The following is a 72,089-nucleotide window of genomic DNA, read 5'->3' as shown; positions in this document are numbered from 1 at the left end:
ATGTGAGTTTTTTGACAACTGTAAAGCATAGGCACAGTGAAATAGAGCTTTTATTCCTGCAATTATCTTTTGATTTATTGCTGGAATTACAGCATCATGAAATACCCCTGAATCATTTGCATTCAATTGAACACTAGTTTCATGCCAACAAGTCTGTAATGTTCAATATTTCATATACACTATTGTAATATGTTGGCTTGGGCATCAACACAAAAAGTGCAAAAAAAGTTCAGCATTTAATTCTTTCAAGTCGTTGTTTTCACTATTCATTTACTTATATTGCATCATAACAATATGTATTTACAATATGTGGAGAATGATACAGATTATTCTGAAGAACATGGCAAAGACAAAGAAGACATGTGACACCACTGTCAGGTGAATGACTGTGAATAGCTTGCATCAGTAGCAGTTCCTCTGAGAAATGTCTGTTTGTAATGGAAAAGCATCTCTTAGAAAAAAAGACAGACTCTGCAAAGACCCAGACGGGAGGGATAGACAAGAAAACAAAACACATCAAACCCCCGATGCCAAGAATGCTGCCTCTCATAACATCCTATTCTAACCGGATTCTAACAGACACTGTCAATCTCTATCTGTCACTCAGAAAAGCCAGCATTAACTATGTACCTTTTACTATTCTGGCAAGAGAGTGTGAGAAGACACAGCATTTGAGGTGAAAGTAAGGTGTGCTTATATCCCCATGTGTATTTTTGTTGCCTACATAAACACTGGTGAAATAAAGCGTGAGAAAACAACAAGCTGATTCAAACCACCAATTTGGTTGACAATGTTGTTCTGTTTTAAAAATAGCCTTACACGTATAGCCTTTTAAATGGCTTGGCTTGTTCTGAGCTTGTTCATTTAGCCTGTTCAGCTTTTCACAGCATAATGGAGAGAAAATTGCCTCTGCTTGCTCAGGGACGAGGATTTTGGAAGGCAGGAGCAGAGTGGGACGGTGTTGACATAAACAAACGTCATGCTATTTTTGGCTGGATTTCTCAATATGAATATTGTGCTGATTCGGGGAAATACTATATATAACTCCAGTGTCTGAAAAAATGAAAACATGCATGAAAAGCTTAAGCCCAAGTAATTTTAGACGAGTATGCACAAAAGCTGCACAATATGGTGTATAACAGCTGTATACAATATGCAGCACTGTTTGTAAATTAACAGTTTTGATAGTTGAACCCGAATGGTTTTACTTGGACAAAACTGAGATGCCACGAGACACTGTGAATGGAGGGAACATGGTGTACATGTACCATCAAAAAAACATTCCTACTTGCCATAGTCCCAGCAATTGGAAAAAAAGAAAAACCTGAAATTGAAGCTGTAATGGTGTTTCTTAAGTTTTGAGATTTTGTGTTCATGTTTGTCATATGATAAATATCAATTATTTCAGTGACCTCATGACCTTTTGACTAAAATATAAAATATAAATATTCAATTCATCTTACTGTATTTTTTAAAAATCTTTTCCTGGGGAGGTTGAATTGTAGATATATAATATATATAATAGAACTAGATACGGTGGCGCTGCTCAGCCTTGTGTCCTATTTTACCTAGTGGTCACTCGTGGTATTATGTCTGTACAGTTGTTGACAAGACAACTCAAACTGCAAACAAGGTCAATTATGAGTCTTTGGTGAATTTTTGATCCATGGAGGTTTGTTGTATTTATAAAACTTTCCTTGAGCCAAGAGAAGCGATGTAAAAATGTGTGACATCATCACAATAACCATAAGTAAACCTGGGATGTGTATGCGCCAGGCAAACACTTTTCTTTGTACAGAATAAGCACCATCTTGGCATTTAGTTTCTGTTCTTGTTCTGTTATATATCTATGGGCATTCATGCTCCCAGGATGACAAACTATTTTGACTTGAATTACCATAAGCAGGTTTTTAGTGTCACAGGATTTGAAACACGTCTATCCAACAATTTCTTAAAGATTGCTGCAGCTCGTTTGTATGTATATCCTGCTCTCTCATACACCAAATTAGTCAGGGTGTGAATCACTCCCTGCATGTGTTGTCAGAAATAATGTTGGAGCACTCAATATCGTTTCAGTGATTATCTACGACATACCTGGAGCAGGGTGATGGTGCTGGAATGCTTATAACCTCTGACTGTTATCAAACAAGAACAAAACAACACGGATGAATAAATCTCCCCTATGACAGGACTAATGGTTTGGCAGCTGTATTAATCAATCCTCATCTGTAAGAATTGGCAGATTTATAATACTCACAAAGAGCTGTGCTTTGTCTTTGTCTGTCTGCTGAACCGAAGATGATATGTAAAAAATTGCAATTGATTTGGTTTCGTAAACAACATGCAGACTTCCTAATTTTTGATTAGCTACCTTGTATGAACTCTTTTGCCGTGTTGTTTTTATATTGAATTACGATATCAACCTACCAACAGGCAGTGGGAAAAGAACAAAACTAAGTAAGCGAGTAAGTAAGCGATCTGTCTGCCTACCCAGATATTCTTATATCCCATTTCTCTTACATTAGATTAGACTCTACTCTTGAGGGATAGGACTGCATGCAAATAACTAATACATAAATAACAATTTTAAATAACACAGGAACTGACCTGCAAGTACAATTTGCTCTTCAGTCTAATAAATAATTTGGACCTTTAATACAAAAGCTTCTTTATCAAATCACGCTCTTTTTTGGAAACACTTTACCACAAAATATCCTCTATGGTAACAGTCCAGCATATTGTAAGAAGTCAGCCAAACTTTCATTCAACTTTCTGGCTGCTATTCCATATTTCTGAGGACCTTGTTACAAGCTGGTTTATAGAAAAAGTAATTTACTTACAGGGCAACCACTCAAATCTCCAACCTTCCCACCCACTCGCTCTACTCCTCTGTCTTAGAAAATATTTAATACACCCCGGCGTTATGCATGGGCCAACACAAAGTTTGACATTTTAATTGAATTTACAGAGAAAAGGCCTTGACAGCCAGATTCTCTGAGCATGGTATAGCAACCCCAAGTTAAGTTTTATTTCCAATATCCACCTCCGGCTGAGTCATTCAGTCATAATCTCAGTATTTGGAGGATGTCATCACTTTCTGCAGAGTGAGAGGAAATTTATTGCGGCATACATAACCCCCTTCAGTCGTCAATATATTTCACAAAAAGATTAGGCTATATGAGACTTGCTAAATGAGGCTCTAATTGAATTGGGGCATTAACAAGAAGCATATGTCCACAAACCTATTCGTTATCAACCTCATATTTGATTTCATTCAGCTGTGTGTAACATGCTGTTATAATAACCATGGCCACTCTCTGGACCCCAATATTATAGTGCAGTAAAGAGATGTAAATCTGCCACTATAAAAATAAATAGGTCCCCATAATTGAATAATAATCAGGGTGGTTAACTATGCAAAAACAAATTGGTTTTTACAAGAGCAATTAATTATTAACATGCCATTATATTTTAAGGCATACACTGGGAACAAGGGGAGAATTAATAAGTGTAATATGTTCTGATCTACTTTTTGTCAGGACACCATTATAATCACAGCAGTCACACACATTAATAGTTACCTGTAATATTTTAATAATTCATAATAATATTGTTATAGTAACATTGAAATGTATGTGGGACCTTTATGATTTATAAATGTAGATTTATAGATTTTCTATTTCAGCTACCACTGGCCTATGGTGGTTAATCACTAGATTTATGAATATATAGTTTACAGGGAAAACTCTGTGCTAGAAAGCTCACATAAATTTTGTATTAATGTCAAAATGAGCTTAGTGATAGAAACAGTTTGAGCTAGAGACCAGTGAAGCATGGTCCTGTTTCTGTGCCCTGTTTTGTAGTAATTCTCTCTCTCCAGGTGTGTGTATGTGTGTCTGTGTGTGTGTCTGTGTGTGTGTCTGCGTGTGTGTTTCAGAACTCAGTCTTGGCTGGTGATTAGACTCCCTTGCCTCCTTCAGCACTCGGCTGTGAATATTCTTCCTGCAGTCCCTCATTGTGCATTCTGACTCATCTAGAGATTTCTTCAGATGTCTGCCCACAATGAAGGTGACTCCAACACCACCTTTTTGCACAAATATGGCAAGTTTACAGTGCCTGTTAGAGAGCTCTCGCTTTTTTCTGAGGATGCTAAAAAATATGCAGATATGTTTCAAACCCCTTATATTCTGGTTCTGTGTGATTTTTGTGTGATTTGTATATTTGTATATTTTATGCACCAATTGCACCAGGACACATTCCTCGTAGGTGTAAAAACCTACTTGACATAAACATAATTCTGATTCTGATTCTGATATTAGACATTTCTGTTGATCTCAACCCAAAATAGTTAAGTCAAGTGTATGTGTTACTGTAAGCTCAATATCACAGAAGATTTATTCACTGTTCTATTCCAAAATATACTCAGATTTCTTTTACTAAGCTAGTTTATGAGGATTTTATCTTTTCACTGTAGTTTTATAACTGCAGTTATCGAATGCTGACAGCCCAAATATGCCATTGAGGTAGTATAAAAGGAAGAGAAATGCAAATGAGGAGATGATTATGCACCAGATTCCCTCTAACTAAATAAATACATTTAATAAATTAAAGGAACAATGGTAACCTGGTTAACCTACAGGGTGTTTTCACTGCAAATGGTGTTAAAATCTGGGAAATTAAGAAAGAGAATCAAGAAAGAACAGCACAAGATCCTGGAAACAACGGCAGTGAGGGAAACATACAGCTCAGTGTCATCTGCAAAAAAAAGGAAATGAGATTACCTAGGATTTAGACGAGCATTGAGGGACACTATATCTAACAAAATGGAGAGAGTAACTGCTATTTTTAGTCAAGATTAACTATTACCTCTTTATTAGATGGGACTGGAAATCACAGCAGGTTGCTAAAAGACTATTAGAAGGTTATTAGACGAAAGGTAATCAAGCAGTTTAACACCCTAACACTTTTAGGGTGCATGCTGTGAATTTGGCCTGATGTTGTTGATATTGTCTGGGCCTGGGGTTTGATCTTTAAAGGAAGGGTTAAATAACAATATAATAAAAGCCCCCTGAATATAATAATATATACTGAATCTGGAAGAATATTGGGCATCATTGTGGTTTTGACAAAAACTTTCGGTCCAATTCTTGAAAACCTTGTCTTTTACTAGGCCAGCATTGCAGCAATTCCTTTCGCTATGGCAACCTGGATATCACCCTGTCCAGACTACTCAGACTACTGTCCTTCATGACTACCTTATGGGAATGATGTTCCAAATTTTGCTAGACCTGCAGTCTCTGTTTTCCAATGCAAGCTGAAAATATATCTGTATGTCACTCCCGATCAAAGAAAAGAAAAAGAAAAAAACACATCAAGTCAGCAAGGTTGTGTGCAAGCGCTTGATACATATTGGGAGGGCATCAATAAATACTATGCTATCAAAGCAAAGGTTTCAGAGACTTTCACAGAGCAGATGACATCACCCCAGAGAAATAATACCTAAAGTGTGATTTGATGATTAGAATTTTCCACAGGGAGCTGCATGAAATATCAATTGTGCCCTTTGACTGGCATTTGGACACGCTGCTCTACTGATTACCCAGGGTAGCCAGGACTCTATTCTCTACTAATAGGGCAAAACTGACATGCTGTTCATTAGCGGGGCTAGTAATCAAAGGTACACAGGCCCTCATTAAACAGTTGCCAATCATGTATCCAGGATCAAGTCAGAGACAGCCACAGGAGGCTTGGCTGTGCACTAAAGGATGGTGAAATAAGGCCCAGTATTTTGACAGGCAACCTTCTTTCATGACACCGTGCCGGCTAAGAGATGCACATGTATATGGGTTTGAGTTTTATTTTTGTTGCCATGTTTATTTTTAACACCTAAAAATGCAGGGTTTCCTTCACTTGAAAGAAATTGAATGTTAATATATATCAACAGTTTATATCTGGGACATACAGAAAGCTTTGTAAATGATTTAGCCATATGTTTACAAATCATTTATAACAGATGAGAAACACTGTAGTTCGTACTGCAGTGCTTGTAAGTGCTGGGAGGGTACAGACAGCTGTCTCCTCTGATACACAAGGAGTCATTAGCCCCTGTTCACCTGCATGTGAAGAGTTTCAGTCATATTATCCATAGATCTAACCCACTCCACACAGAACCCAATTATCTGTGGTGGCGAGTGGATGTATTTAACACTGACCCACATTAATCCCCCCTGATTGTCATTTTTTTATAAATGTTTAGTCGCTTAAAAACTATTTATTTAAAGATCATAATTACTTTTCTGTGCTTTTAATAGGTTAACTTACAAGTGATTAATGATGCATCAACAAAATTATGATCATTTACTAATCATTTTTTATCATATTTGCATGATTAACCAATGTATAGAGATACTGATACTATAGACTGACAACAGATTTGTGAAAATTGTGAAAAGCTAATTATCAATAACTAACCATTTGTTATGATCATTTCATGATTTACTAAAAGTTAATATATTTCTTTAATCACATTTGTGATATGTTAGCAATTATGAATCATCTACAATTTACGTTTTGTAAATAATTAGGTCATTATTAAGTAAAGGCTTATAAATTACTTTCGACTATCGGTATTATAAAGTGTTACAGACTTAAAAAAATAATAATAACAGAGGCACACTCAATCCAGCTGCACAACTGTTTCTGCATTTCCATCAAGATAATTAAATTTACAGTTTAATTAATTGCTGAGGAGACTGTGCTGCTTCAGTCATTATAATGCACACCGGAGCATTTGTTGGTGAGATTCTTTTTCAAACATTGATGGCTCAGTTTGTTGTTCAGTATTCACTGGTGGGCGTGCTGTGTGATTGTAAATCAGTCTTTAGGGGTTATCCATGGTCACACAAGCAGAGATGCTGCTGACTGGTTGGTGGCTGAAACAGTCATGGTCAGGCACAGCACAACAAGCGCACGCAGGTGGTAGAATCAAAAAGAGAGATGCTTAATAGGACACCCAAAGGCTGGCAGCGACACAGCAGAGATGGAGAGGGTCCTGATCAAAGAGGAGATTGAGCCGAGAGCAGTCATCAGTGGGATGTAGTCCCAAAGAGATGCTGCAGTGTTTTGCACTGTGTCTGGTATATGAATGCAAAATGCAGGTAAAATACTGTTCAGACTGATACATACAGTAGCTACATTGGCCATTTTAACACTCAGGAAGCTTAATGCTGAGCACACTGGATTCATAGACATTCAGACCCACATTAGGAGAAACCTCGAGCCACCTTCAGGCCGGCTCTGCCCTATTTCTCCTCTCTTTTTCTATCATTAAAGGGATCTCCTTCCTGCCAACACTTCATTGTAGGCTCATCATCCTGAGCAGCATAATGGCTGTAATTTAAAGTGACTGACCACGTTACCCTTATCAGTCAAAACAGTATGAACCTGTCCAGCGAGTTACACACTGGACAGATTTTTTTCTATTTGACAGAACAAATTAAAAAATTACTGAATTCTCTTTTCTTGAAAACAGTGACAAAAATTACTATGCGCAGTTGAACCGACCGAAACATGTTCACTTTGCTCTCACAAGTGACTTTGTGGTAAAGGATTAATCTCAGTCTGAGTAGGTCTTTATGCCTGAATTAACTCCACTTGTTTTTTCTGCTTTTTATATCTGCTTCCACTTTTATGTTCCCGAATTCATTCATCTGTACAGTTTTTGAAAAAGACATCAAAATTCGAATAACTTACTTATATTCTGTGTGGTTAAGAGGAGAAGATATTTCTGCCACATGGGACAATTTTATAAATGAAAATGAACTCACATTAAGAAAACTATGATGTTAGTAGCAATTAACAATTACTTTTAAATGCACAAGTGAGTATTCACACTTCTTTTATGAAATTAAGAAATACTAAATATCAAGAAGTGTGGTGTTACTCACACCCAAGACAGAACAGTGAATATAATTTTTAAGTTGTTTTTATTTAGCAGTCTAATAGACGAAAGAACAAATGGATGTCTGGTGGAAAATGAAACATTGCTGCATGATGTTTAAAGGCAATAAGTGGGCAAAATGTCAATCTCAACAAGGGGGGGGGACTATTAAAATGAGAGGCTTGATGGGATTCCCAATGAAGCTTATTAGGAAAAGGCCAGTTACTATAAACACAAGGGTGCTTACAAGCGTAAAAACAATTAATGTTTGACATGGGGGTGGGCAAGAAAAAACGCATTATTGAAGACCGGCCTCTAAATCAAACTGTGGCAATGAATGTACATTAAAAACATAGCTGGAGTGGAGAGATATGTCTAGACAGTCTGTTTTGACAGTCTCATTACTGTCCCCAATAATCTGCTATGACGGCTCTGTTCATATTCAAACAGGAACAAAATTCATGAAAGACCTTCAAAGTCCTTTTAGAGCAGTGTGTGCTCAGCACCAAGGAGGGGTCCACTCCTAGCTTGATTATTTTCAGGCCTTTATGTGTTCTCCATTTTGTTTGGTGGAGAGAACACAAAGCTTTTGTTTGAAAATCCACTGTGATCTGCTCTCATTCTGATTGTAAAATCCCATAAATGTGTAAACAAAGTTACAGCAACCTCTAAAAATGAATGGGTTTTCATTTATACCACTGAGGCAAGTGCCTTGCATTCAACACCAATTAAATATGTTTCTTTGTGTGCTGAGTTCAGAGGAATGACAATGGTGTCGATAGCACGCAGGCACCAATTCTGTCTCTCTTCACGGCTTGAAATTTCCTTAGAAGCTGCAGCACTGTTGTGTATGGTCTATGCTATAGTTGAGTTTACGTGACTGATGTTCTTACCTGCTGATCTTACCTTCAGCTGCAGGCTTTAAGGGATATGGAGCCCAAAAAACACATTCTTTTGTTTACCTTTAGGTGGTTATGTTTAGTATGCCGCATGCAAACCTTCTGCTCTTCTGCAATAACCCCATTAAACACACAAAACAAAGGTTAGACTCTTTAGCCCACTTTGCGGCTATTTGACAACACCCTCAGCCTGAGGGTCATGAATATACAACAGACTCAAGGTAACTAATGACATTAATATATAGATTAAAATACACATTATTTATTTTGATATTTATTTAGTTCAATTTTTTTTCAAAACACTTATTGCAGGGCTGTTTTTACAGAGCTATGAAATGGTAAGTGGACTTGCAGCACCTTTCTAGTCTTCCAACCACTCAAAGCGCTGTACACCACATGCCACATTCACCCATTCATACACATTTATACGGTAATGGAAAAGGCCACCACGAACAGAAATTAATCCATTCATACACATTCACAGACTGATGCACAGCATCTGGAGAAATTTGGGGTTCAGTATCTTGCTCAAAGAGTTAGATGGGAATATGGAAACCACTCCCACAGCTTTACAGTAAATATATAGCTGGAGCCAGCTGTACAGACGTACCTGTACGGGTTAGCTATGCTCAGCAGAGCAGAAAGACTGTAAGCAGGGGGAAACAGCTAGTCTGACACTGTCTGAGGTTAAAAAAATCCTCCTACCTTTACCTCTTAAAAAAAATATATATTTAAACTAATTAAGATTTATTAATGTATATTAATCTCTTTGTTTACACAAAAAAACTATATAAATTCTCTGTTTTATGGGGGTTTATGTGCTTGGAATGAAACGGCCAATTGCTGTTTTTTACACTTTGGTTTTAAGCCCGGCTAGCTGTTTTCCTCTGTTTCCAGGCTTCACCTTAAGTTAAGCTTACTACCTGCCTGTTCCAGCTTTATATTTACCATACAGCGCAAGAAAGCAAAAAGACGCATTTCCCTAACTATTTCTATAATGTACTGTAATGTTTGTAACTAAATGTATAGTTATTTACACCACAGAGCAACAACCATATAACAGTCCTTATTCTATGTCAGCATGTTATGCTAAGAAGCATAATCAGTGTTTAACTTCACAGATGGCGTGTTTTGTCTCGTCAAGTTTGTTAAGTTTAGTCATGTTAAGTGTTTTCATGTTTTGTCCTTCCTGTTTTATTTTGTACTCACCTTTTCCCTCACTGTTCAACCCTGACTTCCTCCCTTTGTGTGTTTCCACTCTCACACGGTATAAATAGTCCTTGTCTCCCTTTTGTCTTTGTCAGTTTGTCTTGTTCAGTAAGTCAGTGAGTATTGTTAAGTGTTGTAGTTCACAGTCCAGGTTATTTCATGTGTCAATTGAAGTTTGACTTTTGTTTGCATTTTGATATCCTCCTTGAGAGCGACTTTTGTTGATAAATAAATATAATTTTTTCCTGCAACTTCATCTGTGCCAGAGTCGTGCATTTGGGTCCACCAATATTGTGTCAGAGGTTGTGACATGGGAGGCCTAACCAAATTGCACATTTCCCCTGTTATCAAAAAATTCAATGATGGAGAAAATGATAGAATTGAATACAACAAACCATATGCACACAAACACTTCATACATACAATATAAACTCTGTATAATGTATGATGATATACACCTGTTATTACTATCCAGCAACTGCAAACACCACCACTCTCTGGCTCAGCTGTATAGAAGTTAGGGCTTCTCAAAACTTTATTTTCACATTATTGCTCATTTGTATTCCCTTCTGCTCCTCTCTGCTCCTCTCTGCTGAGAGGTAAGAGTGACTGTGTAACGCTGAGCACGACACTGTAGATGAGCCCTCTACCTTCTTAAACTCATTTGGGAGAAGGTCTCTAAAGGTGACAGATGAAACCATGAGGGAAAAGCAAGAAAAAAGGTGGGAGGGGAGAACAAGGGTTTATAAAGAGGTCTTAAAGAATTCTCTCCATGCATCTGCCATTATCCAAGTGTGCCTGTCTCCTGTCTGGAAACAGACCTGTGAGCCACGGAGCCCAGGGATATTAATTTGCAGCCCTAATGTTCTGTGGCAAAGGAATTGGAGTCATCTCAACACAAACAAATTGGATCTTGCACCCCATCTGTAATGCAAGGCATGCTCGCACATACGGCGGCAAGCTGGATGAACCCCACCAACAAGCAGAGGAGGATGCAGCTGAATTCTCTGGCATTACAGCGGTTCAGTGGTCATGCTGGGTTCAAAATGTAAGGAGTGAAGAGAGGAAGAAAAGCTGTGTATGATATTTATGATTGATGGGTTTCTGATGAGGTCCTGAGTGCAGCTGGCCAGTGGATCTGAATCTATTTGTCAGATGTGATTGCGGCGATATTGAGTTCGGGAGGGGGGGAGAGACAGTGACAATATGGGAAAAAAGAAAGAGTGAGAAAGAATAATAACAGAAAACACTGCAGGGTAAGAACAGAGGGTGGTTTGAGAAAAATGTTGAAATGGGGATGTGATCCCTGTTTCAGAACACTCAGGCTATTACATAGACTGTCAGAGCCACCTCCCTTTGTGCTTGCCCTCTTTTCTCTCCCCCGTTGTCCCTCCACTGGACATCCTCAGCAACGATCAGTGCAGCTATAAGACTGTTTTCGATCCTCTCACTTTTCGGCTATTTGTTGACCTTTTTTTGTAGTATAATGATGTGAAAGGAGGGAAGTGTCAATGCCCTCCTGCAAACGTGGGAGCTTTTACATGAAAGATCAAACTGACAAGATTGTGGTCAGGACTCCACTTACGTGCTGTTAAAGAAGATTTAGATCCCAGATAATGATATGGGATTTCAGACCTGGTGCCTGGCTACCTTTGAAGTTCATTCACCTAAATGAGCTACTTGAACTGCGCCTTAACATGGAGGCTGTCTTGAACTTTAAATAATGACCTTCATTTAACAGTAGGAATATAAACCATGCCTGTTCAACAGTTACAGCCTATAAATCAGAAAGTATTTATATTTTCGCATATATATTAGCATTCAGCATTGTCAAAATATTAAGACGTATGTTTTCTATCTACATTAAATCATAACACTGCAGTGATATCTGGCCCAGCTTTTCATAATCACATCACACTTCTAAATATAAAAACACCAGTAAAATTGCACTGGTAATAATGACACTACATTTATGGAACAGAGTCCTTCAGGACAACAGTGGGAAACTGCTGCACTCTTCAGTTTTCATTTCCACACAGTGTTAATAAAATTACCTGTCAGTCTCAATTCTTTTAGAGATATCTGTGGATTTTATTCTCTTCAGTCACACTCTAGTGCAATAATGTTTTGCCTTATTTGAACTTTGAAATGTGGTTAAAGACATCTAATGTGCACAAAAAGGTATATGCACACATAACATGGATTTGTTCAAGCTCATTGTTTTTCTTTTTTAGCCATACCAACAAGAACAACAGGAAGACATTCAAGAAAAGAATGCAGCTAGCCATATATAGCACGGTCTGAAACAATAATCGTATTAATATCTGTTAAAGCTCCGATTGGTGCATTTGTGACATCACCCTTGTCCAACAGAGCCCCGCCCACTTCAAACCAACAAGGACCAAAACAAAAATACAGAAATCTGTCATGTAAAATAAAAAAAGCTGTTGTAACTTGTAAACTACTAAACTGTTGTGATCATGCAGGACCCCATGACTCATAACGCAAAGCTGCTTGAGGAAATAGGTTTTCTGGGCCTTTAAGCCTAACATGCATTAGTTTGGGCTCTCCAGGTCTATTTTAAAACTGAAGAAAGTTAAAGTGACTAATTTGAGTACCACAAAAATGTCAGCGAGTGCCTTCTCTGACATCATTGTCGTCCACTTGAACTAATCAAATCAGTGGGCTAACAACAGCCATCCACTCAGAGTAATTATAGTGGCTGTTTAAGAAAGGTACTTTTGTTGCTTGCCCTGAAAGACTTTAACTCATCGGAAATGACAGTAGACCGCCCATCTTGTCCACTTTACTGTATGGTATTTTTTTACTGTCTACTTTGCTATAACTTGTATAACATTTTTTATAGGGTACATGATTGTAAGGGTTCCAGTAGACCTAGATATTTAAATAAGGAGGTGTTAAATGATGTTGTCCAGTTCTCCAAGATGGGGCTTTGGGTACTGTCAGGCTGGTGATGATTTGCAGGGGGGGAATCATCCTCTCTAAGGGAAGATTAACCTCGTTTATAAGTGGAAGTAGTCACTGAGAGTAAACGCATACCGTGCCAGGGAGGGTGGACGCTGCTCTCTCCCTTTTTGCGCGCATTGCGAAGCGCTTCATCCCCGACTGCTCTCCTCCTCTCCCCGTCCGCGCCCGTCTCTCTGAACCTCCCCGCACCCGGACGCATTTCTCTCTGTCTCTCTCTCTCTCTCTCTGTCTGTCTGTCTGTCTCTCTCTCTCTCTCTGTCTCTCTCTCCAGCACTCTCACTGAGGGTGTTTTAACTTTCCGAAGACGACAACATTTCTGTCAACCCTCAAGGTAAACGCTTTATTGGGAAGGGAGACCTTCGTATTTATAGAGGAGGGAGATCACGAGAGTGTGACGGCAGCGTTTCGCCGAGCGGAGACCTGTTCGCCCGAAATGATTGGCAATTTCTTCAAATGAGAAAGTCTGAGAAATGTCTTTTTCTCTGGGCGACACCTTCTGCGTCCCAGCCATAATGTACAGGCGGAAACAAGCGAGTGTTTGCATCTTCCAAACACTATTTGGATTGTCCAGAACTCAAAGGTAGGGTGTTAATTCATCCCTTAAAGATAAAACAGCAGCTCTCTTTGTTTTTGTTTTGTTTTGTTCACAGTTATGCTCTGTTTTAAAGCTGTAAAAGAAAATGTGATCATAATTGTCTATTGCTGGGTGGTTAATTGTCTTTAGCACATGTTCATATATCACTGTTAATTGGAAATAAGTGGTGAAGTGTCGCAAGGTGTCTGTTGTGACGGAGGACGTTGTTGATAGAGAACTCCGCACACAGTTTCTACCTGCGACTGCCGGAGCAGAAATCCCATCCCCTTGTCCCCGTGTGTGTTATATGACTGATGGATGCTTTTGGCACGAAGTCATCAAGCCACTCTGTCTCCGGGGGCTCTGCGCTTTAATAGTGCCTTTTTTCTGTATGGAGATTGGTCAGAGAGTTGCGATCAACAATATTTTTCACCCTGTAAACAAAGAAAGCTAAGAAAAAAACAACAAAGAGCGTGAAGAGGAGTGTTTCAGTGTCTACAGTCAGGATGTTGTATCATATTTATCTGAATGTTTAGGCAATGCAATAAGTCATTGTTTACTGTGATACTTGTTTCAGCCGAGATTTAGCAGCTTGGACCAAATAAAGAGGCAAGCAGCAAGAAGCTTATGCTCTCTAACACGTTCACACTCTGTCCCCTCTCTCTCTCTCTCTCTCTCTCTCTCCACACACACACACACACACACACACACACACACACACACAAAGCTATCACTCCCCACCTTTTCCCTCTATTCTACCCCCCTGCCAGCAACAATTGGGACGGCAGAAGTGATGTCAGGTCTGATCGCTGCTTGAAATGCAGTCCTAATAGATTGAAAAACCTTTGCCATAAAGTGGCTGGTTTTCAACTCACAGCTTCAGCTGTATTGTTGGGAAATCTGATGTTTCTCATATCTATTGCAGACTTCATCCACTACACATTTATTTCACCATGTTGTCTGATGAAGTGTTTTTGTTTGTTACTGTGGAACTCTATCTATCTATCTATCTTTGCTAGAGAGGAAACACGATCTAAATGCTGGTCTCCTCCAGCTCCTGGAGACCACGATCGATAGGCAATGAAGACAACTTAGCCAGAGCCTGCCTCTCACTAACAACAAACCATTCTAGCAACAGTGTACAGTACATGGCTGCTATTGACAGCAACATCCCACTGAATTATTCAATCACATGTGGGAGATTTTCTATGGAGAATTTAATCAGGGAACACTTTAAATTATCTAACACAGGTGTGGCAGACACTAAGATAAGAGTGTACAGAAGAGGAGATCCAGAGGAGTACTGACTCCTCTGTGGAAGGTTCCTTGCTAAGGATTAAATGTTTTATCAGCCCCACAGTCCGACATGTAGACAGAGGGGACAGACTATCAGCAGTGCCTGCTGACACAGGAGTAGGATTCAGATTAATTTCAAGTGGATTATGACATTCTACACAGTCTCCTTTGATGATAATAGTTCATAAAAGGATCAGTCAACATGGTTTTAAGCCCATTACTCACTTCATCCTTTTCTGTTGCTTAATCTGTCAGTGGACTTTCATGTACTGAGGCCAGGGGATAAGGTTCACTGACAAATGTGGTTTGGTGACTAGTTTGCATTTTCTGCAGTGAGCTTTCCTGCATTGTTCTGATCTGTGATCATCAATAACTACCTGGTGTTACCGTATTATGCATATTATACGCCAGGCACTGCTTCCAAAATTAAATTACAGAAAGATGAAGTTGTTTTCGAGCGCAGTGAGCACATCTCCACATGCGGTATCCAGGAAAGGCTGCGAGAGACACAGGCTGGATGAAATGGGTGGGTAAACATGGCCGACAGATAAGACACATTGGTATTCAGCTGCATCTCGCCACACTGGCCTCGAGGCCTGGCTGATAATACCCTGCTCTCGGCTTCAGGGTCAGAGGTCTGAGGTTGATTGGCAACGGGCTGACACAGGGAAATAGAGTGTGCTGACTGGAGTCTAATGGGGTTGAAGCGCACAGACTTATCACTGTGGCTGGCATGTTAGCAATGCCACGTTCTCACTCTTACCCCTGCGCACCTGGATGCTTACAGGTTGTTCACTAATCTATTAGCCCCTTGTCAGACACCTCTGGGCTCTCCTACACAGCAGCACTGCAGCACGCCGGCCTGTGCTTGTGCCATCTCTGTCACGCTGAATTGTTTTCCTCGCAACGGCGTTTGCTCTGCCTCATTCGCTTTCAGCTGTACCTCCCAGCTCTTCATACCTCCCAGCCACTGCTGTCTACCAACATGCCCAAATGCACTCAACCAGAGAATTGCATATAAGTATGATCTCCCTCTTTCTTCCCCTGTTCTCTCTCTCTGTCTCTTCATTGCTCTTTCTTTCTCTCCACAACACATCCACCCACTCACACTCACTCACACACACACACACACACACACACACACACACACACACACACGTATGTTTACTCACAGCAGTACATAGCCTACACAAAACAAAAAACGCCCACAAACACACGAGCACACGCAAGACTGTGGTTATTTCTACATTCATCTTCACTGATACATTGCTCAGCTTGCACTGAAATGGCTTATTCGCACTTAAATTCCCATTATCCGAAAAAAGACCCTCTCTGCACCAACAACACAGCAGCAACGTATTTGGAAGCATGACAACACCAAAAAAGAAAAAACTTCTCTCTGAGCATCCCTAAGTAATGACACGAAAAGTAATCCGCTGTCAGCTTGTAGCATTTGTGCAGAGTGGGAGTGTTAACAGTGGCAGAAACTGGGAAGCACTTGGAAGAATACTTATTATGGCTACAAGCATGACAGCCACTGTATCTGCTTCCTCAAAACCATGTCAGCCAGTGTAAGTCCATTGGCACTGAACTGTTTGTACTGGTCTGTTTGGAAAACCACACTGAAGAGAAAACCAAATGGACATATTTGTCTGAAGCTCCACCATCTGCCGCTGTGAAAAAACTCCTGGAAGAGCAACATCCTGTTTTGTGTTTTTGAGGCAATGTCTCTCTGAGCTGCAAGATTCCGCCATCAAGTCTAAAACTGTGGTGCAGAAGTAGAGGTAGCTTGTCCTCTTGCAAACTGTCTCATGTGATTATGTTAATCACAGCAGTGCTTCAGTATTAATGCAGTAGTGATTTATTGATGTTAAAATGCTATTTGGAGACCCTTTAACTTAAGTTGGCTATCGTTGGATTTGAAAAAAATGCTTTCTGACATTTTAAAAACTTGGGGACACAAGGGTGTGTTATGTAAAAGATGTCTTTTAACGCCCAGTTGGAACCAGTAAATAGATGCAGTTCAGGTACACAAAGTCCGTTTTTATTATTCATCAACCTCACCCAGGAGGTCGCAACTAATTTTCAGCAACAAATCATCACCCCTGCGGTTGGCAGGGGGGGGTGCAGTGTTTTAAGGACACTTTAGCGAGGCAGATGCCAGAACCATCCTGCCCCGGAACAGCAGCAGTGTATTATTCAGCAATAGCATCCTAAGTAGACAGCAACCTCAGCACCTGCTCATCTTTAGTTTTTCATGAGAATTTGTAAGTACTCACACTTTCAGTCAGCTGAACCGAGAACTGCATGAGTGTGCGATCCCCCGGAGCTATACGTGGACCAAAGGGCGCACTCGTGTGGAACAGCTATGTCAGCACATTCAGACGCAGGAGGTCCAACGGGGAGGAACCATGAAAACTTTGTTGGCTGTCCGGTGCTTACTGAGCTTCAGGAAGCCTGGGAGTGTGGGGCTTGTATTTTATTTATGGGGCAGAAAACATGAAAAGTATAGCAAACAAAAAAACCTACGTTGGGGGAAATGAGGAGGAGAAACAGAGATTTAGCAGCATAAAAAGAGTAAAGGAATATGAGATTCAAGTGGTTATTACACTGTAAATGAAGGACAGATAGAGCAGAGGATGAAGAATGACGTCACACTGCAGGTTGTTGGCCAGTCTGTAGTGGTACTCTGTCCTGTCCAGTGGGAGACTATACAGTTCTAACATTCTGTAATATGGAGCTTAAGAAGTTGTAATGTTGGAAATTAGGAGAGACCTTTATGTTTTCATTAGTTCTCCTGAACCTCTTGTGAAAGGCCATTCATACTAGGTGTCTTTTCTTTTAATATGAATGTAAGAAATGATGTAGAGATTAAGCAAAAATAAAGACACAAATTGTGTTTGCTGAATATGAATCAGCAGAGGTTTCTGACCATGAATAACTAAAGGATCAAGAAAATACATGAAGTGTCTATGAGATGATTAATGTACAAGTTATTAACCTGTGTGCCAACAAGCTATCCATATCCTATTGCCTCAGTGCTATTTTGTATTATGTATAATCTTGTTGCCTTCAATTGGAGATACCTTAAAGCATTTTTGAAATACTGCAGTAAACCAGCCATACACGATTGAGGTTAGGACCCCAAGAAATAATCTGCTTTGGGCATTTCTATTTTAAACGCAGATTAATCAGACAAAGGTTAAGGGTGACAACTGAGAAGCAGAGAAGTCTGGGTTGTTTTTTGCAGCATACAAAGCTGGAAGGCAAAAAAGTTTTTAATTTGGTTTTGATACTTTTGATAGTTAAATGTAGAGCAGATAAGCATAAGTTTACAGCTGATGTAGGCCTTTCACCAGGTTGTTCTCTGTGGCAGCAAATGTTAGCATTCCTCTGCATGGATGCCATCAGTATTATAAAGACTGATCATTGGTGGCTTACTTAGGCAAGTTCTAAAGACTAAAATCATATGGTTCTGGTTTACATTTATGGTGAAATTAACATTTAAGATTAAAGACAATTTACAACCAATGTCAAACTAATTGCATAAATGCCAGCCATACATTTACAGAGGTGGAAGATTACAGCCCTATGAGCTTTATAGGTGCACAAGGGCTCAACTAATTCATATCAGGAAGTGAGGCTGATGACACCTTGATGACTTCTAAGAAGAACCAAACAATGGAGCAGTAAAAATACAATTATATTATAGGAGAAGGCAATGCGTTGATGTATTGCTGTCACTACTTTGCTGTGTGTGTGTGGTTCTGTTATTTTATGTGTCAAGAGTGAGGAAGCAAATTAAACTTAATTGAATCATCTGCAGGGTGCAGTTCTTGACAGCGGGATGCTGTAAAAGTTGTTGCTGCTGAGGGAACGACAGCGAAACTTTGATCTGATGTGAGCAAATGTTTGGTAAACTGTTACCTGCTGGTAGATGTCAAATAAAATGTTCCTTCCAGATTTTATATTGAATCTAAAACATCTCCCTTTCTGTGTTACTGTGTGTTTCCTCTCTAGATGTCAGAGTGTCAAATGCTGAATGAAATTAACACCCTTACTGACATCAACGCCTACTATTGAGGAGCACATCCTGCCTTATTTCACCCGTGACTTTCCCGTCTCCTTGCAAGAGCTAACGTCACTGAGAAGCTCCACCCACTCACCTTTTGATCCCTGTCGCTATGGAGAATCTCAGTGAGCTCCAGAACCCATTGTTGGACAAAAACAGTAAGCACATGGTCAACGGTTATGGGGGTGATTTCCCTAATAACCAGTACCAGGAAAACATTATTAATTACTTTGCTGGAGGTGGAGGTGGAGGTGGAGGTGAGGGAGGAGGAGGAAAGGTGAACAATGGGAACGTAGTGAGTGGAGGTAGTTACAATACCAATGGGAAGATGAAATCTCAACAGCTTTTGGATGCCACCTCGCTGCATCTGGCAGTAGAGGCTTTCTACAGGCCCAACTTCATCCTGTACAAGGAGGACAGCAGCAGCATCAAGGCTAAGGAATACAAAAGCGAGTGCTGTGAGACCACCTTCACAGAGAAGAAGGCGAAGGATGCGACCCCTGCTACAGCAGGGGCGGACACACCTGGCACAGAGGATCCCCAGGCGAAGCTGCTGGAAGATGGTGAACAAATCAAGATCCAAACTGTTTCCTATGAGGTTGAGGAAGAGGAGTATGTGGAGTATGAGGTAAGAGCATGAGTAGAATAGGAACAAGAATAAGGAAGAAACCAGGAATGCATGCATGCATTTTAGGCGGATAATATCAGCTGTCAATACCCAGTTTTTGCAATGTTAAGCTTGTTAAATTTGATCATTTTAATGTTAAATCAAAAGTAGCACCTTATCTAGAGTTCTACGCTTGTGTAATCATCCAAAATAGTGGGTAGACTATCCAACGAGACAGATACAGATGAACGTATTTTAGTTCATGTGGTATTTCTTTTTGGGGTCAGGGAGAAACTTGCAATCTTAGTGTTTTCAGTGAAGGGCCCATATCAGGACGACGGGCTTGGATGCTGATGGTATGTTTTTGTTGCATGACAGAAAGAGCGAGCATGCTTATATCCCACTTGTATTATTTCATGCTGGGCTTGATGCCTGGATCAGACTGACATTTTACTAACCACAAATCCCATTTGATCCACTGACCTTGGCCTCTATTCCCAACTCTAAAATTCATCGTTAGATATTACCCATGCCTGCCTCACCCAGGGATATTAGGTGCTACACTACTACAGCATTAGCCACAGTATTTTCACTCTCAACTGGCACGGCCAATAGCACAAAGCACTCCAAAGGATTTAGGGGATTGGACAGGCGAAATAGGGTGTCGAGTTCGACCAGTGTCCTGGAAGACCTAATGGACTGACTGCCACACACCCCTGAGTCCACTAGAATTAACCTGGATTGCTGTGATAAACATGTAGCTGCTGAAATGCAACGTGACATGGGTACATATAGCTTGATTCTGCAGAGAGACAGTGCATTTCACGTTATGAATAAAGAAATAAGAAAAAACACAAGAAAATGGTGCTTCACTACCTTCAATCAGAGAAAGATAAGAAAACATTGATGTGCAGATGCCAAAGAGAAATAACCTGCACATTTTATTTTCTTCCGTTGTACTTTTTCTCTTGTAAACTTAGCATGAACAGATGAATTAGACACAATGTTATGCACCAACTGGAGGCTCCTCTTAGCTGTTCAAAGGTTAAGTGAACATATTACCATATTGCTCATATTTTTCCACACGTTTCCTGTTCACAAATGAACAAGCACATGAAAAAAGCATCATCAGGCCCCACAGCCAGTTTCGAGATGTAAAGAGGGAAATGCACAGTGGGACTTATTATGTAGCCTCCCAGCAGTAGACCATTAACACCATAAAGTGCAGAGTGTCTCCACTATCGTGCCCACAGTCTGGCACAATGCAAAAACCTCAGATGAGAAAACACTTCAAGTGACATGCACTAGACTAGTTGGGGTTCCAACTGTTCAACACTTAATAAGGTGCCACTGTACAAGATGTATTTATTATATAACCTGTAAATTGCATGTTGACAAACACAGAATTATCTCACAATCACTTTCCTTACTTGCATTTTTGAAGTTTCTCACCTAAGGGATTGTACCTAACAAGTTGAGGGCAAAATATACTTTTGTGGGTGTGTTTGGAAATAATATTAAAAAGATAAAAAGATACCCTGTAGAGCTTTCTTGTAAACAAACAAAAATTATGTTGACAAATGCATTGTGTTAATCCTTGAGCTCTGACAATCCAGTTGGATGCATTTCCCTTCATTAAACAATTAGAAAGTGGATTTTCTGAATATTTGTATTTGTTCAATACAACACAAATGTTTGCTTGCAGTCTTGCTCTTTACTGCCCATACGTGGGTGCATTGCTACACTTCTTTGCAAATTATGTTGTCCACATTCTCACGCGTGCATAATACAAAAAGAAATTGCGCTATAGTGCTAATAGTTGTCAAAACCTCTCCATTGCACCTTTTAAGGCACACTCCAAAATTACTGTTTGTTTGCTTCATTCGGAATGTTATTCTCTGAGCCTTTGATATACAGAAATTAAGTGACTGTTAATGTGAGATTTACATGCATGTTGAGGCTCTCTTTTAGTTTGATTATGTCTCTAGCTCTTTAAATTAAACAGGACTCTAACTTAGGGTATAATAGAGTTGCGATGTGGGAGGACCTATTTTTGGAGCCTCTGGTTCTGGAAGTAAAAGATCAATTCTTTATTATTCCATAGACAATGTTATGTGACTGTTTGAGCACTTCTACAGCTTGGATGATTAAATCATATGAAATATAAAATCATATAAAATATCTGGTTCTTTGATAAAAAAGTTTAAGGTACAAGCCATAGATACTCACTGGTATTGTAGTATGTTTAGCTGTCCACCTTGCCAAAATGACAATGACAAAACATGATCAGAAAATTCTTTCTCAGAAACAAAGATGAAATAATTTAAACTGGCAGTCATAACATAAACTAGGATTGTTACATCATATTAGGTAACACTGAGGATATAATTTTAGGAAAAAACTAAAATTGGAATACAAAATGGGGAAAGACACTCCAACAACCAACAACCCCTCCTATTTGACAACTTTGTTGGTTATGAATTAAATGGGGAGATTGTAATAACTGTATTTAATGATAAAGGGCTGTTAAAACATTTTTCAAAGTGTTAAAGTTCATATGGACTTTTTTTGCACTGTGTGAATAATTATTGTTGCTCAAGTTTTGTCTAATTTAGTCTTATTTTCATTTACATCAGTTGGTACATGTAAGTGCCAAGTGTAATGTGGGTGTTCATTTATATGTGTGAGGATTCATGTGTTTCTGTTTAAATACGTTTTTTGTGTTTTTCCAACTGTTAACACATACCATTCAGTCACCATATTAGTTAATGAGCAGGGTTAAATATAAATGCTAAATGGGCGAATGCTGCATTTATCTTCTTAAGGCCTTGGAAACTTGGATTCTATTTCAGTTCAGCTGTACTCTGAAATATATTTTCTCTTTATGAGAGAAGAGCAAAGAAGAAGAAAGGTTTTGGTAGTGGAGGCTTCCTCTGAGGAGATTGGGAGTGTGACAAAAGAATGGAACATGATAGCTTTATTTCCCGGCAATTTTCTGGTACAATCTAAACTGTTACAGTTTTTCATAGTAGCAGTTGTGTGTGTCTCTATAGTTGTATGGAGGATTTTATGAAGCTCTCTGTTTGAGGAAAATGATTTCTCATGTTTATATTGTGATTATAGGTACACTAAGATAGTGATGTGGCTTGATGTAACATTATAAGGCACTGTCTCGTGAGACCTATGGTCTGGGCAGTAAAACTAAAACACTAAAATCAATCAATCAATCAATCAATCAATAAGGCAATTTCAGCTTGAGAGCAATGATATATGAGAGGGCAACATTTTACTACTATTATAGCCATGATGCTGATGTAACACAAAGTGGTGCACATACTTTATGCACTGAACAACAAGCTTTGCATGTGCAGTGCTCCAGTTCCAAGTGACACTAAATTAATATAAAGATGAACGTATTAAGGCCGGGTAACATCAGAATTCAAAACATCAAAATCAATTAATTAAATCACCATGATTTGCAAATTCACCCATGTGGTTGAAGTAGATGCATTGTTTTGCGTCAAGGTAAAGTTTGGTGAACTTTGTTTTTGTTTTGCAAGTCACAAGTAAGTCTCATGTCTCTGCTCTCATGTCCCGAGTCTAAACTAGTCATAATGCCCTCTTCACCAAATGTAATAATAATATTAATAATAATGTAACACAACATTAGTTCTTCATGGTTCTCTCTTCATGGTTCTGATCCGATGGTGTTTGATTGGTTTAAACAAAATGGTGTTGACTTGCTGGGAGTGAAAAGCATTAACATTAGTTGTTTGAGGAAATGGAGGGAAATTAACTGATTTGTGGCACACATTTTAAATAACATTTTAAACTTTGCACTTGAAGGAAGGTATCAAGTATTTTCATGTCAAAAGGATCCAAGTGATTATGTGTGAGTGCAGTGTCATTGGCGTTAAAGTTGAGTTGCAAGTCTTTTTTGATTTTGGCAAATTGAGTCCAAAGTCACTCTGACTCGAGTTCAAGTCATGTGACTAACACCTCTGCTTTTTAGGGAACTGAGAGCTGGAAGGTCTAAAATGGAGGAAACTAGCATAGCTTGTTAGCTGCATTACTGAAGAAGTATAAACTGCTCCACAAAAATGACATGCATTCCAGACAGTAATAAGACAGAAGTCAATGGTCCAATTTTGTGCCACATTTTGAACAAACTGTGCGAACTTGTCCCAATAGCGTCTGAGCTAATCACTTGCTAACTGACCAGGCCTATGGGGACATCTTTCAGGAATTAAACTGCTGCTCCTTTTTCACATTCCACATCTTTACTGTGTCTTAAAAAATGTAAATCCCTTTCAAACGCATCTGTTTCTATTTATATGCAGCTCATCCTTTGTGATCTGTATTGATTTAATAAAGGAATTACTGAGGTGTGATAGCTTTTACCTGATTCAGCACAGCATAGTGTAGAGTAAGAAAAGAGTTTATTATATATGTTATCTGAAAAGTTTCCATCAGCACTTTTTAACTAGACGAGACAAACAGTGACAATGCCAGAAATCTGATTACCAACTGCAGGTTTCTTTGAGATTAGAAAACTTTAGTTACTGTCCCACATAGGCCAGTACACCAACAAATATGTCAATACAGTACAATATGTAATTATATCAGAATGATTACGGTGATCAGAGTTAATATTGTCAATTTCACTGAGGCTTTGTTTGAGGAAGTGATTTTTAGAGGCACAGGATGTTGACTGTATGGAGGAATGCCACTGCTCACCCGGTGTTGCATACAATAAACAGTGTAAAATAATAAGCTTTAAATCCTCACCAATTCATAAAAGGTCATTAACTCCAGGCGGTACAGGATGTGCTCATTTTCCTTTCCCTCTAACTCGCAGATATTAAAACCCTGGTGTTTTCAGAACTCATCGCAAAAAGATTAAAAAGAGGAACTACTGCATTGGAATAAAGAGCTCTGTATTTTATTTTTTAAATAGATTCATGAAATATAGCACTTATTCTTCAATTATCAAAGTGCATGAATGAATTTCAGATAGGAGCTGAGGAGGATCAGTAAAGTAGAAGACACATTTTAACAAGGAAATTAAAATTTCTTTTTGTTATAATGTCCCTACCTGTCAAACTTAAATTGCATAAGAAACTGGTAGCAAACCTTTTATTCAAGCACCAAAAACATCCAATTATCAATTCTTGTGAGATTCACTCAAAGTTTCTGCGAAATGTATTCTCTTTGTCGTGCTATACATCTCAACATAACAGTTCCCTTAGTTCTTTTCATTACCTTGTATTCATTCTTTCTGAGGGGAATACTGGGAAACAACAGTGCAGTTTATAGACAGAACTTCTAATAAATAGAGGGTCCATGAGAATAAACATTAGCCCTGCTGAAGTGCCACAAGGTTGCAGCCCTCCACGTGAACTATTAAAGAAAAAATGAGGCCAACAAGCCTAACACAGAACTAAGTCTTTTCATGCTGGAGGCCTCTGCGCCCGACAACTGAAAAAATCCCATCTATGTCCCCCTATCAACTCCAGCCTTAACAAGGGTACAGTAAGCACTGGAGGTCTGCCAAGTGGACCCCTCTCTGTCTCTGCCTCCCTCCTAGTCTGCTCACTGGCAGGTGAGATCATGTCCACACTCAACAAGCATGCCCCTAAAACTACGGGGTATGGATGCCATAGTGTATGCCTGCTCACATCCCTAATCACTAATAGGGTCGCACTATTCATCAAAATAGTATCAAAATTACAATATGGCAAGGTGCACTATCCAAATTCTTTGAGCTGCAATTTTTTAATATATATAAAATGTGTGACAAAACAGCATTATAATGGAGTACTATATTGCTGTAGAGATGCCTTGTCCTACAAGTCTTGTTCTTCAAATGCAAGATGTTTGTTTGGTACTACAGACCTCATCAAATGTCATCATGATTTTAATCGTTTTTTCAGTGTTAATAAAGAATCAGCAAAAATGATCATTCCCACTATTCTTGAATCATATAAAATAACAGCAATATGAGTTTTTCACTATATTGTAAAGCTTAATAAATAACTTTGAATGCCAATACAGCAGACCACACAAGGAAAGCAAACCTGTATTTGTATTTATGCTGTCTGGAGATTTTCTCAAACATTAAAAAGTGACTTGATTGATGTCACTGATGCTGCAGTGCCCAAATTACTGTTCGTAATTAGGTAGCAGAGTCACGGACAAATTACTGTTTTACATTATACTCATTCAGTTGTCTGACAACAGAATCAGAACAGCGTCAACGACAAAAACCAAGTTGTGTGCGTTGCTTTACAATGAAAGTGATCACGAGAGTAAGAGGGGATTGAAATGAGGTTTGTCTAAATTGAAGTAGACTCACAAGCCAGTTTCTAAACACTTCACTCAATAGAGACAGAGTGAAGTGTTTTAAGACAAAACTTGGTGGAAACAGAGAGTTAAAAAAAAACTGCAGAACCAATCCAAAGTCTTTAGGCTGGTGACACAGTGTTGGCATGTGGAAATCGTGTGCACACGGTTGTACCATAAAACCTTGCTCAGGACATCCATTTTCAATGTTATAAAAAGCTCTCTCTCGACTTACAAAGTGATTCACTATAGGGGAGAGTGGGGTAAGATGAGGCATTTTTCCTATTTAGGATCACTACATCAAGGCAATCATAGTTTTGTCGCTAACTAATATATCTGCATATATTTCAGGATGTTGTGCATCCCTTCAAACAAACAGAATGAGTGTAAACATAACTGTTTCCATAATATAGCATGTCCAAAAAAAGTGGTCTTGTGGCTCAACTTACCCCGTGCACTGGGTAAGTTGAGCATAGGAGCGGGTAAGTTGGGCCGTATCCCTACTCTAGAGGTGTGAATTGTCACTGATCTCCCGATTCGATTCGATTACGATTATCATGTCAGCGATTCGATTCGATTCGATTCCTCAATGCATCACGATGCTTCAAATAAATTTTTCTATTAAAGCCATATAGGATATTTGACTTGACGGAATGCATTAAGATACTGTATAGTTAATTCTAATTCAATTTTATTTGTATAGCGCCAATTCATAACAGAAGTTATCTCAGGACACTTTTCAAATAGAGTAGGTCTAGACCGAACTCTTTAAAACATAGTAGTAGTAGTAATAGTTCAATATAATACAGTTTTCTATATTACTTCATATGGTTGTTTTCATCCAAAAATACAAGTAGTAAGACATAAACAATCTTTTTTATTTAACAGTCTGAACACAGCAGACAGCACACACACACACACACACACACACACACACACACACACACACACACACACACACACACGTGTCTCCCGATCGTGTCATTAGACAGAGGGACAGTATTCAGTGTCTCAGCACTTTTCTCACCTATGATTGTGACCATGTCCAATGCTGCCGGAGTATTAGCTCCTCTGCTATTGTGTGATGTTTTTTTGCACATGGCGATGTGGCGGTGTTTGTACGAGGATAACGGTGCGTTTTTATTTACTGATGCCGCGCTCACTAAATGACCGGCCTGTTGGCGATACTCATCGAGTATCTGGTGAAAAAAGTCCAGTGGCTTATTGACATAACTGGGGTGTAAGGTCTCCAGGTGCCGTCTTAATTTGTTTGGTTTCATGCTGTCCACTGCCAGAGTTTTTAAACATAAAACACACACAGGTCTTTCCTCATTTCCGACCGTATTCACGGTAAACCCAAAGGCTATGTAGGCTTCGTCGTATTTCCTGCTCTTCTCCATCTCTGCTCCCCCGTCAGTCCCCCCTGCCTGTCGCGCCCCACTATTTGAGAAGTACTGGTCTAGATGAAACGGGTTAGGCTACTGAGAATGTTATTTTTCATTTGAATGTTTATGCCGCGGCCGGAAAATTAACGAGCGATATCATTGCGTTATAATCGATTATGGTTGGCCACTGCATCGATGCAGCATCGTCCATATCTGCATCGTGATGCATCGATTATTTGATTAATTTCAACACCTCTACCCTACTCCCTACTAAATATCTAACCACTTTACCCATGTGGTTCTTACATTCACAGACTCCATGAAATGATGCCTTCCTCCTAAATATTTGGTCACATGATCAATGTTTTTTACCATTTCCTAGCAACAAGGGGTGGCTCAACTTACCCTTTGGCTCAACTTACCCCACTCTCCCCTATCTCCAGTTTGTTTCACTACCGAGGAGAATGGGGGAGAGCATAGTTTCAGGTAAGACATGTCCTTTAAGTAAGGAGCGTGTGTTTGTTAGTGGCTGTTCTCGCAGCCGTTTCAGCAACTACTTTGCATTTAGAAATCCCCAGATGATTGGTAGGCGCTAGATCATCATGTATAGTCTCTGGACAGACTAACACTGGAGAAGGAATAAGATAAAATTAATAAATAATTTAATTATTAATTGAATTTAATAATTAATAAAATTCTTAATTTTCCTTTTTGTGTATGTTGACAGAGAACTGACGAAAATATGCTGATGTTACTGTGTTTTTAGATTTATCTGCTTTAGATGGACATTGTTAGATGCAGTGACACAGTCCTGGCTGAGAGGAAAAAGCATACTAATGCTCCTTGCTAAACCATAATAAGGTGGGAGGCTTGTTACTGTGGACCTGTGGGTCTATGACAGAAGTTGTGTCAGGTAGTTCTTCTATATTTTATAAGTGGACACACCTGGCAAAGTTAGTACATCTAACAACAGAGTATAGTTCCAGGAAGAATATAGTGCTTGAACAAGACAGGCCAAGGTCTAAGCATTAACCATTCATCCCTGTGAATAGTGCCAATAGCCTCAGATTGAGGAGCTAACAGGGGTTAATGAACCAGCAGGAACTGATTTACCTTGATCGTATCAAGATCCAATTGCTGCACTTCTACTTCAGCACTGTGTGGGTTTGCAGACCACACATTTTTCAATATCATGACATTTTTGTTGGTAACTCCCCTTAAAATAATCCTTAAGACCTCTGTTCTGGTTGATTTGGTAACACCTGTAATTAATGGTGATAATGCTAATAACGTTTTCATAATAGTCCAACCCTGCTGCCACCATGACCCGAATAAGCGACAGAAAATGTATGGATGGAATTTCTGTAGGTATACTTTTATTAACCTCTTCAAAACCTGATCTATTTCTGTGGATGAGTAGAATAGCTGACACCGCGACCGACAATGCAAACTCTTATATAAAGAGGTAACTAATGAGTGGAAATTAGGTCTGCCCCCTACTAAAGATTTTCCTAGTTGACTAGTGGTCATTAGTTAAAGCCAGTAGTTGACTAGTTGTTGCACGTTTATGATACTAATTTAATTATTTAAATACATATATATCTATATTTAACAGCCACATTTTAAATGCTAACAGCAAACATGTTAATGATTTTAAAGTGTTGGAACAACCAGCAAGGAGACTGAACATTTAGTTAGTTTATTTCAACATGGTATAACATCACACAAGTCAAGTAAATAACTTCACAAAAACAAATACTCTCATACTATGTATAATGTCACTTACAAATCAACTCGCTACAAACTGGCTCCTCTCCTGATTCCTGTATATTTGTCCTCCCCGGAGTCAGTCCTGGTTTGAGCCACTGTACATCACCTGGCCTCCATCGGCGTCGGGGGCATTGAACTCGGTTCTGTTGCACGCACGCCCAGTTCTGGTGCTCATTCTCCTATGCTAGTAGTGGAAACAAATCTCCCCAGTCTCTATAAAGTAACCTAATAGTACTGTGTTATAAGAGCAGAGGTCCGTATTGCAACAATCCCCTGATAATTTAGTCGTGGTGACAGGGCGTAGCAGCAAACTCCCTATCCGACTAATGAAAAGTGGGTCGACTAAGAGTCTTTTAGTTAGACTATTAGAGGGCAGCCCTGGTGGAAATACATTTAATGGCTATAGCAGAACAAATACTAGTCACAAATAGTATCAAACACTGGCTTTGAAAATTAAAGGACTATAACTTTAAGGATGAAGCTCCTTAGCCATTGGGACACTGGATATCTTTGATCTTGCAGTGTTGCATTCAGTCCATTTAATGTTCATGTATTTTCACCTGCGCAAAAAAAAGCACTTGAGCTAGGGATAAGACCTTCCAATTCTATTCGTCTGCCATCTGTTATACCATCTCCTGTGCATGAAATTTGAATTGATCAGTAAATTTCATATTCACATAACAATTTGAGCATGTGGTAGCCCTGCCTCTGTGCAACATTTCAATAAAAATGGCCTTTTCTCAGCTTTTCTGATTGAACCCTCTTTTTTTCAGCACAGGCATTGGATTGCTTAATGGCCGTGGGTGTGAAATCAATAGAGAGATCGGTTTTAAAATAAGTATATTTCTAACTGCCCTCTGCAGCATTTTATATCAGACCAGGTTTGATTGGAGGGGTTATCCATTCTCACTAAATCTGAGGGGACATGAAGGCTTATGTCCTCATTAAATTTAAAATGTAGTCATGCTGCAGTTCAGTGCACACATATTGTTCCTTTCCTGAAGGGTCCAGCACCCAATATGAGCCTGTGTCATATATTCTATTGAAATCTTTTAGAGATATCCCATTTCTCATTTAGCAGTAAATGACAAACCGATCTCTTGGATCATCGCAATTCAGAAGTAAGCGGGTCTGTCCGATGGCTTGCTGCTCTCTTCTAACTGGGGATATTTATCCCATGGTTTGGTGCGTCTCTCTGAGCTATAGAAATCGTAAACTGCTCTCTGTGGCTCCAGAAAAATAATGGAAATTGTGACATGTCAAAGTATATAAGTTTATTGCTGAATGACTTCTGTTAACTCACTAGGAAGAAATCATTCCAGATCCCATAAGTCACAGGTTGTACATGTGGTGATTCAAACAATGTCAAAAATCTAATTGAACAACCAGAAGCCCTTTATTAAAGAAATTAAGAAAATTAACATCAATAGAATCCCAACATTTCGCTTGTATTTTATGGTGTTTTGTCACATACTGTAATGTCACTGTCAGCTCAATTGTCAAACATCTCAAACTATTTATTTATTTAGTTTATTTATTTATCTTATCTTTTATTTTGTCTAAGAAACTCAGACATCCAATCATGATTGATGTGTCAAGGGCTTTACAGAAGCAGCCTTGGTGAGAATTCCTGATAAAATTACAACATTTTCTCTTAATGTTCATTTCTTCCTGCTGAGCCCTTGGTTTTGACACCGGCAGCAGTTCTTTAACCATTGACCACAGTTGGCAATGTTCCCAGCCGGGAAACTAGAGATTTGTATCACAATAATAGTGAATGGTACAGGTTGATTAGTTGTTTACACTCTCCTTCTGTCTACACCATCCCTTCTCACAGTAAAATGGAGTTAGCAACAGTGGCCTAGCAGAAAAATTAGGGTGCCATACATTTGCAGTCTCTGTAAATCTGCAAGCATCTGTAACATCTGCAATACTTAAGGTATTAAGTAATTCAGCAATGAAGTGTTTATAACACATTTAACAAAGTCTGCAGAATCTGAAGCTTTAGCAGATTTCTGTTTATTCTGCCACAGTCATCTCATCTACAGAAGCCAAGAACAGACAAACCAGGCCTTTTACGTTTGTCGCTAGTTTCATGGCGACCATAGTTTCTCCTTCACTCTTGGTTGAGTCAAGGAGTTTCAGTTGGTTGCAATCTACAATCTCACCGCTAGATTTCACTAAATCCTATCACAGGCCTGGACGATAAAACAATAGCAGTTTATATCGGCAATAGACACTTCATCAGTAGCAATAAGAAAATTCCTCAGTAGGATATCAGTAGTTTCACTGAAATACATTAAATACAAACGGTAATGAAAGCACATCCTGAAAACACCCCTTGATAATGGAGCGTGCTATGAGTTAATCACAGCAGCTTCCATCCTTTGGAGTATGCAACATGTCGTCAATCACTGTTACATCTCAAGAAACGATGCACAGGCAGTCCACAATGGAAAGGCGTATGACAAAACATTAAAATTATTACCTGTGTGCTTTGATAAATAAGGTGGGTAAATTCCACATTTTTGCCACCTGGTCTTTATTAAAAATAGGTCATCAAAAATGATCACTGATTATTGATATTGACCTACAAACTGGTCCTTTAAGTTAGGAAAGTGATATGTGAGACTTGTTGTTGTGTCAGTCAGTTAGAAAATAAGATAATAATAATAATAGAAGATTCTCCTCATTCTTAGTTTTGAATCAAGTTCCTGAAAAATAAGTCGCACATTATTGTCTTGCTTCTTTAATCCTTGCCTGAATGGCAGCTCAGAGTATTAAAAAGTGAATAATGAGAAAGATGCTTCTGTAATGCAATGAGTTTTGAGTAATATCAGCCCTTCGGGGATGATTACAAATCTGAGCAGTTTTTTTGGGTGGGGACAGACATGTAATGATTGTCCACCAGTCTTTTGGATTTAAATGGATTTAGATTTTTCTTCTTTTTTTTTTTTTTAACTAAATGGAGATGAGGCCCTTTTTTTCTGATGTACGTATAATCGGTGGGCAGTTACAGTACCTTGGGGCTTGTCAGCTTTATATCCACTCTGTCGCTCTCCATTAGTCTGGCAGGTCACCTTCTCATTGGGTGTGAATATGTAATACAGCCTTGTCATTTCACATATTAAATGGCTATGCACAGGCTAATCGATTACCCGCTAAATTATACATGCTAGCTGCGTCACTGTAATGCAGCTGCATTCTCAAACAGAGTGGTACTTACAACATGTATAGGAAAGTGTTGGTTTTGGTTATACTGTAGCTGAAATCTGCTTTTTTGAGTGTGGAAGGATGAGTCCTTGAGTATGTACGTACAGTCCTAAAGCTAGCTTTATTTGTTTAATGCGTGTCAATTTTTTGCATCTCCTTGTTTAAACAATATTAAGTATATATTTACATGCATTTGCCTGCTGCAACCAGTATAATTTATTATATTTTAGAATATAGTTTACTAAGTATAATATTCACACTGTATTGTTTTATTTTTAGTTGTTGTGTTTCTACCTGATCTCTGAATTGACCTATGGATAATGAAAGTTTAAAACTTTTTTAATGTAAAATTAATTGTTTGTTTGTTTGTTTTTTTAGCTTTTTAAAAGTATTTCTCAGCATTTTTATGCCTTTTAAGACACACACAGGAGGGATGTGATAGGGAATGATGAGAGACATGGGAGTGACATGAAAGAAGGCTCGCAGGCTGGACTTGGATGGTTGCCACCTAAGCCACAAGGGCCCTAAACATTTTTCTAATCACATATTTTCATAGGACAATAATTTATTGCTATTTTTTCCTGATGTAATCACTGATTTCTTTGCTGCACAGCACAGTTTTGCTTGTGCATTTCAACCTGTTTGCAGAGCATGGTGTGAATACTTAGTGTGTTGTGTAGTGTTTCCCTGCTGTAGCCTCATTACACCATCCTAAATTGCACACCTGTCAACAGGAGGCCACTGGGGCAATGGAAAGAGAAAACAACAAATATTTTGTTCATTAATTCCCCGCAGGTAGTACATCCCCTCAAGGACTGTAATACATGTTTGAGAGGACTGCACCATGACAAGGCTTTTATCATTGTGATCACACACTCTGACTGAGTGTCCCTCTGAGGTTCCTGAGTATGGTGGACCTCATAGGGCTGCTGACCCCAGGCACTTTATAAATCACAAGGTCTTATTAACCACGCAGTAAAGCTTGTATTTCTTTTTACCGCCCTTGGTAGCACTGTATCATACTGCCTGATAAATTACAAACCCTTAAGACAACACCTTCATCACATCTGTAGCCATGGGCCACTAACCTGGAATAACTTAACATGACCATCTGGAGCATGGACACAGGCAGAATGTATGTTGCACTGATGCTGTATTAGGATGCAGACAGTGCGACTGAGTGTTGTCATGGCTAGAAGTGCCTCGCGACAGGCAGGGAGCCCAGATGACCTGCAGATGACTCTAATGCGAAGCGAACATGCACCGTCTTTTATAGAAATATAATTTAATGAAAGGGCACAATTAAGAGGACACAGATGACTTCTGTCTGCTCTCTTTTCAATTGGCACATTTTCTTATGGATCTATGGACACAAGAGCAATCATCACATCATACATGGTATTTGTGATCAGGATTGTAAATGTGCTGAAAATGCCATTTTGTGCTGTAGTGCGTTTTTAATGGCATTTGCTCATTAACTTTGCTTATGCATTCAGCCAAGTAATTGAATTCCCTTTGGCTGTGAAGTAGTTTTTTTCTGCATCCAGTCCTCTCTATATACTTCACCTTTGTGTAACTCAGCGGTTCTCAAACTGTGGGGTGGCCCCCACTAGTGTGGCATAGAGCCACTGCAGGAAGGAGTGTGGATGACCAGGGCAAAACTGATTTTTGCAGGGAAAGAAACAAACAACAATTTGCTGATGTTATTGTGTTGACCTTTCACTAAAATCCAACTTGTATCCTTTTTTATTAGTTGCTTCCTGAGTCATTGTTAATGTTTGACAAACATTATGGGGTGGTAGGGCATACACTTTTTTCGGCTTCTGAAGCGGGGCACGCAGAAAACGTTTGAGAACCACTGATGTACCTGCATAGTAAAGCTATTCATTTATGTAATCACTACCGCTGGCTTTGGCAACATTAAAGTTTGTGGGTGCTTTAATTTGATTCAGTGTGGTGTAAATTGTGATGTGTTGGTGCTGTGTAGTTTCCTTTTTCCTCTCTCATATATTCAGGTAAGCAGCTGCATTGTTCAGATTAGTGTTGCACGGTGCACCGATACTTCAAAAGTATCGCGATTCTCGGAAATTAAAAACGTCACGATTCCTACATTTATTAGTATCGATACTTTTAAGAATGACCGCGTTCCAGATTTGTAAGAGACGTATTTCATGTTGGTGTGTGCAATGCATGCTTCCAGTGCCTCCCTATGGACATCTGTGTTTTTTCTCCTCACGCACGCAGCAAAGAAGCTGCAGCTGTCATGTGACAAACACTATAACGAGATGGCTGCATGTGCGAGTACAAGTGATACTGTGGCCGCCGGTCCACGACTGGTAGAAAAAGATGACGCGAGGAGTGAAATATGGAAGTACTTTGCCTACCTTGCTGACAGTGAGGGCAAAGCTACCGATAAGTCGAGACCTGTTTGTCGTCAGTGCTACAAACAAATGCAAACAAAGGGAGCCAACACCTCGAAGCTGGCGAAACACTTGGCTGACAAGCACACCGAGTTGTACAAGGAGTTTAAAGACCGACAGGTTAGTATGTGAAAGATAACACGATCACGTTCATGCCCTTAAATAAGTCAAATGAGTAGGCTATGGTTTATTTTGTGAGAAGTCACTATTTTGCACCACCGTAGTTTGACAAGGCTATCTAGAGAAATAGTAGGCTAACTATGGGCATTATCCTCATGGCTAACCAATAACCAACATATCTGATAACGCAACTTTCACAGATAACGTTAATAATTTGCAAGCTGCTTAGATAAATTATATATAAAATTATTTATATTAGGTTATTATAGCATTTAAAGAGCACAGACCTATGCAAAGGAGGTGTATTTGGGAAACGCCTTGTAAGAAATTATGGACTCAAATATAAAGTTAACCTTCAAAGAAATCAGACGTTGAAGTACAGGAAACATTAGCCTATATTAATCCATATATCACAGCTTAAATAACATTAGGTTAACTCATTATTTCCTATTATTAATTATGGTAATGTTATGATTAAGTAAATGTTAGCTGCATATAGAGATGCTAAGTTAGTCACAAGTGATTGTTACTATCACACAAACTATTTAGGTCCTTTGTTATGACAAATCTATCCCCATCATATTTTAAATATTTCCATTTTCTTCTGCTACAGAAGTTTGGAGCCACGGGCTCCGAAAGAGCAACTCCTCAAAGGCCGCAGCCAACCCTGCAGCCAACCCTCACAGCTATGTTTAAGCAGCACAACAAGTACCCCAGGCATTATTATATTTATTGTTTACATAGTTTAATAAAATCACTGATGATGTTTTCATTCAAAGTTCAGAATCAGGATAGAGTTATGTTTTCTCTTATGTTTCTTATGATAACTGAGATAATGCTGCTAAATTTATTTATTTTTTTTACCTTGAATGTCATTGCTCTAATTTATTTTTTATATTTTGATATTTCATATTTTGTTCAAATGTTTAATATATCTGCTGTTCATATGTTCATTCATTAGTGTGCTATTTGATTAAAATGTTGTCCTGGTTTTAAAATAAAGCACATCAATGATATTTGAGAGTGTTTCTCCTTTTCAGGAAAAGTATCGAAATCGCAATTCTTGACTTGGTATCGGTATCGAAACAATAATTTTGGTATCGTGACAACACTAGTTCAGATGCAAAAAAGTATTTTTTGCAGCATCCAGATTGTACGGTTGTTATGAACCCACACTGACCAAAGTGGATTTATCGTATGGCTTGGCAATGCAAAATAATATATTCACTTTCTCCCTATAGAGGCTTGCAACATTTAAATTAAGAAGTCAGCTCTCATAACGTGAAACTGCATTCATAAGCATATCAAAGAAACACATGTAAAGAAAACTGTGACTGTTTGATTTTGAGAAATCCTCAAGGACACTGAGCTTCAGACACCTTTCATAATATGCAGTTAAAATGTAACAAATGTGCTATAATGGTGCATTACAATGCTCTAGCCAGATTCACAGTGGTTTTTTCAGTCACAACGTGTGGACTATGTGTTCTGTGCACAAAGTCTATATTTATTTATGTATCTATAAGTATTTATTTTACTATCATGAGTAAATCATGAACAGGAATGATCTCTGTAGTGCTGAGTTTGAATTTGTAGACATCATAGCACATCAAACACATGTGACAACCTGTTAGACACTTTGTATACAGTAGAATGGTTCAATTCAAAGATAAAATAAACAATGTTTACCCTCATGTCATGTTCATGATTACTGCCTTCCAAGTACTTATGGTAATGGTTATGGTACAAGGAATTCACTTGACCTAAAATCAAGACAAAAAAAAAGATAAAGGTACAAATCTCCAAGGAGAACGGAGAGTAAGGGGTAAAAAGAAAAAGTGAACAGGGGCACATTTCCTGCATGTTGTGGAGGCAATTTTGCAACGAATAAATGACACAAGCCCTCCTTTTGGCTACGCTGTCATGGAGAGAGGTGAAACTATCCATTAGCTCTTCATTACCTGTCAGCCTGTTGCCTCATTTTGACAGGATTTACGCCCCACAAGACATATCTGAGCGCAGCTAGCAGCACCGGCATTCATAGTCATTAGGAATTTCTCTAGAGGAGGTGGTGGACGAATGACAACCGCGCACACACACACACACACACACACACACACACACACACTCATTAAAAGTCAGGAGGAAGATTGGTAAACAAAATTCTGTTTACTCTGAATAAAATACAGCTTCTCAGTAAATCCAAAGCCGGTTCTCGAGAGTGTGATTTGAATTCACAGATGACATGGATTTGAGGAAAGAGAAAAGATAATGGTGTGATCACACTCTAATAATCACTGCATGAGACATCTTTGCATGGGATTGGTGGCCTGGTTTCATCTCTGCAACCATTTGAAAAGTTTATGATTAATGGTCTTCCTGTATATCCAGACAGCCAGACAGGTCTGCATGTACAGGAGCTTCCTATATGTGAAGAACCAGTGCACCGACTACAGATGACCTCATTGCTGCTGGCTTGCTTGACTGACTTCCTCTGCTTCTCTAACTTCTCTCCCCCTCGTCCCTGGTAACCTAAACCAACCAAAAAGCTAGGATCCCTGGATGATGATGTATGTTTTCATTCTCCAAACAGCCAGAAGGCTGTGCAGATATTGTCAGTGAGCTCTAAGGCACAGCGCAGAGCAGGGCTGGCTCTGCAGAGATTGCACCATAGCGCTTGCTTAAGGCCATGAAGGCAGAATGACATTATGCAGAATGTAGGCTGCATTATGCTTATGTGTTATGACCTTTTCCCCCTCAGCATTGTATTATAAAGACCTTTTTACCCTCAGCATTGCATTTTAAAGAGAATGAATATATATATATATATATATATATATATATATATATATATATATCGATCATCTCGGTGGGGGCCTGTGCTCACAGCTTTTACAACATGTTCATAAGTAGAGCTTTGACAACACAGAGTGATGTTGAATTGTGAATTTAATATACTTGTTTTGTCTTCCTGAGGTCTATTTTTGGATTCAATTAATCCAGTGTTGCCCCTAACATTAGCAGCAGCACAGTGAGCGGAGCCCCCTCTCATTTCAACCACCCACCCACTAAGACCCACCATCAATCAGGCAACATAACTATGAGGGCTGTATGTTATTAAAATGATTTCACCCCTCAAAGCAAATGTATTCCCAACACTCTTACCCAGTTACAGTAATTTAACTTTTAATACAAAGCAAACTACTGCACTCTGGCTTATTGAAATAAAATACTCACACTGTATACAACAAAATTACATGTTTCTAAAAGAGTAGCTTATAGTTCCCATTTTAATTCAAATTATTCATCCACAAAAATGTACCTTTGTATTAAGCTGATGATAAAATTATTTTTAGTAGTTGTTTTTCTAAAACATAGCTTTGAATTTAAGAAGATGCCCTGGTGGCTGACGATGTGCTGCAGCGTCCCCAGTTCATTGCAGCTGTCAACCTTTGTTGCATATCCCCATCTATTTCTCCTTTGCTTCCATCTATTAGTTGTCCATTCTGTAACGCAGGAACAAAAGGTAAAAAAGTATAAATTAAACAATAAATAGAAATAAATGTATATGTCCTATTCTGCTAGGTTACAGCCCACAGGTAACCCAGAAAAGTTTGAAAGTTCAGGAGTAAAAGAGTCATCGGTCTAAGGCAAGGCAGACAAAAATGTTTTTTAGAGCAAAACACCTGCCCCAGAAAAACCAACAACTGTTTCTAACATTGAACCCAGTCCAGGTCTGAGGCCAACACAGCACACGTCAGGTCAGGCTGCAGCTCTGCTGGAAGACTCAACATACTGTAGAGAGTGTTTCTATAGCTACCTTGGTAAGATATGTGTGGCCAAGGAGAAAACACTGAAATATAGTTGTTTGAAATAGAAGTTAAAATTCTTTACCACAACAAAACACATGCAGAGATTAAGAGTTATAAACCCACTGGAAATACATTCAAAAATAAGGATTACATACTGACAAGATTTTCGGATTACTGAATAAAAATGAGGGAAAAGCTTTTCCTTTGTCAGATTACCATCTTAAATGTAACGCTTATAATTTTGAGAACTCCATGTCCCCCAGATTTCCCTGATTTACCCCATCTCTGATTGAAATGTTCAATATTAAACTCCATTTCTTTGTCACAACAGTATATTGTTAGCCTTGATTTCTTTCATTTATTTTTCATGTTCCACCCTCATGCTGGATCATCCTTCAAACAGGATGATGTGTGAAGGATGCAGCTTAATGGCTCATATAGAAACCGTGGCCTCAATGTGTGATTTCTTTTCATTACAGGCACAATCTCTGTTCTTAGCCTTGCCTTTGTTGTGGGGGAAGATACGCTGTATATGGGTGTTAAAGGTTTGGCCAAATGCGGTCATAACCAACCAACTTTAAAAATGTGTCACACACTGATATTTTCTGCCGTGGAACTGGACTGAGAATCTGTTACCCCCTAAACAATATGCAGATGTATGATTGTCTATTCTCATTTGCTGAAAGGCATTTCAGTTCTATGTGAGGAATGTTGCGTGGAGCGTGAAATAGTTTCATAAAGCTTGAGGGAAGAGGTGTGTTTGATTCATAACTATTTCACATCTGAAATGAAGTGTACTTTCAACCGTAGCTTTTTTTTATGCCATCTGTTGTTTAGATGCCAAAATGGAGGAATCTGCATATCTCAAAACTAATGAGAAACTAATGGGCCATCACGAAAAGTCCCTGAATACGAGCTGTGACATTACGTGGAAGTAAATGATCCTGCGTGCAGTGACTTGTCTATGTTTCGTTTCCCATTACACAAATGCCTTTTTCTTTTTCAATGACTGCACGTTCTTTCTCCACCCAGTTGACTTAAAAAACACCTCTACCTTTACACAAATCGTTGTACTGCACAAACAAAACTTTTTCTTTCATCCTTTACATTGAAATTTGCCCCAGTCCAGTTGTTTGTCTGCACGTCTACTTCACCAGTGATCAAACATTCCAGTAAACAGATGATAGATCAAAAGCGGGCGTTACAACTTTTGTTTACTTATTCCGTTTGGCCCAAAGGGGTGCCAAATCTATTTGTTGTTATATAACATGTTAGGACTGGAGGGAAGAAAAAAAACTGCCAAACTATGGGATGAGGGTCTTTTCTGAAGTTATAAATGTTTACTGTAAATATTTTGGATTACAGCAGTTCGTGTGCTAAATATGAAGCTTCAGTCAGTTGTCAGTTAGCTTAGCCTAGCACAGAAAACTGAAAACAGAGTGAAACAACAAGCGTGACTGTCCATCAGCATATCTAAAGCTCACTAATAAACAAAAATTCATGAAAGACTGTTTCTTTACTTTTCATTTTCACAGTTTTATAAAGGAACCGTTTATAATATGTTTAGTGTGCTTTAGAGGTGGTGATAGGTGGATTTTGTTACCTTTGGATGGAGCTGGGCTAGTTGTTTCCCTCTGTTTCTAGTCTTTGTGCTAAGATAAGGTAAAGGTAACTGGCTGCTGCCGGCAAACAGTTTTTAACTGGTTATAATTAATTAATTTAGAACTGATTCTTCTATATGACCTACATAAGCACACAAGACCATCAGCGAGAAGATTGGCTATTTCTACGTTTTTCTTAATGCCTGCCAATCAGCAGCATGACATATTTGGGATCCCCAGTGCAAATATTTTTTCAAGACACAACGACTTTGCAATTGCAAACCTGCAGCCTTTTTATCTGCACCAAGGACCTGCAGAGGAAGTGCCAAATTTATCAAAGCAAAAATAGCCCACCCCGGACACACCACAACCTGCTGTCTCAGACTATCAAACAACCAAAATAGCTTTAGCCAGCCTATAGTAACAAAATCAACACAAAGTAGCTTACACAGAATGTCAATAACCACAGAACAAATAGTGATCAGAAAAAGAACAGTGACTCATTATAGGCCTGCACAATATGAATGAATGGATGACGGCATCTGATCACACAGTTACTTGCATAAACAATTCATTAATCACAGACACAGATTACAGTACGTGCACATTTTCTAACATTTGAGAGGTAATTTAAGTCCCTAAACCATAACAAAGAGTCACCTGTACTCACCCATTAGAAGTTCATCCTACGGGCCTTTTGCTCAGCATAGTCATTAACAACACTGCTCAAATCCAAATTCCTCGCTCTGGTGTTCTCTATTGAGAGTATAGCCAATCCACTGAGTCTTTCTTGTCCCATGCTGCTCGCGCTACTTGTCACCTCTGAACGCAGTATGTGAAGGCAGGAAAGGGCCCACCCACGGACATTAGGCAATTGTTGCTGTCCCTTGTGGACCCTTATAATCAGCTTAGAACCACTGCTGGCAATTTGGCCGGAGTCCCCTTGATATCAGTGAAACGAGGCGGTGAAAACACTACTGTTTTTGTCCACAGGGGCTGCCGGAATCAACAAAAAATTAAAGTCCCTTGTTGCTACTTTAAATTGACTGAATAAAATAATACTGATCCACTCATCTTCTCTTGGCAAGAAGCGAATTAGCATATTTCCCAAAATGTCAAACTTCCATTCTACTTTACTGCTTAACACTCATGCATTATAATATTTGTCCATGTACAGGATACTAAACAGGTGTGTGTTTTGACCTGAGTTGCTGTTCTCTGTGCAGACGGACTGCTCCAGCGACAGTGAGAGCGAGGACAACTTCATAGTCGTCCCTCCACGAGACCACCTGGGCCTGGCCATCTTCTCCATGCTCTGCTGTTTCTGGCCTCTGGGGATTGCAGCATTTTACTTCTCACAGGGGGTGAGGACACACACACACACACACACACACACACACACACACGGATGCAGTGCACACGCTTCAAAGTTGTGCTCGGTTACACACAGGTGCACCTCCTGTCCCAAAGTCACAAGCACACATACTGTATTTTTATGCATTCATAGACATGAGAGCAAAAAAACCTGTGCATGCAGCTCTATGTATCCAATCCAATCCAATCCAACTTTATTTGTTAAGCACTTTAAAAACAACCAAAGTTGACCAAAGTGCTGTACAGGAGAATAAATAGGACATCATCAATGTAAACAGTGATGATGATGATGAAGACCACTGTGAGGAATATAGACAGTGATGGCGACAACACTGGAAAGTTCCCGTGGCAGATAACACGGACGAAGTCCGACGGCGACGAGCTCGATGTCCGGGCTGCAGACGCTCTTTCACACAGACGTGCCCGGCGTTACACCACCTGTTGTTTATGAGCACGGACAGTCCCCCTCCTTTCTTCATGCCGGTCGCGGTGGTGTCCCTGTCGGCTCGAACCGTCTGGAAGCCGGGCATGGTGACGTTGGAGTCCGGTATCTGCTCGATGATTGCAGGGATGTAGAGTTTAAACCTCCTCTTCTTCATCCTCCGTTTAACCCCCGCTCTGCAGCCTCACTGTCTCCTCAGCTCCTCCGGTATGGAGGGTCTCTCTCCAGTCAGGATGCTAGGGGGCCTCAGGGCGATCATCTGGTCGCGGGTGAAAACAATGCGACTCCCCGTTGCCATGGAGACCAGCGTAAACAAAAAATAAAAAGTGCTCAAAAACGCCAAAAAAGTATTTAGGTGACATGAACAAAGTAGTAAGAAAGTAAGAAAGTAAGAAAAGAGTTCAAAATAGCAGAAACACACTGAAAACACACTGAAACTACAACAATGAAAGGAGCTGCCATGACAGGCTGCCGTTGTCGCCGGCGCCATTCCATGGCCATTCCATGGCATATTCCATGATATGACTCATCACCAAAAGATTACGGCCTATCACACATAAAAAAATAACTGACAGCTGACTCTCTTACTGCCAACGCAAGGCCACTTTTTACTGAGCTACCCATCAATAACTCAAGGCCAATCTGTAATGGCCGCTTGATGCTCTGTAAACAGGTTGAAAGCCGCCTTTAGGAAGACTACATAAATCACTTTCAAGGCTCTATCTGTAAACTCCAAGAAAGGAGGTGTTCAAAATACTTAGACGAGAGACGGCCTTTGAACTTGTGCCAGTTTCAAGAGGACTGAAGATGAACCCAATTACAGGTGTGGCGAAGATTAAAGGCAATGAGCTCTCGGACACATTAAACAGCCCTGTTTGAGCTGCAGTTTGGAAAGCAGAATTTGTGGGAAGAAATGCATGAAAATACACAAAAAAACCCCATCTAAAAAGTAGCTATGTTTCACAAACATACTGTTTTCAAATGTTAATTAGGTATATATATATATATATTATAAGGTCCATTGTTTAACATTTAGGAGGATCTATCAGCAGAAATGGAATATAACACTGATAGGTGTTTTTACATTAGTGTATAATTATCTTAGAATGAGGGGAGCAGTTCCTCTTCTACAGAGTCCGTCATTGTTAAACCACCATAAACCAATCACTGGCACTAGATAAGGCCTTTCAAGATTTTGAATTTCATGTGCACCATATACGCACTCGGAAGGCAAGCGTTATTCACTTGGTTGCAATCTGCAAATTCCCTAGATACCACTAAATCCTATGGCTCCTTTAAATCCTTTAATGGGTAATGGATTGGCATTCACCATTATACATTTATGAAGGCAAGGCTCTTGAAAATAATTTCGTCTTGCCAAAGATATTTACTTTGATAAAAAGATAAAGCCACGTTATTATGAACTGCAGAGACTGCAGTTATTTCCACAAAGCCTGTGTGATTTTAGACTGTGATTTGTCAAGAAAGAACAAGGCAATGCTGTTCATTTGGAAGCTTTTGCCAATTTGTTCTTAGCCGAAGACTTCAGCAAACTGCACATAATGGTTGTCTAATTGATTTCAACTGGACTTCCTCCCTCATTTTAACTCTGTAGGAAACAACTCAGATGATTGTGTGTCAGTCACACAAAGAGTAAGGGGATTGCTACTTGTCTTACTGTTAATCAATTCTGTCTCTCTTGTGTGCCCCATCAACATGAAAAGGCGGATAATGTTAAAAGGCCATAAACAAACATGCAGCTTATGTTTAAAAGCACATGGAAACACACACACACACACACACACACGCTAGAGACAGCTTTTAAGTAAATTGTCCTGCTTTTGACTATACATTCTTATCAAAAGCTCGAGCATTTAGCTGTCTTATCTGTGGGCGCGAGTAGTCCAAGGCAGATTAAGGCAGTCAGTGAATTATCTTGTCAGGAGCTAATTTGATTCTTCCTGGGTAATTATGGGGAAGTGATGGCTGTGTTTAGGGATGGATGGCTTTTCTGCCAATCTCCCTCCTTTAGAAGGTGCCGTCCAGAAGAGCTGTCAGGAAAAGATATGGTGGGAGTCTGGGATCGCTTCATTTTATAGCTCAATAACCCACTTCACTGGTCTTCGTTTTATTCAATCATTCAGGGAGCCCCCTAATTAAATGAATCAATTCTGTGGGAGTTAGCATCAGGATTTTGTAAGTTTTAAGCAAAACATGGTCTAGAATCTATCTGTGTGACTGTTGATGCCTCTGTACTGCCGGCACTGAGAGAAGAGTACAAAATACAGTAACTTAAGTTGCTGAACATGTAGGTAAGATGACTGTTGACTGTTTGTTTCTTGTTTTACAGGATAAAAAATACTTTTTAGGAATATTCAAATTCTGTAAATTCATAATGGAGCAAAAGAGCTAGTATACAGAACTAGCCTAGCATAACAGAGTGGCAGTTACTGTCACTTTAGCCTCTCACTGCAATGTTTGCAGAATACGCGGATCAGGAGATTATTTTTCTGATTTGGGAATGTTTGCAGTTTATTCCAAAAGGGACCCCAACTGCTAGCCTTGTAGTCACACCAGACAAATAGCCTTAATTAGATGCTTTTGGTGTGTTACATATTTGTAGGGGCTTCTGTGAAATCAATGTTTATAGTTACTTTACCTGTTTTTATTTTATTAGCATTAATATTGGATATTATTTTCCAACTGCCAGCAATGGTGCTTCAGAATTATAACTCAGAGCCTGACATGAACTGTTTTTTCAGCTGTTAGTAATTGTGCTATAAACAATATGATAGAGTGCAGTATCTAGATTTCTTTAGGTCATTTGTAAGATCTGTCATTTTCTGGGAAAAAATCTCCCTAAAAAGTCATAGAATAAAGGTTATTTATCTGTACAATTTCCACCATCACTGTTTTTGTCTGTACTGATCTCCGCCTTTGGAGTGTGAGCAAATGCATTATGGGATTAGACAAGGGCAGCAGAATGAGCTGAGGAGAAAAGTGTAGAAATTCAATTCAATTAAATTTTATTTGTATAGCGCCAATTCATTACAGGAGGTATCTCAGGACACTTTTCAAATAGAGCAGGTCTAGACCGAACTCTTTATATATAGAAATCAAAGCAGGACAGCTTTGTCACTTAGTCCTAGCACATTTACAAACAGGTTAGAGACTGTAATAAAGTCTGTGGACGGCAGATCAATAAAGTTTTTGTCCCACTGGAAGGTCAGGCGTTGTCAAACAGAGAGAGTCGCTGCATGGCTTCCCAAGGAGAGGAGTTGAGTGAGGGCATCACACACACACACACACACACACACACACACACACACACACACACACACACACACACACACACACACACAGAAATAGACATGCATTCATCTACTACTTTAAATTGCTTATATCCTGTTTTGCAAAGACTACATCTTTAATTCTGTGTAATGTCTTTATGGTAAATAGTGCTTACAGTTACAGGATTCAGCGTTAACCGCCCACACACACACAACTGATAATGACTAAAATACCATGAATATCTGGGGAAAATTAGCTTAGAGCATTTGATTGGGAAGCAGAATTGAGTTTCAATTATTGCAACTAATAGGGTGAGTGTTTTGTTTGGAGATGCTGATAAATGTTTCTCTCAGCGCTGAGACATCTGCGCTGGAAAGTGCAGAGTTGAGGAGCCGCAGTGATTCCTTTCACGATTATGCAAATAAGACTCCCCTGAAGTTCTCTTACGGCATACAAGTCATTATAATGGATGAAAATGAATGAGCTAATTATTGTGAAACAGTTTATGTATTTGCATATGTGTCAGCATGGGGGAGGCTGCGAGACAGACACAGAGAGCAGGAGAGAAAGGGAGAGATTTGGGGCTTTATGTTTTGTTTATTTGGAAGAAAAACCTGATAAGGGCACTGAATTGACTTCCGAGAGCACATCGAAATATAAGTCTCCATGCAGCAAAGTCTGAGATGTTATCTTTCTTTCTGTGACACCACATTTCAATCATTTTGTTAAGGTTGTGGAGATAAAGCCCTAATGCTTCTAACCATTTTCATTTCAAGGGGATTCAAGGAAAATGCTCATATTGACATACAGTATGGTTATTTCACCCTACTGTACTCATCTCTTTTGTCCACATTATAACCTTATTATATTTCATCCTTCAGTGTTCTGTTCCTCGGGTAGAGCCACAACATGCTTTGATTTAATTATTTGTCACAAAGTAGAGAAAAAGACTGATAAATCAATTACCGTGTTAAGCAAATTAATTCCGTTTCCTGCCGCTGATGGAGAGAATGAAACTGTCCACTGTCATTTAATTAATCTTTTTTGGATTTTTCTCTTCCTAAAGACCTTGCTGAGGGCAGTAATACATCCTCAAAAGGAGAATATGCTCTGTCTCGTTTTGAAAGGAAACTAATTTCCCATAAGGCCTCCATAACAGTGCTTTTGTTTCAATAATTACTGTATTGACATGGAAGCTGCCTTGAATACATGTCCTTCTCTCCAGATTTGCTTCCTGACCTTTCGAGGCGTTTGTCTATAGTGTCTTTCTCTCTGGTTCTCATCTGGCTCTCTTTGTCTTAGACTATTCGGCATTGTCTTCTAAAACCTTATTGGTACTAATGAAACACATGGTGCACAGTGGAAAGACCCCATGTGTAGTTTTTTTCATCCCTGATGAATGGTAAATTGAGTCTTTTATATTTATTATTTATTTATTCATTATTCTGTAGATAAAGGTGCTGTGAGATGAAAAGCTGGCTGTTTCATGAGGAAAAACAATTCAACCACAGAAAGCATCCTGCTGAAAATCAGCTGTCAGTTTCTCAACGTTGTAATCTTGAACTTGCCGCTCATCCCATTACAACAGTGGTTGTGAACCTTTTTGGTGTCAACAACCCCCACAATAATACACATCAAGCCACGGACCCCTATTTGATAAGATGTACTCTTAGGGATCCCTATCTGATAAGATTTAGTTATTCCATAACTGTCTGTACTGTAGATTGGCAGATTAACAGTGAAGAGTGTGAAACCTACAAACACAGTAGTCATTCTCACACTTTCTCTCATTCTCGTCCAGTCGATGAAATAATAATGAATTTAAAATATTCCCCATTTTTCTGGGGACACCCTGGAATCCCCTCAAGAACCCTGGGGGTCCCTGGGCCCCAGGTTGGGAAACAATGACCTACAACAAACAAAACAAACCACTTTAAAATGCGTAAGTATTCATTATGACATTCTGTCTTATTATTTTAATATTACAGGCAAAAGCCAGGCTTAACTCATCGCAGTTTGTGTCAAATGTAATTTGCATCCGTCTCTCTTAATTGACTTGCTGAGAACCTGCAGGCGGAAAGATCCAGAAAGCCGAGCCAAGCAGGGAATAGTAGAGCCTGGATGAGAGTTTGCTGTCTTCTCTGGCTTTGGTTGCCTGACTGTAGTGCAAATGGAAAGAGGCTATGAATAATACAATGTTTTTCATAATTCTAGGTGCAATGTATAGATGTAAAGGCAAAAGTAAATTAGTATTCATAAATCAGTACAGGTAACATCAGTATAGATAGCAAAACACTGGCACATGAATAGAAAAGTTTGACATGTAGCCTATGTGTGAGTTTGTTATTATTGTTTTAATTGTTATTTTATTATTACATTATAATTTAATTATTATCTGTTTAAATAAGTATAGACTCAAGTTGCAGTTCCAAACGTGATACAGTTATACTCCTGTTTGATTATCACACGATTTGTGTAGCAGTTGGTCAAAATTCACTTTTTCGTATTTCAACATCAATCCATCCATTTTTTAGCTGCTTATCTGGGACAGGATTACAGTGTCAAAAAGTAATAGCCTTTAGCTTCTCCGGAGGAATGTCAATGTGCTCCAGAAAGGAGACTCTCCAGTGTGTGTTACATTTACCTCAGGCTCTCCCCGCGGTACAGTAAGCTATGCAGAATACACCTAAAAAGAAAGGAGCGTCAGGGCCAGGTACCTGAACCAGCTGGCTGCTCTCAAAGAGGAAAAGCAGTGGCTCGATTCCAAAGTCCTCCCAGATTTCTGAGCCTCTCATTCTGTGAGGATGAGTAAGGTTAGGCATCCCGAAAAGAAGCCTCATCTGAACCACTTTTATCCATAGTCTGAGCGATTGTGAGCAAAGTCGAAGGTCAAAACAAGGATTTATGTGCTTGCTTTGGTGTTTAGTTTTCTATTCACTGCCACTGTCCGATACAAAACCTGCATCACTGCAGACTCTGCGTCTAACTAGCAGTCACAATCCCTCTTAACCTTAGTCTTAAATAAGAAACGTAACCATGTCTGCTTGGAGCTACGGCTCACTTCCAAAATGAATGGGCTAGGTTTTTATAAGAGATGGCCGTGGCCTTAGTAGCGACCCTGAGCTTCATCACACACACACACATCACACACACATCAGCTCCATTATCATTAGAGTGAATTCAACAGAATAATGAAGGTCATTTTACACGCTCACACGCTACATTTCTAACTACTTTCAGCCCATTAGTGTGACCAATGTATTATATATTATTAAATGTTATAGGTTCAGTAAATTATGGTTGTGATTCAACAGCATGCTGAGCTGTTTACACCAGTGAATCTCATCAACTAGAAAACAAATTAATAGATTAATATGTGACAGCATTTGGAAAAGACTAGAACTGAAATTAGTTTAGGGGAAGACAATGAAGATGGAGAGGTCCAAACAATGTCACTGTAACACTTTCTACTGCTGTCTCTGTGTGTAATTTCTGCTTCAGTGCTGACCTCTATTCAGCTGAATAAATGAAAACAGCAAATCAGAATAGGCGTCTCTTTTCCCTCAATTTCCCTCCTGGCAAGCAAGTTCTTTCAAATAGTGAGATAGCTAGAGGGTACCCAGTATAAGCAGCACTGTAAACACATCAACAATGGTCAGGATATACAAGAGAAACCATTATTCAACCACTATTCATTTTGTATTTTTTTTTAAGTTTTCATATCCGTCATCCAGATAGTGTGGAATGATAGAAAAAGCAAGAACCCTTTTAGTACCAGTCCAGTAGTAGAGAGTTTGTCTCACTCATTAAAAGGGACTCCTGGTGATGCTGTGGTTAGTCTGAATAGTATTAGATACTAGAAATAGACTGTTGAATGTGGACCAAGCTTTTTTCATGTTTTCTTTTTGAAATCATTTGTTATTAAGCAATGAACCAGTCCAAATTAATAATTAGTTTTTGCAAACGTTGCAATATTTAAATATACACGCACACACTGCATATTGGTGATTAACGCTGAATGAAATATAACCTTTGTTTATACAAGAAAAACTCAACAGAGAACCTTCAAGCTGTATAGTTTTGCTCTGCACCGTAATAGTTTGGATTCTGTTGGATTCCCCTCTAAATCAGACAAAACATGTCGGTAGAAAAACTACTGCTTTTGTCCACAGGGGCTGCCAGAATCAACAGAAAATGAAAGCTCCTTGTAGCTGCTTTAAAGGTCAAGTGTGTAACATTTTGAAAGATCTATTGGCAGAAATGGAATGTAATGTTCATAGATATTCTTCATCAGTGTATAATCACCTGAATATAGGAATTGTTGTGTTTTTGTTACATTAGAATGAGCCATTTTTTATCTAAAGATGCCGTGGGTTGCCTTCCGCGAAGTCCACCATGTTGAACCACCATATATCAACAGTAGCCAACCTAAACACTGGCTGTAGACAGGGCCCCCATAGTTTCTCTGACACATTTCACAGCCCGTTCTCATTCCTAGGTTGTCAAATACAGGCGTGAGCAGTGTTTAGTTAGTAGAAATCTATCACGTCGCCTCTCAATGCCATAAATCCTTCACACTGGTCCTTATTACACCATTAAAGCAGTAAACATTTTTACCTTAGCAATAGATTAAAAGTCTACATGCAATGTGAAAAGTGGTTCTCGCAGCTCAGAGAGAATTAACGCCAGACTCTGCAGTTCCCCTCAATTCTACAAGCTTCAAATGGTTTTCCAGTTAATATTTTTGGCCCACAACTTTAATGTTTTTGTTCACTCTCACCACTCTCATCAGTGTTGTTTTCAGCCATAAACATGAGCTGAACAATAGCAAATTCATGGGGGCAACGTGTCTGATCATGTTTAGCTGCTGGCTGCTTTTTAAATCCCTCTGTGGTGGGTCGTAGACATAACTCGTCATCAAAACGTCACACTCCTGTCCCATCCTGCTGGCTCCCCCATTTTACACAGACCTCGATTTGGCTCTGTTACCACCCCTGCTGCCGACTTAACGGTAGAACAATAGTGCTCCCCCATTTTGTGTTTGTACATTTTACACAGAACGAGGAGGAGGAATAACCGTGCAACATTCGCACCTTGAACAGGCAGTGTGAAAGGGGCTCATAATATGTTAAACATGAAAAATGGAAAATTTTATTATTTGTTTAATATTGATGAACACAATAGGCAAAGAGTGAATACTAATTTAGCTGTCATCAAAAAAACGGTTAGATATTTTAAACTATACTATCAAATAACGATATTTATTAATTTATTCATTCATTTTAAATTAGCTATAACATGCTATAGCAAAGAATAAGTGAGTACCTCCTTGTTTAGTAGTGATTGTTTTCGAGCGTGCTGATTGATTCTTCTGATGTGAAAGCGTGTGCAGGTGTGGCTCTGTTCCTTTCTGAAGCACCGAGAGGAGGAGGGAGACGGCAGGGCAAAGGGCCACTAACATAACGAGCCGAGGAAGAAAGCATAGCGCCTCTGGTCTTGTTGACAAGCCTGATTCTGTTGCTGTTTTGATGAGGTTTTTCGCTCAGAAGGCTCACATGATTAAAAACAACAGTGAGTTCTGTTTTTGTAGGTTTGTATAGAGCCACAAGCAATTGTAAAATCAGAGCATTTTGTGCTGTCTCGAATATTTACTGTCTTCAGCTGGCTCACAGTACAGTAATATTCAAACTGTTGTTTATGCAGAATATTAACACAACAAGACACAGCGGATCTATATGTGTCTATGGTGGGTTGTAAAAATGCACTATACGGTAACTGGGCCATGCTAATCGGGGGTTGTTGTCTGGGAAAAAATAAGGTTAAAAGCCCTTTTGCAAAAAAGCAATGTGGACACATAAAGAACCCGGTTTTTAATGGCCTGTGTAGGCAATAAAGTATTTCACCTTTCAGCACAAGGTGTTGATGAATTCCTTTCATGATGCAGTAACACTTTCAAAATGTACTCTTCATCATTTTGGTTTGCTGGAAAGATGCTGCTCTTTGGAGTTTTTTTTTGTTTAATGAAGAATTATGATAAATCTGCTTTTCTTGTGTCATTTATCATTCAGTGCTTGCAGCTGATATGACAGTAACCTCCGGTCCTTGACATTTTCACACTAATTGCCATTTTTCAGTCCTGCCATGCATGATGAGCTCTCCTGGGTTACACTGAGCTGCTCGGTCAATGGGCCCATCTTCCAATTGCATTACCTTTTATTTTTTTCACAGAAATACTAGACAGCTTCTGTAATTATGGCTTTTTGAAAAATAGGTCACTCATTCTCTTGAGGTCCTTCAAAACTGTATCTGACTTTCTTCTTCTCTTCTGTTTTCTCCCTTCCAGACCACCAAGGCAGTGAACAAAGGTGACTTCCCACTGGCCAACATCGCCTCCCGACGGGCTTTGTTCCTCGCTGCCCTCTCCATCACTATAGGCACCGGTGTGTATGTGGGGGTGGTGGTAGCTCTCATTGCCTACCTTTCTAAACCAGGACACATGTAGCAGCCGCACCTTCCCTCCACACACCTCCGGGGAGCCCAGGAGGAGAACAACCCCCTCTTGGGAACGGCATTGCTCCTGCAGACTTCAAGGAAAGTTTTGGGGGGATGTACAGTTTTTCCTCTCCTCCTTTCTTCCTTTCCAGCTTTCTCTCCCTACAGGCCCTCTGTCAGCCAAGATTAGCCACAGTGACTGGAGATAGGTCAAGCTGGAGGGTGAGAAGACAGGGAATTGAGGAAGGGTTTTTTTTGTTAAGACAGGAAGAAGATTTGAGTAATGGAAATATTCCATGTTGGAGTCCAGTTTGCATCCCATTGACTTCAACCCCTGTTGGATTCATCCTCTTTTGGCTGGATTTTTGACTTCCAAGACCTCTACAGAAACCCTGAGGAGAAAGCAATTATTAAGAAGGAGAGGTTGAGGAGGGTTAGAAATCAAAACAAAATCACTCCTAAACCAACTCTATGTTGTTGTTCTTTGAGCTGCAGTTAAAATTGTAGCCTCTCTGTGGACTCCTGTCTCCTCCTGTCTCCTGTCATCACCACCCAGGACTGTCTTTAATAGACCGCGAGCTTCTCTCATCGACTCATAATACCAAGACTGAATTTGTCTCTGGGCTGACTGCCTCACAGCAGATAACCACACTCACAGTTTCTTGAAATCATGGCTGAAGGACGTCTTTCATTTCCAGATAAACTGTAGAAAAAAGTACAGAACTACTGATAATAATTTCGATCAATGAAGAATAAAGCTCAGAGAGAAAAAAATATATCAAATGCGATTAAAGGCTGTTTTTTTCTCATTGAACAATATGCACTGGCATGAACTGCAAGAATCTGAATGGAGCCTCAAGCCTGTATTTTACCTCGGAGAAGGTGTCCATCTATCAAAGACATGACCTGAAATCAAAACAAAATCTGTTCATGCCAGATATGGTTTGCCTACGTACATGCAAATGTGCTTTGTTTTTATGTTAGTCTGTTTTGTGTTCCCTGCTGTCTGAAGGCACCTTGATTAATCTCGCTTTAAGGAATGTTTGTTTATAGCCTTTGAAGTAAAGCACAGAAGTGAGGTGGCCCGATGGTCAGAAATTCAGGGGAAAATGATGTACAGTGGCTCCCAAAAAACACTGCATCTGGAAACACAATGTAAAATGAAACATCAGCAGTTCACGATGGGCAAGGAAGTTATAAATCAGGTAGATAATATCATTAAAAGGCAGGCCTTACATATCCTCCAGGGCTGCGCATATAAACAAAGTGTTGCGGTCCGACAGCTTTGAATTTAGCCGTGATCGATTATTCTTTGCATGACTCTAGCTATGCCAGCAGTATACTGCTTCGCTTGATTGATTGGATTTGGAACTTGTTTTTGTCAGATCATACAAAAGCGTAAATTAAAATTGATCAGGCTGTGAAGGGGCTTTTATTTTGTGCAATATCTTAACCCGTATTGCCCCAATTGAGCTATTAACACAGAAGGTATTTTAGAGTAGTAAAGCACTGAGACATTTCAATTTGTTTCTTCACAATTTCCAGAATTTCTACTCAAGTTTAAAAACAGACGCTCAACAGACATTCGCGGATTCTCTTTGTATGAAGGGCTTATAAATTACAGAGATTTTAGTTTTTGTTTTTATATTGTAGACAGGTAGCTGCTAGTTGAAGCAGTGAAGCCTCAAGAGGTGACATTATACACTTAGTTTCCCTGCACAGGTCCTGCATTAGTCATACCTGACATTTATGGTGCACAATTAGCTCCCCGTAATGGCTTTTTCTGAAGGAATGTGTACTCTCTGGAGCATAGCCCTAAAATAGCACAACCACATTAATTTCACTAATAAGCCTCTTTTGCCGTTGTTGGTTGCTGTCAAACCCTGCAAGTAAACAATCCATTTACACATCCTCAGCTCTGTGAACATTTTGAAATAAACATGTAAGTCAGTTCTGCTCTGCTAATGAAGCGTGAACGTCGCAGACTGCATCTAAGACCCCAAGCTTCCCTTTGAATTTTATTTTTGGCTGCCTGTATGAGTAAACATCCAGTTGTATTTTGATTAAAGGCAGTAAGCTGAATACTGATTGATTTGTTGGGAGCCCTAAAGATTCGCCTTTATCCTGGTCATCTGAATAGAGTGTCATTTCACTGTATATGTTTGGCCTTATAAACTCTGACCCCTTCTTAACACATGTTCCAGTGGTAACTCATGAGCCACTGATTTGTGCACACATCATGACCATCAGTGTAACTATACTGAAAGGCTCTGTACGTTTGCTTTCATCTCTTGGAGAAAGTTTTATTGCTGATAATGATGAACATGCTTTGTGTTATGTAGCCTGTCATTCAAATGATGTGTTTTTATCTGGCTTCTTTGGCAACCTGGTATTGTGCAATGTGTTACAACAGTATGTGGGTTCGAATACTGTTGTTATTTTTTTCTCATTGTGATGAGCTGATGTACACATCCAAGCAACAAAGACGATTGCTGAATGCATTCCTCAATGCCAGGGTGATAGTGCTCTCTTGTGTTGTGCTCTTAAGCCGAATTAAAGAAGATTACATTTTTTTATAACATTTATGTTTTGGCATTTCTTTCCTATCTTGTGTGCAAGCAACATGTACATAGTGCAAATAAAGAAATGTTCAAATGTAATGACTAATAAATCAGAAAGGAAGGATTGCCTTTCTTAAAAACAAAAATTGTTTTTCCTCTGTGTTTTATATAACGCAAAGCTCTATTGTCAGATTCTTATCCGAAAAAACCCTCCACAACCTGAGAGAACTGGCTGAGTAATTGAGATGCTTGAGTTGTCCTTAAAGCAAAAGCAAACACAGACTGAGTCATGGAGTGTAGGTGGTTTTCACCAGAAAGAGATGGAGGAGCAGCTCTGAAATTTGTAGCTGCAGTGTTCTCATAGCTGCGTTCAGGAAAGAACAGCTTTCTTTGTGCTGTCACCTTCCTGGTTATTGAACATAAATGCAGAGCTGCACTCAGCATTTCACATACTGAACAACACAGGCACAGGACAAGCTGACATTTCACACTGTGCCTTTATACTATTTGGATGGTCACATTCATGCAGCCAAACATAGCAGCGATTAGGTTTTAGTGGGTTGGGATTGGCAGATATGGGTAGATAGTGGTTCCTAACCTTTAAACTGTTTGTTATTAGGCTGCTTTTAGCCAACCATTACAAATTCTTATTTGTTACTTTTAGACAATGTTGTTAACTGCTTATTCATTAGTTTGATCTATTTAAACTGTTATTAATTACATTTAGCTAAATATTTTAAACTTTTTATTATCCATGACTTTTAGCTATTTGAGCCATTTATTTACTTTAAGCAAACAATTACTGCCCTGCTTGCAGTTATCATGCACTTTCAATTGTGAGGAGTTAAAACTGAGATTAACGGGCAGTTTACTGGTTATTGTAAATAATACACAATATGTATGTATATGTCAGACAACTCACGTTTGAAATGTTTATTACAGCAGTATAGCATATTTAGATTTTGGCGTCTAGGCTCCGACCTATATATGACATGCTTACATAGAGATATTGGGGAGTGATGAGCAAATTCCTTAAACCCCTAACCGAAGCCTACAGGTGGATGCTGGGGTGGTGGTGGGGCTTAAAGAGCAGAAGCAGCAATACGGATGCAGGGCAACAGCGGCATTGACAGAGCAGAGGGAGAGCTGGGAAATTGTACAGTTTAAATAGACCGCCAGATTGGAAGGGTGCGCTTGGTTAATGATTATGGAGTGAGGCATGTCATGTGTGTGCAGCAACGCAGCTTGAGTTGACTGCCTGAACTAGCTCGCAGGCTTCGCTCCATATATAAAGATAGATTTTTTAATTAAATCATAATCTGAGTTTGAGGTACCCCCCTTGGGTACAGTACCTATTTGGGAATCACAGATCCACAATGGTGAGTAATTCTTGTCAAGGTATTAAACCTTACATGCAGCCGAATCCTTCTGTGCCAGAGCGGATTATAAGTTTAACATGACTGTGTTATACAAGTTCCAAGCTCCTATAGGAGTTATCGTAATTACTTGTAAATAGCATTCATGTTTACATTCAAGACGTAATTGCAACTGGGAAACTGCCTCACATGAGCCAAAGTGTAATTAAACCCACATTTAATGGAGCACAGTATTTTAATCCAACTCTATAACTATCCAACCATCGTGATAACGTGAACACACACGAGTCATTAACATGGGAATCTTTCCCATCCATCACATTCGTCTTGAATGTGGCATGACTGCAGCACCAGCTGGGGAAGAGCTCTCATTACAGGAGTGAGTAAGGAGTGAGTCACAAGCTGATGTCTTTGTCAGTGAACACGCTGCAGCATAACAGACAATGTTGAGATGCTTGCCTAGTCATCAGGGGTGAAAAATGCTCAAAGAAAACAAAACAAAGACCATGCTCCACTTTTTTTTTCACCAGGATATGCTAAACAGGCTACACCAGACACACAGGCAGATTGAATTAATAAGCCCTATAGATCAAAAGAAGACTGTTGTGTTTCCCAGCGTTCAGTAAGTTTTCCTGAGCAAACAAGTGAGCAGGAAAATATTTTGCTTGTCTTCTGGTGTTCTGTCTGACTTGTGCAAGAGGGATTTCATATGCTCCTTTTAAAAATAATTTGTGAAGTTCTTCAGGAAATAGGCCTGTTATTATAAACTTACAAATAGAATCATCACAAGCTTTCAATCATTACAGAGAGTTATTTTTGTTTTTGGATTTGAGTTGTACTGGGTGTCTGACTCACCCTTTCCTCATAATGGATGAGTCAGGTTTCATTATTTTAGCAATCATTTCTTGCCTGCATTAGTGGATCATGCCACAGATTATTGTGGGAGAGCATTGAGACTAGCTTTATTTGCTCTCTTTGCTTTCTAACTGGAAGCTACAACACTGAACTACAGTCTTTTTCAGCAACTGCAATTCTTGGTCATCGTATTTCACTCAAGGATGGTGCAATACCCTGGAAACTTCCACCTCATGAGTTCTCACACTTGCCCACACATGACAAAAACTGTGGAGTTTCACAGCTTCAGTTATATTGTTCACAGGTGGATTAAAGGCAAAAAGAGGTGTTTTTTTCCTAGAGGTGGAGATGACAGCGTGAAAGCAGAAGACAGAGACAGGAAAGATTATTGCAAATGTTTTAGATTTTTTTTGCTGGGAGTCATATTGTTTTCCCAACCTGTCAGAAGATGGGGGGGTTGTAATATCAAGTAATCCAGAGGTTCCAAACTCATCTTAAATCTTTTTGAGCTTTGTTTGGGTGGATGAAATGCCTTCAAGGCACCCTATATAAGAAATTCATACCAGCGAGGAAAATGGAAAATGAAAAGCGAGACAGTAACCTCCTCCCACTAAGGTCATTCCCTGACCATTGTCCTACAGCTGTAAAATAAGAAACAATTCAATTTCCATACTTAGTTAATGTATTGAATTTGATGTGCTTGATGATGCTGCCTTCGTTAAAATAATCTAATAAAATAAAATATGCACATTTTAGGTTTTAATGTAATTGCTTGGGGCATTAAAAAGGTTTTGGACAGATTGCAACATCAGATAAAGAGCGTCATTTAGCTTATGTGACTCAGGCACTAAAAATAGCACTATGAACAGGTGCTGGTTTTGAACATATCTTGTGAATTTGTAATGCAAGAAAATGGGCTTAAAGGAGTGGGTACTTTATTTTCTACTAAGAGGAAATGGATGTCTCGAAAGTTCCAAACCATAAAAAAAAAAAACAGACATGGATGTTACGTTCTCTAAATGTTCTCATGTTGGGCGACAACACTAGCCAGGCCTCAGGCTGTTTCACTCCATTTCCATAGCATTCCCTAAGACTATACGGCTATAGATCACAAAAGCTACAAACTTATTTTCATCTTCAAACTGAATGCTGCTTTACCTATCCCTCTATATCCAGTCTCTATAATTAGACTGGATATTTGTGAGTATATTTGCTTTTACATATCTCTTTCAATAAGGAAACCTCAGTGGAGAAAAGAAAATTGTGTCCCTGTTGAATCACACTGATAAGAAGACTGCTGTATTTGTCTGTTATTCATGAGCAATAGTTGGAAATGTCCAGACTAGAGAGAAACGTGCATCCAAATCCTCATTTAGTAGTTAACAGTGAAGAAAATGTGGAATTAGATACTGTACACACAAATGTAATCATCATTGGAGTCATAAAACCATAAAAGACTGCAGCCATCCTAATAAATAATGTGTGAAATATAATGTATGACAAATAATGAACTTGTGGCAGTTTGATTCGAAGGGAGAGGCATGAAAGAGCTCACGAATTAAAGTGTGCAATTATTTGCATATTTACTGTACTTTTGTCTGTACCGCATCAGGATCGTTGTTTACCTGGCAGCAGCAGTTTCTTTATGCAGGCGGATATCCAGGCTGTTACTGCTGCTGAAAAGCCAGTGAATAATGCAGGTCTGGCTGAGAACCTCTCATACAGAGAGAAAAAACTCTCTCATCCATGACTCTGCAAAGAGTATAGGCGGTGCGTTTCCAGGAAAGCCCTTTCAAATGTAGTGAAAGTGTTTTCACATAATAATGTTTTCACATAACTCCAGCTTTTATCTTGCTTCTGCACTTGTCGGTTTGTCTGTAAGCAAAGGGGAGAGAGGGGGGCAAAGGGAACTAATTTTATAGATTTTGAGGCCCTCGGGAGAGAGCCAGATACCTCTGTAAAGATTTATTTATCAACTCAAAAGCAAGCAGAGTCAGAGAGGGGGAAACATGAGATTCTACAGAAGAATCTATGTACGTACAGCTATTCAAAGTTGGTCGGAGGCAGCAGCTGGGCAGCTGAAGGGAACATATCTTTTTTTGGAAGATAAGATAAAGTAAAAAGCCAACAAAGCAGTTATCGTTGCGGATAACAGATTCATGCCACAAGTTACATTATTCAGCTATATGGGCCTGCAAACTGTTAGAATGGAACATTTCTTAATCCTTTGCTGCAGGAATAATTCAACATTTTGGAAAATATGCTTATTCTTAACGAAGCTACTGCAAGCAGCCAGTTGGATTAGCCTTGTAGCCTGGAAATAGGGGGAAACAGCCAGCCCGAATCTGTGCAAAGGTAACAAGATCCACCTACAGCTACAACAACACAAAACCCAACTTATCGTTTTTACACTTCACTATTAATAATTAATGTTAAATAATTTGTGTTAATCAAGAGCTTTAGAACTGGGTGCAGAGAGCCGGGTGCTTTACCTCATTTCCAATCTTCATGCTAAGAGAAGCTAAACCCGACATTTTTATAATTAATTTTTTTATATATATATATTTTTTTAATGTATATTTTACATATTTTTATTTTATTATAATATTTAATCAAATGTCTTGCATATGTGTAATTTGGAAATCTGACTTGCCAAATTAAAAGTTTGACATTTTTTAGGAAACATGCACTTTCATTGTCTGTAAATAATGGCTGCAGCTTTAAAAGATCAAAAAAATTAGATATGACATGTTAATGATGACCTTTAGAGGTACAGGTAGGGAGATTTCATTTACTTTTTTTTACCACTGGACAGAGCCAGGCCACTGGTTTTCTAAGCTAGGCTAACCAGTTGCTTCCAGTATATCAGCAGTACCATGCAAACATGACAGTGGTATTGTTCTTCTCATCTAACTCTCAACAAGACACCAAATACGCATATTTCCCACACTGTGAAACTACTCCTTTAAATAGGACTGCTTCAGCCATGAACTAAATGAATCACTAATAACAGCAGTAAGAGTTATTATACGTCTAAAGCGGCTGAAAGACATGAGTACAGTCATAAACATCTTTAGATAGCTCATGTCTCATACAACTGATTAGCATTCTGACACTGTCGTGCACACACGAAACCAAGAAAAACACACACAGCCATTTAAATCTGTTGCTTGTGGCAAAAGCACATCAGTCCATGTTTTAGCGGAAACTAATCTATTTTTCCCTCCATATTGGCTTTTGTGTGTGTGTTCAGGGTTGTCTGCCTAATAAACATTTCCAAGGAGTCACGACTGTCTATCAAATTCAAAAGCTATCTCCCTCAGGACAAAGAGGAGCAGGATGCGGATGAAACATAATAAAATGAACAACTCAAAGCGACCCGCTTAGAATAGGGCTTCGGGTGTCTGGTGACAGATGCCGGTCCTGAGGAACTGTCTTCAAAAGCGCCCATTTTTCTTCCACATTGGTGATAAAAAGGACCAAATTTAGACTCTTGCCTCTGTCCACAAAATGAATGCTTTTCATGGCAGCCTGGGCGACAGACGCACCAGTCTTGATGTGGCACAAGTTGAATTAAAATGCAATTTCATTAACTGAAACATTAAAAGGGAATCAGCACAGCATTTAAAGGGGCTTAGACCTTTCACACCGGCAGAGGTACAGCAGAGCTGCTGCTAATCAAAACCAGCGGTTTGCTTCAAGCGGTGATACACTGCAGGGGAAATATGGGCATCCATTGCTTTTATGACTGTATAGTGCCAATTTGCACATATTAATTGAGAGAAATTGAATGTCTACAAGGCAAAACTGACTTTAGAATGTCAAGGTTGCAAGAATACGACTCCCAACTGAGTGAAGACAAGTCAATTACTTCGTTCCTTTTCTCATGACTTTCGCAAATCTGCACATATATGTAGTCATTAAATGCCACTGTGGCATGTGAGCCAATTAGATATGAGATCACGCTAGCTAGTCTCATCTCTATAATAAAGTAAGTCATTAAATGGTAAATATAATGTATGCAAAGCTCTCAAGAGATAAATCTGTCCACTTCTTTTAACTCCAGCCAGACAACTGTCCTATTAATGATTCGGCATCTCAGACAAATTACATCTGGACCTCCTTGTCTTCAGTGTGCTCATGGTTGACTGAGTTAACAGCATCTCAGCAGGGGTTTTACTACAGTTTCTCTATGCAGACTAGATGAGGCTTACAGTAGCATGCTGCTATAGGCAACGTGAAATGGGAATAATGCACCAGCCACCCACACACACTTGCTACCGTCATTATCTTCCACAATAGACTGTTCTCTGAAGGAACGTCCCCTGCAGCCACCACTCGCAACTTCTCCTGTTCCTCATGGTTTCTTCTTTCAAACATGAGTCTCCCTGCAGTGTTGGTAAGTTTCAGATGGCCAACTCCATTGTCTCAGCCTCAGCAGGTGAACCAGTACACTGAGTTTCTTAAGATTAGTTCCGGGTGCGATTTGTCCCTGTTATTAATAGGAATGTACACCTGTCATTCTCCCAGCTTCCAGCTAGAGAAACAAGAGACTGCTTGCTGGAGGCTGCACTTAACATTCTCAATTTTTCCAGCTGGAATCAACAGTTTGATTTGTGAGCCTGGCTAATTGCCTCATCGCTAGAGCCTCTTTGATTAGCAGCGGTGCTCCATTCCAAACAAATGAGGACTCCAACGACACACAGACTTTAGGAATTTGCTGCCACGTGCACAAAGCAAACTTCATTTCTGGTCAAACTTCATTTCTGTTAGACATAATGTACTGTGGATTTGTTACAGCTGAAGCATATAAACTGGTCTATTTGAGTAGCTCTTAAACGTATTGACTGCTTCACAGCATTGTGTTTGTGCTTGTAAGCACAGACAAAAGCCAGCAACTCAATACAGCTTACCAGGATAAATGCCGCTTCAGTGCCATGAACACGCTCAGATCTCACAATGACGAGATAAAAGGGGGTTAGCCACATACATGAGTCAATGTGTGTAACCTGGGGAATGTTACTGAGACTTTTTGGCCTTCAAGCAAAGCAAGATGTGAGTGGCAACAATAAGCTGGTGGCAGGCGGAGACCTTTAAAACGGGGACCACTCACTCAGTTGTGTTGACACGGTGAATGCAGCGATCACTCCTCGGAAAGGTCGTGAGGAGAGACAAAACAGGCGCTGTATGTACTGTAAATATCATTGGGGGAGCAGCATGAGACAGTACAGGCGAACGTGAAAGAGCAGGATACTTCAGAGGGAACCATGTATGAGAGAGAAATAGAGACAGAGAGTGAAGGAAATGAAGACAAGACCGGGTGCAACCAAGGCCGTCTGACAGACAGGTAGTGATTTACTGCCTTCCTGCTGACTCTCACGTTGTTGTCTCTGTCCCTAATTGACAGTCAATTATCTCTCGATGACAGCCCCATCCAATGGCGAGCCAGTCTGTGTGAAGGCTTGGTTGACATCCCCAGGGCACGGGCAAGTTTGGAGGCTCGACTCCAGTGACAAATCAATCCGGCTTGTCGACATTCCCCCCCCCCGAGAATCGTGAAAAAGGCCCACTATAGATGTGTGTGCACACACCTACACTGCAGGAAGAAGAAAAAGGGCTTTTAAATGAGTAAAAGAGGCTGATTACAGGGTGGGTGATTGTGCTTGATTATTACGTTTAACAAGAATGGATAATGATGGAGACGAGGAAGAGAATGGATGTGTTCTTTAAAAGAATGTCAGGTCATGCAGTATTTAGAGGCAGACCATCCAGCTGTGTTGAATGACACTCTAGGTTGGACATAGGGGATGTTAACCTCGCTGCAGCGTTTCTAAATAAAAATATGTACACTTTAAGACTAGGCTCTGAGAGAGACGAATATGCTGAAAGCTCCAGACCCTGTGGTTTTGAGCATGATGCATTAGCAGACCGGCTGCTAATCAATTCTTAATTATGCTGTGGGCAAAAGAATCCAGCTGTTAGGGTTATTGTAGAACAACTCTTATCCTGGGTCAAAGGGTTCCTGTGAAGCATGGTGGCAGCAGAATCAATGTATTGATGATGTTGCAGCAGCAGAAACACAGTAGCATAAAGCACAAAAAAACTAGATATAAGAGGGAGTCAGATATGTGACCCAATCCTTGCATTGCTGTGTGTGAGTGTGTGTGTGTTTTTTTTTATTATGCTGTGCATCTTTGTTTGTCATCTTTGTTTGTCAGTTCAGGTGCCAAGGTTTCCTTCAATCACTGCTGTTGCTGTAGATGGCTTTTTTTATGTGAGGTCTCATTTCCCATCATCGATGAAAACAGCTTGATAAGGGTGTGTACTAGGTCTGGTAATGAAAAGATGTGCTGTGGGCTGCCAGGCAAAGAGAGCAGTTGCAAACGCCCCCCAACACCTGTCCAATCAGCCCACAAGCCTTAAATGTTTTCCATCAGTGCTGCTGGTGTTCAGGAGCTCTGAGCTCACAGGGAAACGCTAGTAATTGGCTTCTGTTTGTTCCTGGCCTTATCAGTGTATTACTTTCATGGGTAACTTGGAACTAATTAATCAGGGTATGGAGGGAGAGATGGGATTTGCCTTTCTCTCGCTCTCTCTCTTTCATTTTCTTTTCATTTTCTTTCAAACACTAACTCTTGTCGTTGTGTTCTGCAAGCCCATTTTGGAACAGAAAGACATGGTCTCAGAGAAGTGGTAGAAAAACGCTTTGAGTATTTCCCATTTTAAGAGGCTTTGTTTTTACTTGCCTAATCCTATGTTTTTTTCTCATGGTGCCACTGCTGTTTTGTTCTAATGTTTACAATATGTGCCTGCCGGCTGCCCCGCAGCATCTCACATTTATTTGAATGCAAAATAACGCAATTTCATTTTAAAAAAAACATCACACTGTGTTCAAATAATTGGTTTGATACAATCTAGGAATTTCATCTATTAATGCCCAAGGAAGTGTTTTAATGGAAAGTGACTGAGAGTTGTTGAGCAATGATGCCGGAATTGGCTCAGACCCACATTGATATGCATATGTAATGAAGAGCAACATTATGACATGAAAAATATACTCATATCCTTGAATCAGGGGAGATATGATGAACCTTGCTGCCTTATTATAATTCTACAATCAGCAGATGTAACTCTCATTACTCAGTTATTTCTTGTGATGATTAATTAAATTAAGGGCATATTCTTGGATATTCTATGGATACATTTGTTTATATGTTCAATCACACTGGCTGTCAGAGGCTACACTTTCCAACCTTTGTAAACAGTGGCTAGTATGTCATATAACGTGAGACCAGTATAAAACTTGTGTTGAGCCACAGGCTATGTGCTTAATGAATAACCAAAACAAATTTTAACCACAGTCCTGTGTGCACAAACAGGTTTGACTTCTCTTTTCCTGCAGTGCTGACCCTATAGGGAGGACCATGACCCCCACTCTGCATCCACAAAATGAGAGCCTGTGATTATACAACTACAGTCAGTTACATCAGGTAAAACTTGATTCTGTGTTATACTCTAGGCAGAGCTCTGGGAATCAATATGAACCTAAAGTGACCCCATGTCCAATCAGGGATAAACCAGCACACCTGACTTTATATCTACCAGCTAATTGGGGTATGAAAAGGGCAACCTAGCAGCTTAGAAGTGTCCTCTTAATGTCCCCAGTGCCACAACATATCTTGGACCCTCAGAAAGATTCATTAAATTTCAGCAGAGATTACGGAGCAAGACCAAGGCGCGGGCACACAGATGTCTACTATTGCTGTTGCATTGAACAGAGCCGCCAAAGTTGCCATACTCTTGGCAGAAAGCCCTCCCTCCTGGCTATGTAAAGCCTTCACACAGCCAACCTACGAGCTGTTGTTTGTATAGACGAACAGCTGCTGTGAGCTTCCTGGGGATACTGTATGTTCTACACAACATGCCAAAGTACACACTCAAGACAAAAGTGATGCATTCCTTTCAGCTTGGGCTGAAGAGAAAGAGGCACTGAGGCCTGAGACAATACTATTGCCAGACAAGAAAGTCGATATTGGACAATTCTGCCCAACTCTGTATTATATTCAATGCCAAGGTTTTTACATCCAGTACCAACGTTTTTCCAGTTTTCACTTTCTACAATTTCAGAGCATTGCCACTAAGATAGAAGGTTACAAAAGATTCACTCCATGAGTTCAGAATGAACCTGAAAGGAGCACTGAAATATGGTCTTGCAACTAAGCCAAAGTTTATTGCTGACTGTTGACAACTGTCAGTGTAGCCCACTGACAGTTTGATGACCTCAGAAGCTAGTATCTTAGTTCTGGCAAAAGGGCTATGTCGGCCTGCTGGTTACTGCAACTGATTGTAGCAAAGCACATAGGCCTACCAGGTTTATAGCTAGAGCAACAGACCTGTTTCTGCCCGGCAGGGGAGCTTGCATATTTTCCATTCAATTGAAGGAAAAACATGTGAGCGGACTTTTAATATTGCACCAAATGTAAATTCAACCAATAAATTATGCTAATAAATCATTTTCATTTCGCTGTATACTGGTTTTTGTGGTGCTGTATATTGCACCATGACATTCAGAACTTTTAGGATTCATTTATTTTCTAATGTAAGTTGTCTCTTCTTTCCATTTGGTGAGCCATTTTTACCATGCACCTCCGTGCTCCACCTCCTCAACCGACTCTTTTGGGCATAGCTCGCTGCAACGGAGAAAGGCGTAATATAATTCGACACAGTACAAACTATTTGCAGGCATTGTGAGTGGCTCACTCATTTTTACCTGCATTTTGGCCTGGCAGGTCGTAATTTCAAGCACGAAAACTTGCATTTTACATTAGGCAGTATATATCAAATAATTAAATGGGTAAATACATGGTGATGGATGCTATAGGCAAAAAATATGTTTTTTAATGTTTCTAGTCACTGTGAATCTAAGGCATTTCCGAATAATTGCATTTGAGTATTCTTTCATGCTTCATTATCATGAGGGAATTCAAGCCTTACGGAGGTCTTCTATTATTTAAGAAACAGCAGGGACTGTATTTGGTGTATAAAGCACTTTGACACATTTCTTTGGTGATGAAATGTATCCTTACGCTTCTGTCTAGCATGAAGCGCTTTCACTACAAATCTATCATTTGAGTAGCAGCCCGTGGGAGTTCCGCCTTGTCATTTTTTTTCCTCTTCTCTATCCCCAGCCTTAGAGTGTGGGAGGAGTGCGGAAGGGCTTCGCATTAATGCCTCGTGCTTTCAAATGGAAGCCCATCGACTGGGGATGTGTGTTCATTTCATTTGCTTGATATCTAACTCGGAAGGAGGGATGGGAAGTGTGAGGATTAGCAGGCAGACAGACACACAGCATGGAGGTCGGTCTGGCTCTGTTGACTCTGTGGGATCCCAATAGACTCTGTGCACACATATACGGGGGCCAGAGGGTAGCAACGAAGCGGCTGTTGATGTTTGAAAACATACACATGGCGATATGTGGACCCATAGAGCCTACACACACGCACACACAGATAAATGTTAAAATGTACTTGTGAGGACACACATTTCATTTCATTTGAATATACTGCTGTTATAATAGACTCCCTTAATTGTAGAAGCAGCACAATGTCACATTTTTCATGTCCTCCCTGAAAAGCAGATTGACTCCCACCTACATTAAGCGCAGTAAAAAACTCTGTGTATCACAATTAAACACACATTATCACAGCATGACAAACAGGAAAAAACATTCTATATATTTAAGCGTATGTTGTTGATTGCTTATGTGTATGCTGATGTATGCATTTCTCTTTTTCTTCAATCAATCCATGATGTACTTCTGCCTCTGCAATTAAGGCTTAGACAATTACTTTATTAATCAGTTAGCCGACCCACAGAAAATTATTCAGCCGCTATTTTGGTAATTGTTGTAAAGTCATGGAGAGAGCTACAATGGTTGCCAGTGAGCCATTTAGCAGCTTATTCTGCATGTTACTAGCATGTTTCAAGTGTGTACGTACGTAAGGGGTAGTTTGATGGAGGTTGTTTTTTTGTGTGATGCTAGCCACATGGTTATTATGTGCTCATGGTTTGATTTAGTAGCTTAAGTTAATGTCCATTTGTTGTTTGTCGCATTTCCTTTTGACTTTAATTTGTTAATAAAACCTTGTTTTGTATATATGCATATACATCTGTTTCCCTTGATCCCCTTCCCCTGGGTTTAATTTCATTGTTGCTGCCCTCACCGCCTGGACACTCTCGGGGAACATAACTGTTTGGTAAAATGTTGGCCAATGAGTTTGAAAGTTGAAAGGGTATTTATGTGTTTACAGTTTGTTTCTGCTGCTTAAGATTGATAACATGTTTGTGTCTATGTAGCAACTGAAATAGACGTGTATGTTTGTATAGGAAAATTGCAAATATCAGAGTGGAAGCTGAATTCATTGGTCAGTGAATGTGCATTGCATTTAAGTAATTAGCATAGTACTGCAATAAGAGCAGAAAATAGCAAAGCAAAGCATGTCTCATTTATAAGCCTTGCTGTGAATTAAAGTCACCACTGGTTGCCCTTTCACAGTCCACCTCAATTTACATAAATGTGTGTGTTTGTATATGAGTGTAGCCATGTGGGAACTTTGCACGTGTGGGCTTGTGTGTGTGTGAAGGGTGCAGCTGATGTTGTGTGGTCCATGTGGGTGCAGGTGTCCCATATTGGCCAGCTTGGCATGTGTGTATGTATGTGTGTGAGCCTGTGATCCTGAGCACAGCTGTGATATAGCTATATACTCAGCATCAAGTTCAGCTCAGGCTATTCATCCATCATCCCCACAGTTGGAAGATCCTACAGTCATTTGTGAGGATGCGCTTTGGTAACCAGCACATCTTCAGAGCCACTGTTGTCATCTGTGCACTCGACATCACTGAAATGATGCCTCTGGGGCCTTTTAGAATAAGTGTGACAATTTTCTGCACCTTAAGAAAAATTTGTACGTTTTTATTCTCCTCATGGATGTGTAGTTAGGTTTTACTTGTCCACTCATAATCCTTCCTTCAATATTCTACAATTTACTAAAAGTTCAATCGATAGCACACTCTTTCGAACGGCGTGTGTGTGTGTGACTGTAGGTGTGTCTGCAAACATGTGTGATTGTGGTGTTTGATTCTGTTCATGTAAATACGTGTGAGTGTCAGTGCAGCTGTGTGATTGTGTGGGTGTTTTTTCGGGGCTAAGATGAAAAGCTTTGAGATGAGATAGGAACAAGCCCTTTATTATTTTCTCACAGAGATTTATGTGCAATCTTCTGCTGTGGCTCAGCAGGGCCTGATATCGGAAGCCAGTAATCTCCGCCATGGACTTAGTGCCACAGTCAATGGGTCAACAACCTCTCCATCCACGCAGAACTCTCAACATGTGATGGAAAACCGAGACCTCAGACACCAGCCATCCCCATCTGTCTTTCAGTACTGAGAGCCTCTGTGTAAGCACCTTAAACGTCCACTTATATGTCAGTTTTCTCAGAAATGGACGCACTGTGACATCATATTCGCTAACTAGTTGGCACTTTCTCTAAGGAGCTTGCATGTTCCCCTTTTCAAAAAACATGTTTGTTGACTCAACAAAAACTAGCAATATTTTACTGAAAGCTACAGTAAGGATTTATAAGGGTACGTGATGATTAATACCTGTAATGAACTAACTTTGATACAATGAAATTATTTCAGAATGGGAGTGCATCTCAGATCAAGAACCAAGTAGCAGATTTCTTCAGATAATCCCCTCATCCAGGTTGTTCACAGAGGAAAATTATTTCCTAAAACAACACCATACCTGCAATAAATAACTTTATGTATTCAATTCCTCTACTCACACTACTTCTGATTATTCAGCATAGCTCTCCCTTCTCTCTGAACGATCTTTCAGTCATATAGTCTGAAAGCCACTGGGACAATTACTGAGACACGTTGACACAGAAATGTAATTATAATGTCATTAAATGATAATCAAAAACACAGCCATCATAATCCCAGCGGAGCTGCTACCTCCACATTTGCCTTCAGCATAGCCAGCTCAGTGGTGTACAGGGCCTGTGAGGCACATGCAGGCCCTGAGAGCTGTGGGCATTACTGGCATCATTTCTAAGAAAATAAAGTAATAAAATACATATACCACTTCTATGCACAAACATATGGTAGCATTGCATCATTTATGATATTTGTTAAATTAAGTCACAATTTGCCCACAGCAATATTTAAATTTACAGTACTTTATTTGCATGAATATTTGCACTAGCAATTCAACATGGTGATCCAGGAAAAATGTAAAGTGAAACTTAAAAGGCCCGTAAAACACACAACATACATCAAACAATATTTCAATTAGCTCCTTAGTATGAGACATGGCTTTCTACATGAACACAAAACAATCTGCCAAAGTTAGAACAGCTTTCGTTTTCTCACATAAGAGATTTCTGTATTTGTGTTTTTATCTGTGCTCTTGTGTGGTTTGAAATGGACAGGTCTCCGTTGGGAAACATGTGATATCACATACTTCCTTGCACAAATATGAATTCTGATGAGACTGATCACAGCTGTGTGGTTGCCAACACTATAAAACAAAGATCCAGATTAAAGCAGAGCTGTAAAGCTAGGTTGGACATTGTTTGTTGGCCCATTCATCGGTCCAATAGAGGTATATCAAGTTCAAGTTCAAGTGCTTTATTGTCATATACACAACAATTACAGTGACAACGTACTTAACCCTAACCCTTGTTAGAGCTGAGGCTCCCTTCAACAGTGGTCTTACATGTTATGTGTATACAGAACAATCTAATTAGAATAGTGCAGCAGCTACGATTTAGGAATATAATATAATATAATAACATATAATACTATAAACACGCGACAACTGTGTTACATAAGAAATAATACATGTATAAACTTTCAAAGAGGTTGAATAGTGTAATAAATGTATATACAGTACATAATGAGAGGTGGTATACAGATATACATATGAACATACATAGTGTGATTAATAAACCGCTTATAAACAAGTAGTAAAATATATATATATATATATATATATATATATATATATATATATATACTGTGATGTGTACAGGTACAATACGTGACATCCATGTATCAGGTGTGAGTAAAGTGTTATAGTGACGAGTGAAAGTGTTGAGAGCTCAGGAGTTCAACAGTCTTTTGGCCTTTGGGATGAATCTGCCCCTGAGCTTGGTGGTGCGGGACCAGATGCTGCGATACCGTCTGCTGGACGGCAGCAAGCAGAACAGTTTGTGGCTGGGGTGACTGGGGTCCTGTTGGCCTCCTTTTCCTGCACTGCTGTGTGTAGAGGTTTTCCATGGATGGCAGCTTTTTCCTGGGGATGTGCTGAGCAGTTTTCACCACCCTCTGTTATAGTTGAGAGCGGTATAACTGTCATACCAGGCGGTGATGCAGCCGGTCAGGTTAGTCTCAATGGTGCACCTGTAGAAGTTGCAGTAAGAGTAGGTTACATCAGTCTTTGTTTTGTGCCAGAATCTGTTAAAATTTTGGTTCAATTGCAAGTATTGCATGGCTTGAGAAGCAACTTTCTCATCTATATTGTTCTCTTCTGCAGGTTGGTGCTGAATATCTACCAGCCAACAAAAGTGTAGCAGACTTCCCAGACACTTCAGCAGACAGTGATCCTGCTCTAAGACCCAACCCTTTCTCTGTGTTAGCAGGCTTTTTTATGTGCAGTGAGTCCATTTGGATTGCTGTAGGAATCTAACCTTAGATGTGCTACTCCTTTGATGACGATGAGAGAAAACCAATTCAGCCAGGGAGGAGGCTCTTCTCTCTCATTGCTTCTCTCACACTGATTCTCCAGCAGCAGTTTGAAAGCTTCCCTAACAACAGGGTTGGCAGAGGTGTGGAAGTACAGAGCAGTGGAAATTTTTCTTGAGTGAAAGTATATGAAACAGCAAACAAATCTAAGGATCAAGCTATTCTTGGTTTGATTGACTCATACCTCAAACAGATAAGCCTAGACCCTGGCAGAATACAATGTGTAAATGGAGGAATATGAATTTTTGTTATTCATACAAAAGGCGATTATAGAGATAGTACTAAAATTCTTCTTTGTTGTCTTTCCTTCTTTGCCATCTACATTACTTAATCTCTCCAAAGACAGGTCTTTTTACCAAACAAGTCCCACATGTGTGCTAGTTATCCAAAAGCCACCAGTTATGTGTCTCAAAAATAGTAAGTTTTACAACTGAAATGTTAGGAACAGACCATTTCTTCTCCTTGGCTCAATTACTGACTTTTCTTGGACTCTGCGGGATGATATGTCGACAGCCAAGCCTTGAGTTATTGTAAAAAGTAATCCTTTCAACTCAGTTGTGAGCACATTTTCTTCTGGGTAATTGCCACGAGTGTACCACATATATGGGCACAAGCTCAGTGAGGAGAGGTGTGTGGAGGATATTGGCCGTTGTGCTCAGCTGGGAATGAGAGTAGCTTGTGCCACAACATCTAGTCACTGCCACTTACCTGCTCTATTGACTGTTAAACAACAGGCCACAATAACAGTGAACCTTGGGGTGGGGAATAGCTCCTGGTCTGCCCATTTGGTAATAAACGGTATCCAGCTCATTTCACACTCTTCAGATCATTCTCCTAGCTCCTATAGCTGCTGGAGACAGGAAACAACATTTAGCCACAAAAACTACACTTTTTTATGAATGAATCTGTTGATTATGTTTTCAAATTAATCAATACATTGTCTTTTTGACAAAAGACAAAGAAAAGCAGACAATTCTCTACTCTGAGAAGCAACAAACATTTAACATTTTGCTTGAAAAATTACTAAAATGATTAAATAATCATAACAATTGTGGTTCATTATTGATTATTAATTATTGTGTAAATTATGTTTCTAACAAACACTTGCTTATGTTCTGGAACAACACCAGGACTGATCTGGGGTTGTGGCTCCTGCCACATATGGTAGTGTGGCCGAGTGGTCTAAGGCGCTGGATTAAGGCTCCAGTCCCTTCTGGGGCGTGGGTTCAAATCCCACCGCTGCCAAGCAACCTTTCTATGTATGAAAATGTAACTGAATTATAGTGTTTATTGGTGTATTAATAATCAGCAGGATTGATGTTCAATCCCCAGCATTCCTGCCAGCATGTCCTTGAGCAAGATACTGATCTGATACTGATGTATGAATGTGTTTCTGTTCGATGGGCTTTGCCATCACTGTGTGAAAGTGCGAATGTGAGTGGTCGGAAGACTAGAATGGTGCTATAAACTGTAAAAATGTTATAAAGCTCTGGAGAGTTGAGGCTAGCTTTAGAGTATGGTTATATTTGTCTGTACTAGGGACCCCTTTCACATACAAGTAGTAATGTCATCTGCTGTTAATATAAAGGTATTGATTATAGCTCATTTAACCATAACCTCAATGTACTACAGAAAACTGACA

At 39.5% G+C, this 72,089-nt stretch overlaps 1 protein-coding gene and 1 non-coding gene across 4 annotated transcripts; both read left to right on the top strand.

Annotated features, from left to right (window-relative positions):
- Positions 1-13,090: 13,090 nt before the first annotated feature.
- syndig1l (synapse differentiation inducing 1-like) lies at positions 13,091-54,553 on the top strand. 3 transcript variants are annotated; one of them, XM_051409472.1, is made up of 4 exons: positions 13,091-13,366; positions 18,926-19,605; positions 41,474-41,611; positions 51,698-54,553. In XM_051409472.1, the coding sequence occupies exons 2-4, from the start codon at positions 19,090-19,092 to the stop codon at positions 51,854-51,856; spliced, it is 813 nt and encodes a 270-aa protein (XP_051265432.1). In that variant the 5' UTR covers positions 13,091-13,366; positions 18,926-19,089; the 3' UTR covers positions 51,857-54,553. The 3 variants fall into 3 exon arrangements, with proteins under 3 accessions (XP_051265432.1, XP_051265430.1, XP_051265433.1); XM_051409470.1 differs by having other exon boundaries at positions 13,091-13,615; XM_051409473.1 differs by lacking the exon at positions 13,091-13,366 and adding an exon at positions 18,732-18,805.
- A 17,057-nt stretch (positions 54,554-71,610) lies between these two features.
- trnal-aag (transfer RNA leucine (anticodon AAG)) lies at positions 71,611-71,692 on the top strand. Its single transcript has one exon. It is a non-coding gene; the product is annotated as a tRNA-Leu (tRNA).
- The last annotated feature ends 397 nt before the right edge of the window (positions 71,693-72,089 follow it).

This window comes from Dicentrarchus labrax, unplaced genomic scaffold (genome assembly GCF_905237075.1).
Source record: "Dicentrarchus labrax unplaced genomic scaffold, dlabrax2021, whole genome shotgun sequence".
Classification (NCBI taxonomy): Eukaryota; Metazoa; Chordata; class Actinopteri; family Moronidae; genus Dicentrarchus; species Dicentrarchus labrax.
Note: the sequence above shows the minus strand (reverse complement) of the source record. Positions and strands in the feature narration are given on the sequence as shown.

Excerpts from the sequence above, each read along its gene's own strand:
- syndig1l (XM_051409472.1), top strand. The coding sequence starts at position 19,090 with ATGGAGAATCTCAGTGAGCTCCAGAACCCATTGTTGGACAAAAACAGT. Across the intron at positions 19,606-41,473 it reads AGGAGTATGTGGAGTATGAG|ACGGACTGCTCCAGCGACAG; the intron begins GTAAGAGCATGA and ends TTCTCTGTGCAG. Across the intron at positions 41,612-51,697 it reads CATTTTACTTCTCACAGGGG|ACCACCAAGGCAGTGAACAA; the intron begins GTGAGGACACAC and ends TCTCCCTTCCAG.